At 36.7% G+C, this 70,612-nt stretch overlaps 6 protein-coding genes across 11 annotated transcripts; 2 read left to right on the forward strand and 4 right to left on the reverse strand.

Moving 5' to 3' along the window:
• Positions 1–8,090: 8,090 nt before the first annotated feature.
• LOC113768627 (calmodulin-binding protein 60 B-like) lies at positions 8,091–13,614 on the reverse strand. The gene is made up of 7 exons (XM_027313063.1): positions 13,061–13,614; positions 12,843–12,945; positions 11,100–11,167; positions 10,494–10,984; positions 9,660–9,820; positions 9,014–9,106; positions 8,091–8,874 (listed from the first exon to the last, which is right to left on the reverse strand). Exons 1-7 carry the CDS (start codon positions 13,165–13,167, stop codon positions 8,338–8,340), a joined length of 1,560 nt encoding a protein of 519 aa, XP_027168864.1. The 5' UTR covers positions 13,168–13,614; the 3' UTR covers positions 8,091–8,337.
• Positions 13,615–18,102: 4,488 nt separating this feature from the next.
• Positions 18,103–21,700, forward strand: LOC113768628. Its single transcript, XM_027313064.1, has 7 exons — positions 18,103–18,169; positions 19,929–20,096; positions 20,168–20,441; positions 20,539–20,635; positions 20,844–21,004; positions 21,125–21,245; positions 21,346–21,700. Exons 2-5 carry the CDS (start codon positions 19,932–19,934, stop codon positions 20,848–20,850), a joined length of 543 nt encoding a protein of 180 aa, XP_027168865.1. The 5' UTR covers positions 18,103–18,169; positions 19,929–19,931; the 3' UTR covers positions 20,851–21,004; positions 21,125–21,245; positions 21,346–21,700.
• Positions 21,701–23,833: 2,133 nt separating this feature from the next.
• On the forward strand, positions 23,834–29,253 carry LOC113769142. Its single transcript, XM_027313615.1, has 5 exons — positions 23,834–24,296; positions 24,413–24,529; positions 24,642–25,556; positions 25,809–28,434; positions 28,542–29,253. The coding sequence occupies exons 1-5, from the start codon at positions 23,834–23,836 to the stop codon at positions 29,251–29,253; spliced, it is 4,833 nt and encodes a 1,610-aa protein (XP_027169416.1).
• Positions 29,254–35,523: 6,270 nt separating this feature from the next.
• LOC113768626 (calmodulin-binding protein 60 A-like) lies at positions 35,524–40,370 on the reverse strand. The gene is made up of 8 exons (XM_027313062.1): positions 40,137–40,370; positions 39,897–40,029; positions 39,674–39,764; positions 38,748–38,815; positions 38,147–38,625; positions 36,840–37,000; positions 36,227–36,325; positions 35,524–36,088 (listed from the first exon to the last, which is right to left on the reverse strand). The coding sequence occupies exons 1-8, from the start codon at positions 40,270–40,272 to the stop codon at positions 35,651–35,653; spliced, it is 1,605 nt and encodes a 534-aa protein (XP_027168863.1). The 5' UTR covers positions 40,273–40,370; the 3' UTR covers positions 35,524–35,650.
• A 2,962-nt stretch (positions 40,371–43,332) lies between these two features.
• On the reverse strand, positions 43,333–43,701 carry LOC113769143 (UDP-glycosyltransferase 74C1-like). Its single transcript, XM_027313617.1, has one exon. It carries the CDS (start codon positions 43,699–43,701, stop codon positions 43,333–43,335), a length of 369 nt encoding a protein of 122 aa, XP_027169418.1.
• Positions 43,702–50,184: 6,483 nt separating this feature from the next.
• Positions 50,185–59,626, reverse strand: LOC113768519. 6 transcript variants are annotated; one of them, XM_027312915.1, is made up of 12 exons: positions 59,173–59,626; positions 58,950–59,040; positions 58,050–58,117; positions 57,439–57,926; positions 56,566–56,726; positions 55,584–55,973; positions 54,801–54,853; positions 54,431–54,714; positions 54,224–54,349; positions 52,484–52,644; positions 51,807–52,031; positions 50,185–51,703 (listed from the first exon to the last, which is right to left on the reverse strand). In XM_027312915.1, the coding sequence occupies exons 2-12, from the start codon at positions 59,019–59,021 to the stop codon at positions 51,011–51,013; spliced, it is 2,721 nt and encodes a 906-aa protein (XP_027168716.1). In that variant the 5' UTR covers positions 59,022–59,040; positions 59,173–59,626; the 3' UTR covers positions 50,185–51,010. The 6 variants fall into 6 exon arrangements, with proteins under 6 accessions (XP_027168716.1, XP_027168719.1, XP_027168718.1 ...); XM_027312918.1 differs by having other exon boundaries at positions 54,224–54,714; positions 55,584–55,733; positions 55,893–55,973; positions 59,173–59,625; XM_027312917.1 differs by having other exon boundaries at positions 54,224–54,714; positions 55,584–55,733; positions 55,875–55,973; positions 59,173–59,625.
• Between the last annotated feature and the right edge of the window lie 10,986 nt (positions 59,627–70,612).

A 70,612-nucleotide genomic window follows, 5' to 3' on the forward strand; every position in this document is an offset into this window, starting at 1 on the left:
GTACAAGACTCGAGTAAAATCGGATTATTATTCTTGAAATCATTGGACGGAAGCAAGTACAAGTAAAAAGATTGCAAAACGAATGATCGAAATCGGAAGGAGGCGGGCCACATCACAATCCGGCCGGATTCTTGGCCGGATTGGAGGCAGTGGCTAGCCTCCATTTTTTTTCAAATCCCATCACCAATCTGGCCTCTAATCCGGCCAGAAACTGGCCAGATTCAAGGCCGGATTCTGGTAGAATAGTTCCCGCGCGGATTTCTTTTGAAAGTTCCAAAGTTTTCGATTTTTGGTGCAATCTTTGAAAAATCATAACTTATTTTCTATAAGTCAAAAATTGGTAAATTTAGTACCGTTCGAAACGTCTTCCAAAGTACTAAAATTTCCTAGAAGACACCTTTCCATAAATCTAAGTGGAAGGCACTCAAATTTTGGCTCACAGTTGGTAACTTGAGTTACCAAGGTAGTTTTAAGTTGGTTTTTGGCCAACTTTGGAAATTCAGCAAAATTCACTCGATTTGAACTAGCCTTTGAAATTTTAAACTCTATTAGAGTTGCAATCCAAGAGTATAACAAAATAAGCGGAATGATAAATGGAGTTTTTAGCACCGAGATATGGTGACCCAAAGTTACCAAAATTTTCTTGATAAACAAGGGTTTTTCAGCTTAAATCATGAACTTTGGAAGTTTGATTGAACATTGAAACGGCTTTGAAATAGCACCAAATTTGGTACGAACATACTACCATATGAGGGTTACTCCTCTACCAAATTTTATGAATAAATATGCACGGGAAGTTGGTGAACTAAATCACCAAAGTTTCAAAGTTTCCAAGGCAATTTGCCTTGTAAGTTCCGTTTTGCTGTTTTCAAAATGTTTAACCTAGAGGGTACCTCAACCATGGTCCATTTACATAGAAAAGGTCTAAGGGCATCCCAAAACAACATTTGTGGGTGATTAACACCAAGAAATTCAATTAGCAAGTCTACACCAAGCCTTGCATCAATTATGTCCAAAAGTAAGGGTTTTCAAGAGCAGAGCAGGTTCCATATTTTGATCACAACTCACTCAATTTAACTCATAATTGAGCATGGTTTATGGAGTTAGAAAATAAATCCATAGAGCTATAATTTCACAGAAGAAATTGTTTTGAAATTCAGCACACAACTAGCTCGAATTCGAGCCTCAAGTCGCAGCTTTAGCATTTCATTCCAGGAAAACAGAGAAACAGAACAGCCAACTTTAAATGGTTGGTTCGGCTCACACACATGGAACCAGAATGTGAATTTTATACTGTTGGAAAGTTGGGAATGTCTAGTTTCAAATACAGCTAACGGCACTCAATTTCAACATCGGAGCACAGAGTTATGGACGAAACAAGAAAGCTAGTCTGAGCATTACGGGAACAGTTTCCAGGTTTACTAGCTTCACGAAAATAATTTCTTTGACCAACCAAACCTCAATATTTCTCAATGAAATTTTATACACCATCTATACAACATATAAACATCATATACTAGTCATTAAATCCCCGAAATTCCGCAGAAATAGGTACGTTCAAAGCAGGGGCAGAATCGGAACTTTTTACCCCATGCACTCCTTGAAGTTTATACTAATAATATACCATTAATCTACCATTTTGAGCACTAAACCAACATTAAATCCATCATCAAGCATGAGATCAGCTCCCAAGACAAAGATGGGAGTTAATAGAGCCCACCTTCAAAATTTTCCAATAATACAAGCCACCCACATGAATATTCAAGCTCATAAGTGTAAATTAACTTCCATAGGACAAGAATTTGAGAGTGGATCATTACCTACTTTGGTTGATGAACCTAGCAGAATTTTGGCCCTTTTCTCAGCTCAGAAAAACCGTGGAAAGCTCCTCTTTTTTGTAGCTAAATGGACTCTCCAAATGTTAAGCTAAGTAGAGTTAAAATTTGAGAGGATTTGGTAATGATTTGGTGCAAGAATTTGGAGTAGAATGTTGAAGAACTTTGGATGGTTTTTGTTCCTCCTTGTAGCCGGTTGCCTTTGTGAGAAAGAGAGGAGTGTTTGGTCTGATTTTTAGCTTGCTAAGAAAGCTTGAAGACTAAGAGTTTAGGTGCACAAAAGTCAATTGTAAATAGTGCGCGTACGCGCGCGTTTTGTGCTCGATTCCTTTTAAGTTTGTTGCACTAGTGCACTAAACCTCTAATGTACTTACATTCATATTAATATTATTCACTCTTAATTACCCTAAAATAAGGGTCTAAAGTCCCTTAATTAAATCGCACGCGTGAAAACGCGTATCTCCAATTTAAGCGCGAAAGAGTGAAACCTCCAAGAAATTCTTATAACGATCGTACCACTAACTATCACTTGAGTACTTAAACCTAAAATTACCTATTTTAGAACCATTGTACATGTCTCAAATTTTCCGAGCTTATTGTACTCTCAATTGGCTAAAATTTTTAAACACATTTCACTATTTTCATTATTCGAGTTTCAAAAATTAATTTTTGAAATGAGTCACTTTAAAAATATAAGTAAGTCATAGATCAATGTAATTAGATCTCAAGAGGTTAAAAAATAATATTCGGAGCAAACAGGCAATTAAATATTTGAATAAGTTCGGAATAGTAATTTAAAATAATAAATTTTTGTGAGTCCTCACAGGAGTCTAGTATTAATTTCTCAATTAACCTTTCTTAATCTACTATTGATCATTCTTAATTCTCCAATGTTGATACACTCCTGATTCAAGTATAACCTCGAAAGACGTGCACTCGTTGTTCCGAACTAAACAAATTTTCGCAAAGTGAATTTTCTAACAAAACGCTTTAAAATATAAAAGAGGCGTCGTTCCATATAAATGGATTTTTAAATGGTCGAAATAAATAATTCGGAGAAAATGAGTAATTAAATATTTAAGCAAACTTGTAATATTCGATAAATAAGAAAATTTTTGGGTCCTCACAGTTCGTAACATAGAGACGAATCGTGCTTGCACACCTTTCATCAAACTCTTCAAACTCATCATCTCTCATGCTCTCTAACTTCTTGTTTTTAGCATTCACCGCTTTTGCCAAGTCTTGTTGAACTATAACATCCTTCACTCTTCTTTGTCAAAGAGTGAAACTTGTAGTTTCATTAAACTGTTGAATCGGAAACTGTATAGTTCCAAATGCCATGGTGTAATTTTTGCCGAACATAAAGGAAAGAACTCTTATGCCTGCATAAACACTCAATCTCAAATAGTTAATTAGAACCCCAATGGAGCTCTAATACCACTTGTTAGAATATCAAGTCAACTATTTGAGATAGAAAAAGAAAAAAAATTAACAGAAAACAATAACTAGCATGAACGATGAGTAACGCACAAGAATTAATGGGGTTCAACTTAGTTACTGAACCTACGTCTATGGAGAGAAAAACATGTTCTTACTGTCGCGCCCCATTTTTAATAAAAAAAAATAAGATTACGGGTTTATAAAAATTAATTTTGAGTAAAAATAAATTTTTGATTTTTAGAGAATAAATAAAGAAAAATGGCCTAAAATGGGACTTAAAAAGTACGACGATTTTGGCCCAAAATAATAGTCTAAAAAGGATTTTTAGGAAAAATAGGAGTCGCACTTGGTATTGAGTTAAGGTGTACCAAGTCACCCAAAAATATTTTTTTTAATAACAATAAAAAATAAACAAAACCCCTTTTTAGACGACTCCAGATTTTTGAAAACAAAAGAAAGGGTTCTGGAGTCACGGTTGAAGAAGGGGAAAGCAAGGATAAAATCCAAAACACCCTTTCAACCTAACTAAAGCTAGTTGCGTGATTTAGTCAAAAATTTTCTTTATTTAACCTATAAAACTTATCACATTTGGATGTTATTATATGGATGTAAATCTAGACCTAATAGATATCGGGAAAGTCGAAATATCTCTTCAAAATTTAATCGATGCACATCACATTAATTGTGATGCCCAAAATAATTTTTAGAAGAGATCACGAATATGCAAAGATGAGAATCAAAGAAAAGAAGAATTATAATATATAAATATACATGCCCTAAAGGGTAGGAATGTAACATAACGGGTACGGGGGACTAAATTCATGACTCAATTTTCCTTTCTATAGAAAAAATACGAGCGTGCTAAAACTAAAAAGCCATAGTCGTCCATATCTCATATTTGAAGGGTGCTCTCCTAATCTAATCAAGCAAATGATCTAACATATTTCTTATTTTTCTTAAATGGAATGCAAGTCTAAATGTCACGTTTCGCACATAGGGATAAGTGATATACATATAGAGGAAATATCATGTAAAATGGTAAAGATCCTAAAAAAAATAGAAAATATGCATGAAATGTAGTGATTGTTACGCAAGCATGTGATTCTAGCGCGTGGACGGCCTAAAGAGTCTAGCATTGGACTAATCCATTTCTACAAGTTCTTACTAGCGTTGGACTAGTGAGAAATTAGGGAAAATGGCCACAACTAACGTTGGACTAGTGTGGTGATGTCATGCATTTATTATAGCATAAGAAATCATATAAACATAATTAAAACAGGTAAACACGTAGGCACATAGAGCACATAGCATGTAAGCATAATATCTAGATGCAAATCTTCTAAGAAAGCGAGTAAAACACGTAAGCACATAAGCATGTAAATACACAAGCAAATAAAAGCAAATAAGAACCTAACTATTACATTCGGGGCCCTAACTACAATCTAAAGGGGGAATTCTAAAAATAATAACCTAACTATTATATTTATCTAACTAAATACATTTTTTAACAAAGATTAAAACCTATCTATTATATAAGCTAGCTAAATACATGTCTTCAACACCTATCTATTACAACTTGGCATTTTGATGCCTCTCACATAATCATCAAAGTTAAATTAAGTATATGAAACTTAAAAATGAATAAAACGAATGAATAAATGAAGAAGCACTCAAAAACATGCAATTACACACAAAACCACATAGGAGCACATAAGAGGATTTGAAATAATAAAAGATGTTACCTCCTTGAAGTAGTAGCTAACTGGGGTTGAATTTACCCTTAACCTCCTTATGGAGTCGAAATTGCGATGGAAATCCGTAGGAAGATGAGCAAACTCCCCCAAGGACGAAAACCCAGATTGCAGATTTTGGTCAAGAGCTCTGAACCTGGGGACTTTGAGCTTGGATTTGAAGGTGTTGTGGTGGTATTTTTTGAAAGACTTCAACAGGAAACTTCCTCCCCTACCAACGTAGATTACCCAGAAAGAGAAATCTTTCCAAAATAAGTTCTTATCAGTTCGGAAAATGGCCAGGAATGTCCCTGAATCTCCAACCCTGGCTCAGTTTTTTGACGAAAATTTTTCTACCTTTTTTCTTTCTTTTTCCTCTCTGATTTCTCTCCTTTTTTGCTCTCTCAGCCGCCCCTCCACTCTCTCCTCCCTCTTGGCCATGTTTTTGAGCCTTTTATAAGCACAAACACCCCTAAACCCTTACCTCAAGGGTGAGGATGAGAGTTGGGTTTTTCTTCAGAAATCTTGAGCCATTAGATGGCATTTTTCTAGAAAGATCTTGATATGGATTAGGGGCATGAGGTGGCAAATGACTGGAGAAAAGGAAAAAAACAAAAACAAATGGATTTGGAGACCAAAAATGACCTCTGCAATTTTGTCCTTGATCCTCCATGGCTTCTGGTACGAAGCCATGGAGGCTGGCTGGCACGGATGCAATGCACGCGCACGTTGCTTCACCAAATTTTTTTTTTTTTTTTAACAAAAACAGATTTTGGTTCTTTTTCTTTTCTTTTCTTTCCATTTTGATTTTTCTAAAAATAATTTTTTTTCCAAGAGATAGAAGTAAAACAAATAAATAAAAATAAAATAAAATTTAACTAAAAATAAATAAAATGGTAAAAATGGTGTCTACACTTACTATGAGAGAAAAATATTGCAAGAATACAATTTGATTCCCAAACACAACTCTTGTATAACCTTTTCACCTACTAAGAAATCTCTCACCCCTTTTCTTCTTGTCTTTGTAGAATGCCAATCTACATATTTATAGCGAACATTACTTGGTCAAAAAACTAAATAACAATAGGAAACCAATACTAATTTCTAGATTTATACAAAATAGGAAATAACTTCTAAATGCTAAACAAAATAGAAAATTCTCTGACTACTACTTTAAATAACTAAAACCAATTAGAAAACTATTTACTTTCATACAAAATAAGGATTTTAACTAAAAGAAATTAAACAAGTTTCCTAACAAAGTATATAGTGACCTTTCATGCACATCAACAATGAAAGGTTGCCAAAACAAATTAATTTAATTAGTAAGAATGGATCACTTTTTTCGCAAAAAATCATGCGTTCCAATCCCACTACTGATACGAAGAAACATGGCTTGCGTAAATCATCTGGATCAAAAGTACAAAATTAGAGTATAAGAAAATCTACCATTTGGAGAGTTGTGATTTTGATACAGAAGACCTGCTATTTTTAACTGCCAACTTTAGCTCCAAGACAAATCCAACGTGGCTTTCTTCCTTCTCAATGATCACCTACGCTTGAAAGTAAGTATAGAACTAACTAATATTTTTGAAGAAGCAGAAGAGAAGAGAATTAAGAGTAAGTAATTTTATATGTTCAGTCTTCACATATGTCCAGTTTGGTGACCAAAAACCACAAAATAAGTATTTAGTTCCTAGAAACTTGAGATAGCGATTTAAACGTATGACAACTTGTTAAGTTGAGCAAACTATGCTCTATGATGAAGTCTAATAACAGATTTTAACATATTAGTGATGATACTTATCCAGGTAAAAGAAATTAAAGGAATATGCGGTAATTAAACCAACCCCCCCCCCCCTCCCCTACTTCCTTTCATTCTATTTCTAGTTAGATCCACGAATGGACTCTAGGGCTTTGACACGAAATCATAAAGTTTCCCTTTCTGAACTTTCCTACATTTACATAAAGTCGTTAAAGGTCGGCTAAGCTTTGAAATTTAGTAACAATATTTTGAGCATGAAATTTAGGAATGCCCGTAAAATACACTTTACTTTTTCGTGGTTTAGTGCTTTTTCATATAACTTCCTTGCGATTTGAAAAATTATATATAAACCCCTTGTAATTTAAACTAAAGTGTCAAATTCACAGAATTTTGCATTTCATAATGAAATCAATTAAAATGTCAAAAGTACCCCTTTGTGAAGTTTGAAATTATTAATTAACCATAGAGGGTTATGTATATAATTTAAAAATCATAAGAGAGTTGCATGATAAAATACTAAAATATAAAGGGGTTATGTAGTAAAACATAAAATCATACAGGGTTAAAGTATCAAGTACATTAAGTTTATATATTTTCGTCACTTCAACCATTTTAGTTTTTAAATAAGAATATTCTTGACATTTCCTTGGGTTCCATCACGGAGGATCATTTCTATCATATCTACACTTTAGTCTATAACTTTTGAAACTGTAAGAAGTTTATATGAAAAATTAGTAAACCACATGGCAGTAAAGTGTATTTTATCCTTAGGAATGTGATCACTTAGGATACAGACTGTTTTCTTAATGAAATTCATGCAAAATGGACACTAGAAATTACGAAAAGATTTCAAATTTTTTTTATAAAAAAAATTCTAAAAGAGTTCATGCTTTGCTGATCAAGGTACACAAGAACAATAGTGGTGGGTTTCTTGAAATTTTGAAACTTGTAGGTTGTGCTATGTTCTCTTCACATGCAAATTTAGAAGAGTTCATTCAGAATGGTGCTGATTCAGTTGGAGAGAGGACTCACAAAAAAAAAGGTGTTATTGGCTGCTGATTTGCATCCATCTATGGTCATCATCAGGTACTATGACAATTTTTTATTCAAAATAAGTTTCTGCATTTTAGACTTTATCGATGAAAGATGCACTTGAAGCACTTTGAGCTAAGATATGCAATATATAACTCGAAATGTTTTGGTATATATGTTGTGCATATATAAATATATAAATATATATATATCAATAGATGCGATGGTGGCTCCAAGTTTATCCCAAGCTAGAATCTGTAACATTTTTAACAAGTTAACGTGTATGAAGACTTCTATATTGATTGTTCTTTGAAGGGCCAAAGCTACAGATATTAAACATTCACCAAATTGCAAGAACCATATCTGACGATGCCGTCCTGTACGTTTCTTTCAAGCCTTGTCAGAAGATATCCCTCTACTCCTAATATAGTTCTACATCCATGATCATATAAGTATTCAAACTCTGTACAAGTTTTCCCTGTAGTATCCAACAGTTATCGAGTCTAATGTTCTGGGCAAACTATGCAAACTTGGCTCAGTAACAGATTCTTTGCTTCTTCTGAATATGATTCCCCTCAAAAGCTGTTGTTCGTTTTCTTCTTGAGAACCATTTTGAGACTGTAAACAATAAGGTCCAACTCTTCTTCTGGTTGTGGCTGGTACATGATCCCACACCAGGGTCTTCGTCTAGCCAATTTTTAACTTCATCGAAGTCGATAACTGGACTGTCACTTGGGGAAAAAGATTCCAGACCCTGTGAACTTGAATGCAACCTATTCATGATCTCCACATTATCAGTGCAATTAGTATTACGACTTTCAACTTTACCAAAACTAGTGTGATGGATAGAAGAAAGGGTACATTCAAAAGAGTTGTTTAAGATTGTAGGATCACATTCACCCATTTCGGTGGCCACAGTATCTTGACCCCTAAAGTGTTCTAGCCTTGGAGAACTTAGAAGTTCCACAATATTAGATGAGGGAGAAATGATCTGCAGAAGAGGATCTCCAACATCAAAAGAGACTCCTTCGTCTTCATCTCCAGATGCTACTGACACATTGCAAGCATCAGCCTGACAACATATGTTCAAAAGCTGGCATAAACTAGAAGTATAACAAGTGGGAAAGAAAAGAGAGAAAGAATGTGAAATTGGTTTTTATAAAGTATTCTGTGGTCTCTTCTGGTAGATTGTACAACATAGTTACACATACTGGTGGAGGAACCTGTCCAACCATATTATCAGGTATGCATGCTTGAGCGTGGTTCACTGTGGCCTCCCACTTCTTTGCAGGTAGACCTACTAGCTGTCAGTTGTACAAAATAACATGTATTAATTCTAAAATACAGATTAAGAACTTTTCAACTATTCAGAAGATCTTGAACTTTCATATTATCCACTCAACTAGTATTAGGTTTGAGGAAAAAAATGTCCAGCATCTAGCAGAAGAGTTATTTCAGTAATTTAGTATGGTCATGCATATCTTTTTGGGCATTTATTTGCTATCTTAACATTATCCTAGGCAACACATACCTTGTGGATAACCAATTAGTGTAAGAAGTAGCAGAGTTTCATGCGAGAGAGCAGCTCTCATTTTCAGTGATAAGGACAAATCAGATATAAAAGCTGGTGGCATAGCTACATAGACAAGTATTAGTCTCCTTAAGAATATACAAATGCGAAAGAGCAAAATGATAGAGTTTTAGGTAAGTAAAGTTTTACTAGTTGACATAGTCATAATGCTATAAATAGTATGTTTAAACTGGTCATGTTGAACAAGAAGATACGGTGAATGATGTATGCACCCAATAACTTGCAGCAGAGTGCCCGTATAAATTAAGTAAAGCAGTGAACTTTACGCATTTGAGCTCTTCAGGGTCTTCTGAGAGTCTAGTCTGGAAATCCTTCACATGGTTCACGTTGGCCCCCTTCAGACGATCATGGATAGGACCACCTTTCCCAATGTTCTCTAACCGCCAAACCTCATCAGATGCAGAAGGGGGGTGATGCTTCTGGTTATCTGCAGAAATAGCATTTAGTAGATGTAGAATTTCTTATACTCTTCATCCAAGTTTTCTATTTGTTTGATTTGCATAACAGGATAGTTCTCAAGATGCTAGATCCTTTTATGTCCTGTTTTCAGCAGAAGATATACCTCATATGTCAAAGAATACAGAAGTGCCAGAGAACAAATATTTTTCCAATTTAGAACTGAGTTACAAGTATCAGCTAAAAAATATGCCACCAGAAAAGCTTTACAATATGCTTAGTTTTCAGGAAAAAAAATGGAATTCACAAATCCTCTAGGAAATCAAAAAGCAATCCAATAGGTCTTTGTCAATCTCTGTCATACATTTATAGGCATTCTCCGACTGTCATGATTCTCAACCATCTTTTTATTTCCTTTCAATAACTAAAAACTTTATCTATTCTACAGTATTTCATCTGATTTCGGTCTCTTTTGGTGCTAATCTCAAGTTAGAACCTCACTTCAGGCCTCGTTCATTCATCTTTTGGTTCTTATATTGACATCTCGGATCAGCTTTTACAATTAATAATACCAAGTCCACAGTGCCTATTTACTTTGATCTCAAAGCAGTTCTCTAGTATAATGGCATTCAATCCTTTGACGATGACTAATTTGAATTGGGTAAAATGACACAGTAGAGGGAAAAAAGACTGGGATCACTTACATTTTTTGCGATAGTCATTCACTTGGAAAGATTTTGTCTTCGCTTCTATTACTTGACTGCCATCAAAAGTATCAACAACGCAAGCCCCTAGCTTGAAGATGCCACCATTATAGCGTTGAGAACTTCTAAACTTAACATCAGACAAAGACACAGTTCCTTTATTCAATTTCAGTTGCAACTTTCCTGCAAGAACAGATCTTTTTCCTTCCCTATCTCGAGCAATTTTACTTTGAAACTCTTCAGCTGTCCAAGCATCTCCTTCATCATCATCATCTAGATCTCCCTCGAGAGCAACTATTTCCACTTGAGCAGAGGCTTCTCGTCCAAAGTCAACAATTGCTCCTGTACAATTATCAATCAGAGACAGTTGCAAATTGTTACCTCCTTCTCCTTTGATTTGCTCTCCAGTTAGAAAAGGAACGGAGATATTGCTGTTGAATTTTAACTTCATGCATCTTTGTTTGGTGTCCTGTATTGTCTTCTCAATATTACTGGACAAGAAGCACAGACATGTTTGAGCTGTTATACTTACATAGATAATGTAAATAAGAAAACACTGAACAACTATCATGTGCTTCCAAAGGGAGCTTTGAGTTTGCTTCTTACCTCCTACAACTAACCAAGAGCTTCTCCACAGCCACTTCAAGTTTCTTTACCGTTTGACCAATGGCAAGCTACAATTGATGCATACAACATATCGATTAAATATCAAGTCATACGCAAGTTAGAGCATATAAGGCTTTTTAAAAAAAATAGAAAAATTAATAAAAATAAAAAAATACTATAACCATTACGACTATCAAATTAAAGTTGATAAAAACCTTAGTTAACATAAGAATTTAAAGAAAGTGACACTGTTATTGATTTATAGTATTAAAAGCAAATGATTTTTGTAAATATAGGGGAAATTTGCTACTGATTCATAATCACAGGGGGCACTTTGTAATTAAGCCTAAAACCAATCCCCACATATAAGCATCCTCGTCTTCCTTTCCACCCGAAAAAAGGTTCTCATCTTCTCCGATTAATCCACTTCTCTTCCTTTCCTGCATATCCATTGGGAATGGATTTCCCTAACTCTACTTTTCCATCCATTTACTATCCTCCTCAAAACCCACTTTCCCACTCTACTTGTGGGTGTTCACCATTGCAGTGGTTGAGAAGTTGATTCACTGGAAATCCGAGCCCGAGTAGCAACGCCTGAAAGACGGATCTGAGAACCAGTAAAATTTTTGCAAAATGGCCTCGAGTACGAAACGATCTTGGATATATCAGTAGAGATTGATGAGAAAACTTGATTACCAGCTAGAGTTGGCATTCTCTGAAGTCCAGGTGATGAAATATTTGTTCAGAATACTCGCTTCTTTAGCAGTTAGGGAGGGAGAATTTGTTGAAACTCTCTTCCCTATCTATGTCTACGCTACTCTATAGTTTTCTTGACTCTGCTTCTGGTTGATTTGTTTGTCGTCCGGCGCTTTGGTTATCTGACTCACGATTTGACTCGGCCAAACTCGGTGAGTTTTGCCGATTTCTTGTCGATTTGAGTTGACTCAATCAATATCGGTTGAGTCAATCCGAATCATCCCAGTCAAACAGCGATTCAGGTGTTGATATTGTATCGATGCCTCCCATTCCGATTATGACTCAGGCGAGTCAACTCTGAATCAGCCAATATGGTGAACCACGCTCATGTGCTCACATGGCAGCAAAATTTCGGGGGAAAATAAATATACTCCATGAGCAGACATGAGAAGAATATTCACCAATAAAGAAAAGCAGAAGTTTCTTTGATCTCCCAGAATAAAGAAACAATATTGCTTTTCCATTTGCTAATATCTTGTTTTCGGTAATAACAGAATCTATATCATATGCAAAGACTTCAACAACAGATGATAAAAGTATAAATCAACATGAAGTCTCCAGCGTAAATGGGTAGTTTAAACATTTGGATACTACTATTGGGATTTCAAATAAGGAAAAATGAAATAAAAGAGACAGAGAAAATAAGTAGCTATTCAGTAAGTGATTCTCTTCATTTTTTGGGGTAATAGTCTTCAGTTTTTAGCAACTATTGTCTATTGGACTCCTTAACCTATAAGCATTATATGTTCCTTTTCAGTTTTACCAAAGATATCAATTAAAGTAAGAAAGTTAAGAAAAAAGAAAAGGGAAACAAACGTTGGTAACTTTATTGGGGCAAAAAGCCAGACAGCGGAGAACAAGAAGCTGCCTGCAACTAAGTTGAAGTCAACCCAAACCAAATCATGAAATCACTACCATATGAAAATCATAAGCTTTTTGGTACAAGGTGCAGCTAATTAATTTGATCTTGGCCAAGTTCAAACTTACAATTCTTTGATCAATCTCCTCAAATCTTTGCTCCACTAGGCTAATCATACTGTTCAATTTCTGATTCACCATATCCTCAAGTTCTTCCATCCCATCAATTTTACTGCAAAATCCCAGAACAAACATAAATTCACAGGCATGGTCACAAAAATTGGAAAAACTTCAGTACTAAACAAAAATCATCAGTGATAATTTAAGCAAATCTGAATTTTACTCACCTCTTTGAACACATAACCATCAACCCCTCGCAACCTGAACAGTTCCCTTCCTCTGATCCAAGCTTGCTGCTTTCTTCGGTCTGCCAAACCTGTGGCATTCTGCTCATTCTTTTTTTTTTTCCTGCTATCGATGAATCTACCAAAGAATCCAAACAAAACCCAGATGTGATCGTTACAGAAATTCTCAAAATCAGAAGAAAATCAAAACCTCTCACAATTTCAAGAATATCAGAAGAAATCTGCCTTCCTGACTTGCTGGGCTGTTATGGCATAAAAAAGCTTCCTTGTTTAAGCAAACAATTGCGGAAATGATGATTCAGTTATCCCATTTGACTTGTATATATAGATACCAAATGCGGTACCGACCAAAGGCCGTGTCGTTGTGGAAAAATCATTAAAACTGTCAGCACTTCAAGTGCCACAAAATCTATGTTCCAGTGTCCTGTGCTAGTGACCCTTACGTGTCTCTCTGCAGTGTTGATCCTTGGTTTTAGTACGTTTTCTCCTAGAAATTAGTCAGAAACTTAACTCAAATCTAAGGAGATTTGACAAGCAAAAGATTCGTTTGGACTTGGGAGATAAGCCTATTTGGAATTTCGGCTAACCTTCTTGAGGCACTAGTTAACCACCGACGAATTTGGAATTTCAACCCTCAACTTCTTGTAGCCCGTCATTGATGATTAGGATTTGTTCTGTGCTGATTACATAGAGATTAGTTTTGTTTCGATTTAAGGCTTAGGCGTGAATGTAGCCCACCGTTAATGATTAGGATTTGTTGTCTGCTGATTACGTAGAGATTAGTTTAGTTTTAGATTAAGACTTTGGCGTTTATAGATTTGCTTTGTTACTACCGTGTACGCGACAATTCCCTCCAAAAATCACACAGTCAAACTAGAGTTTTTTTACCGCAAAATAAAGAAATTCTCCCTAGAATGAATTAGAAATTTTCTGTTTTCACCAAAGAAGAAGGAGAATGAAAAGAAATTTTCTGTTTTCACCAAAGAAGAAGGAGAATGAAAAGTAAAACTTGTATCCTGGATGTCTCAATCTAATATTTAACTAACATAACTGTTAATTGAAACAAAATATTAACTTAAGGTCCAAATACTAATCTTTTGACCACTAGCCAATATATACTAATCTAATAGTCAAGCAAGACAAATGCAAGTGAAATTTTGAAATTTCGTTTCATAATTATTTTTTACCATCAAAATTTATGTATTGGAATGTAAAATACTATAAACCTTTTCATCTTCACAAACTTTTCAATGTAGGATCATCACTTGCTATATCCGATATTCCGTAGAACAATCACACTTGTCTGATGATATATATATATATATCATACTAGAAAGGATATGCTAATCAAAACCCTTATGGATTAAGATCCCTTCCCTTTTGCTAGGTATCAAGAACTTATTGATGAAAATGTAAATGAAAAAGAAGCTATTTGATTTTCATTACTCCAGAGCTTGAAAGTAATATCTTCTTCTTTTCTTTTGCCTTTTCTTTACATGATAGATATGATATTAAAGGAATAGCATTGCTAAATAATGCTGCAGAAAATTGCAAGATTTCTTACAGATATTAGAGAACCTGAGATTTATTAGACAATATAGACACTTTACTCAAGACACAGTTGTAATGGTGTGGTCAATCGTTTTTGGAATATATATATATATATATTAATAAAAAAATTAGGACGGCATGAGGTAACTTCTTGTAAAGATCCAAGGTAGACTTTGTCAAAACCTTTCACATGATATGGAAACAAAAATGACATCATCTGAAAAATACAAGAGTGGCTTTATCATTTGATTTTTGAAATGTGGTTGAGCACGTTGAGTTACAAGAACTTTCCATGGAACCTGCAAACTCACATAAAAGTATTACTCAGAGTTCATGTGTCAATAGTGAGGCATACACTACGTAGCATAGTTATTAAATTCGGCCCGATCCGACGGTTGAACCGGTCAGTCCGATGATCCAAGCATCAAATCGGGCTGTCTCCAATTTGATTGGACAAGCAATTGATCCGGTCAAATCCGTTTGATCCAGCGGTCAATCAGGAACCCGCTCGGTTTTTCAATTGAACCTGTTTATCTTCTTTTTTTTATATAATTGTGGGTCTTTCTTTTTTAAACAAAATGTGTATATGCTTTTGATAAGTTTTGCACATTGGATCTTCATTTAAATATTTATAAGACTTTACCATTTGCTTAGTTTTTATTTGATAACTAAATATTTTTTTAATAAACTTGTTTATTTTTTATTATACAATTAGTCCTAATAACTCTTAAACTGACAATATTTGATTAGTTAGAAAATTACTTTGTTTTTAAACCAAAAATAAAATAATGAAAAAATAATACTATATTTTTTTAAAACAAGCAATATAAATTTTGTTTTATACTTGATTATATTATTTATTTATTTATTTAAAAGTACGATAAAATGAAGTTAAATCTTCTATTAATATCTATATACTTATTATATATCTTTTTAAGTATAATAATTAGTATCTAAAAGTACTTTATTATATATTTTATGTATATTAAAATTACTATTTTATATTTATAAATATTAAATTAATACTCGCCAGTTCAACCAGTGACCCACTAGTTAAATCAGTGTTCCATTGACCTAGTTGCTCTGTCGGATTCCTTACTGGGCTGGGTTTAATAAATATGCTATATACACTAAAAAGCAAATTTTCATAAGTATTTCATAAAATAAAGTGTTATGCACCTTTACTTGATACATGCGTCGAATTAATCCATAATTACTTACCAATTTACGTTGCCCCAACACCTTTAAGTGATTCTCGAGACTTAACTCTTTTCTTTTTTTGGAAACTTGAAGGAATTAATGCTTAACATAACTTGAATTTCATTTGATTTGTATCCAATTTACATTTTTTTTTCAATAGCGGAGGCATAGGATTTAAAAAAACAAGGAGAGGGACGGAGGAATTTCACATATGTCAAATAAAATGATAGCAATATATCTTGGACTAACTTTTCTTGTATTATCAACAAATTTTTTTTGGTATGAGCACGTAAAACCGTGATACATGATTTCTATTCATGTTTATAATATATCTTCTGCGCATGTAGCATACATCAATCCCCATTCAGTCTAAAGAATTTTTTTTTTTCATTAATTCATGGTTTTTAATTGTTTTTCTATGGTACCACACGAAGGCGGCTGTAGCGGGGCAGGCAGGTCAAGTCGTAAGAAGTGGATGAATTGGCCTCTACAAAAAAAATCATCAGCGAAAACGGACTTGATAGTGCTTTAGAATTGGGCCTGTCCTGTTGTCCAGTAAATGTTTAACCGAATTTAAGCATTGGACCTAACGTAGAGAGGATCATAGTTCACAGTTGTTCATAAATTCACGCATAAAATCAATTCAGCAGTGTGCATCATAAATTTCAAGGTAATTGTATTATTTTACATCTAATCATATAATCATATATGTGTGCGCGCGGGCACGTGTGCTTGTACGTATATGTATATATAATAAAATGTATATGGTAATTTGCTGAATTGGATACTTTTATGTGATGCCAAATGAACGTCCTAACTTTTGGTCAGGTGTGTATGTTTTACAATTTATTTTGGTCATTTTTTGAGCGTTTTATTTTTGTTAACTCATCCTTTTTCTGCCCAAATTTTCCCTTAGTATCCACAGTACCAACTTTTGAGCATTTTATTTTTGTTAACAATAATCAATCACTTACTTTTTTTTTTTGCTTAATTTTTGTATTATCAGCTCTTGGGTATTGTATTATTGTTTACCCATCATTTTCCACCCAAATTTCCCCTCAATTTCTGTATTCTCAACTTTTGCGTGTTTTATTTTCGTTAACAAGAATTAATCATCCATTTTTTCTTAATCTTCGTATTGTCAACTTTTGAGAGTATTTTTGTCAACAAGAATCAATCCCATCTTTTTCTGTTCATTTTTTATCCTTATTTTTCATATTATCAAATTTTGAGTGTTCTACTTTTGTTTTAAAAAAAGTAATCAAACCCATCTTTTTTTTACCCATTTTCCCTTAATTTTCATATTTATTGTTTCTAATATTTCATTCGGACAGCCTTTAAGTGTTTTAGTTTTGGTAATAATTTAAGAGTTTTATTGTTGTTAACAAGAGTCAATCCCTTATACTGCCACCCACTTTTTCTCCTTAATTTTAGTATAAATTGTGTTTAATATTTAATTTAGCCATCTTTGGGAGTGTTTTTATTTTGATAATAATTTTGAGCGATAGCTTCTAAATTTTTTATATTTGTTAACAAGAATCATGCCTATCTTTTCCCACCATTTTACCGCCTTAAATTTTGTAATTACTGTGTTTAATATAATTCAATTTGAGCAAATTCTTAGCAATTTACATTGGAAATAACTTAACTTTTAAGTGTTTTATTTTCATCAACAATAGCTAGCTGATGCCTAAAAGGATTAAAATATCTCCAACACTTGCACATAATATGATTTATAATTTTTAAATTTATCAATTTATCAAAATTTTTTAATAAACTGTATGTAATCCCGTTCAAGAAATAGGTTAAGAACTAGTATTTATCAACATATATAGAATAACAGCCGAAGGCCTCTTTGGTCGGCTTCGTTTTGGTCGTCCTCTCACGTGCGTTGTGCGTGGTTTGTGGTAGATGCAACGACGTCGTAGAATTTGATATCTTTTTTGCCCACTTTGACCGGTACAGTTTAGTTTCGTCGTCTTGTTGCATGACACTCGCCGCTGCTGTGCATCAGAAAAAAATAGGCTGTCTCCCTTGGCCGCTTCTCCAGCTAGCCTTCGTGTACCTAACGGCCATAAATAATATCGGTTGTACTTTTACTTTTACTCTTCGGCCTTTTTCAGCCTTTCAGCTCGAGCATTAATGGGTTTGAGCCCTGCTTCTTGCCCTCCAAACATTATTCGCTTTGGTGCTACTTTTCCAGCTACTTTTTTCCCCCTCAGTTCAACATTAGCTCCGTTCGTAGTTAGTTCTGCTTACCTGTGTTGGATCTCAGAGATTCATCCCCCGGCACTGCATTTTTTCCGGCTATCTGCTCTGTTTTCCTCCATTTCTTCCCCGGTATTCTCTTTTCCCCCTAGAATGCTTGTTTATGATTTTTTTTTAAAATATCTTTTTCCACCGGGATTTAGTCAAGCAAATGTGTAGTCTTGTTTTTCTAATTACCTGAATACAGTTGGTTCTGCTTCTGAGAGATTCATCCCTCGGTGCTGAAGCTTTTCATCTTGCTGCTCTGTTTTTCTCCATTTTTTGCCTGTTCTTCTTTTTCTTCCCTCGGAGGTTTTGCTAGGCTCGGAACTAGCTTCTTCATTGACTCTGTGTTTTCTACATTTTGGGCCAGATGCTTTTTTCTTTTGCACTGCCTTTTACGCTTGTTTTGTGTTTTGCTTGGGTATTTTTCCCCTTGTTCTTGGTTCTGTCTTCGTTGTTCTTTTAAATTTTTTCCCCGGTGACTTGTTCTTTTGTTACATTTATCTTCTTCCGGGCTTGTTTTTTTGTTTGTTTCTATCAGATGTTCCTCCTATTTCATGTGTTATATACCTTTTTTGTTTGCTTTTAGCCCTATTGATTGATTAATAGAGTGCTTTTTCTTAATATCTTTTTCCACCGGGGTTTAGTCAAGCAAAGCTTTTCATCTAGCTGCTCTGTTTTTTTCCATTTTTTCCCTGTTCTTCTTTTTCTTCCCCCAGAGGTTTTGCTAGGCTCGGAACTAGCTTTTTCATTGACTCTGTGTTTTCTACATTTTGGGCCAGATCCTTTTTTCTTTTGCATTGCCTTTTACGCTTTTTTTGTGTTTTGCTGGGGTATTTTCCCCCTTGTTCTTGATTCTTAGATTTTCCCCTTTTCCCGTTCTTTTTCCCCTTTGCTATTTGTTGTAGTGCCTGGCTGTTGTGCTTTTTCCTTCTTTCCCTCCAGTTCTCTCTTCGTTGGTCTTTTAAATTTTTCCCCAGGTTAATTGTTCTTTTGTTGCATTTATCTTCTTCCGGGCTTGTGTTTTTGTTTGTTTCTATCAGATTTCCTTCCTGTTTCAGGTGTTATGTAACTTTTTGTTTGCTTTTAGCCCTATTGATTGAGTAATAGAGTGCTTTTCCTTATTCTTTGGTCTCTTTTTTTTTTTAAAAAAAAGTGTGAGTTAGAGTAAAAAAAAAAAAATCAATGGTCTTGCTACAAATAAACAAGCGAAAAAAATGACTGATTGAAAGGTTGGAGCTCTTGTTGCCTATTTGTGTTTTTTTCCCCATAAAGCTCCTCCTGATTGAGGTTGTCGAATCTTGGAAATTAATTAGCATTCAAAATCTGCCTGGATATGCCTGTTACTGTTAATATGTGTCAGTTATATAAACAGTTATACAAGGCCTGGATAAATGAATCATTAATGCACTGTATATATGTATGTATGTATCTGTGTGGTAGGAGAAAATTATCTAAAAATGTTGAGGTGAAAAGCAATTCAGTTCATCATCACCTAGGCTAGGCAAGGCCACCCTGTTATATTTCTTTGAACTGCAGGTTTTAACCTGCCATTATATTTGGTGACCTGCTCTTCTGTTTGTCTTTTAGTTCTATTTTTATTAGCTCGTATTTTGCTTGAATATCTGCATTCATGTAATCGTTAGTTCTACTTTTTTGTGGCTCCTTGTTTGGCTGATTTTTTGTATTTATGCTATCGTTTTGCTTTCCCCTTTTTTCTGTGTTTTTTTTTCATTGGGCCTGATTAACGTCTTTCTTTGCCTGATTTTTTGTATTTATGCTATCGTTTTGATTTCCTCTTTTTCCCGTGTTTTTTTTTCATTTGGGCCTGATTAGCGTTTTTCTTTAGACTATGTGGTCTGAACATGCTGATGGAATGTTGCGTTTTCCTGAGGTTAATGCTTGTCTGGTTCGTTGGACATCTCAAGTTCAGCTTATTGAGGCATCGCACGTGAAGACAACTTGTGGCAGTGAGCTAACAAAGAAGTTCCGATACTTTGTTTTTTCTGATTTCCAGGTGCAGTTTTGCGCTGTTTCTCGTTTAATTTTTTTTGGTTCTTTTGCTGATTGTGGATTTGTTTATTTTAGGGTGTTAAGGTGACTGCACTTACGATTGATGAGAATATTGATCGTGTTAGTGATGTACTTGTGCCATTTAAGAAGTATCGCGTTTCAAAAGCCCGTGTTTATGAGATACCTGACTCTTCTTTGAGTGTTGGTTCTTATCGCTTTTATTGGGTTTTAACTAATGACACTGTAATTGATGAATTAATCGAAATTGACCCTCCAAAACTCCCATGCTATTTTCGCCTACGCTCTATTGCTTCGTGTGACGCTGTTGCCGACACAGAAAACTTCATAGGTAGCTCTATATTTTGTTGGTTGTTTTTCCCCTTGTTCTTGAATTCCTTGTGCCTATACATTTGTTTTTCTCTAATTTTTTTTTTGTGGCTTCACAGATATCATGGGAATTGTTTTGTGTGCCTTTCCTGCTAGAGCGGTATATTTTGAAGGAGGCCCATCTGTCGCACGTGACTATGTTATTGTTAACTATGAGTAGGTGTTTGCTTTTCTTCCCCCTCTGTTTATTGAGTTTATCTTTTGTATTTGGGTTGCTAATGAGTATTTTTTATATGTTGACTATATTTGTGAGTTTGCTATTACATTCTTGCTGGAATCATAGTCTTTCTCTATAAATGTTTTCATATCCACCTTGAGTATCCCATAACTTTTCCTCCCTTGCTTTGTATGTTACCCACCACAGGACATAGGAACTGCATGGATAAGAGACACGGTTTCTCTTGAGTATAGAAAGGGTAGACTATGGTATCTAGCCTGTCCACATTGCTATCTTCCTAATGATTTTTCTTTGAACTGGGGTATCATGTGCCGCTATTGCAGCCGAGACATTTATACTTTCCCTAGGTATGGTGTTCTTATGGTAGTCTCTTTTATATTTTTTTATTTGTTCCTGTTTTTTATTTTATTTTGCTGTTTTTGAGTCCTCTTTTGTTAGATGAATTGCTTATTCGTTTGTGCTATAAGGGCTTGTGTGACTCTTGCTATCAAGGATGGCACTGGTTCACTGAATGTAATAGCCATGGGAGATGAGGCCGAGAAGTTAATAGGTATCAATTCTCACCGTTTATATCAGGCTGATAAGGAGGTACTGCTATTTCCCTGTTGTGCATATGCTTCTAAAGTGTAATGTTGTTTGCTGATTTTTTGGCTATGAGAATAAGTCATTGCTTTCACTTTGTCGCCAGGATGTGCATCTTACTGATCGTGTGGCGAGTGCACTTAACGGAAGAGTAATGTTGTTTTATCTTAAGCATTCGGACCATGCTTTTAGGGTTACAAAGGGTGCTCGCTATACAATCGTCGCTTCCTATGACGTGAATGATGCTGAAGCACAAGCTGCCTAATTCTTTTTAGCTTTTAGTGTAAACTTCTCTTGTTTGTTTTTTTTGGATGTATAGCTTATATCTTATGCTATATCGAGCTCTCTTTGGCTGTTACAGTTAGGCCAAGTCATGGTGGATTTGTTGTGTCGTTGGTTGTTTGTTTTGTTGGTGGTTAGGCATTCTGCACATTTGGATCTTAGCCCATGCTATTTTCTCATGGCCTAGCTGTTGTTTAGACTATGTTTTTTGTTTGATTTCTGTTTTGTTATTGAACAATTTGGATCTATTTAAATAAAAAAAATATGTGTTATCAGGCACCATGCAGTATTTTCCTTTTGTATCTTGCTGTCCTTTGTGAATTTCGATCCCCGAGCAATTTATTTGTTCCAAGAAAAAACTGTCGAAGCAAATAAGATTCTGAGCTATACACTACTTAATGTTTCCCTGGTGAGGCAATTCGGAAGCGCAAACTACTAAGCTATGATATATTAGCTTGTTAACAGTCTTCACGAAGCTAAACTAATTGCTTTACTTTTGTTGATTAAAAAAAAAAATCAAAGAGGTCAAGCACAGTCCTTTTTCCATAAACTGCCTCCTGAAAAGAAACTATTGTACTGCACAAGATGAACTAGCTAAAAAAGCTTTGCGGAAATAATCTGCTCATCTTAATTTCATAAAAAAACCATTTTAAAAAGGTCAAAAAACCTTTGACCATGTAAAAGTTTGTTTGCCTTGCAAGAAATGTCCGACTATGTATCAAGCAAAAAAAACAAAAGGAACCAAAGCTTATTGCCCATCTTATGTACGTTCTGTATCCTGAATCTTTGGCAGTTAGGCAGCTTTTTCAGTAAAGCATTCTGCTCTTTACTGAATGCTGCATCTATGTCCCCTTCTTTCAAAGTAACTAAGTCATTTAATAGCCTAGAACATGGACTTCAGTTAGTACTTGCCTGCTGATGCTGTTGTTTTATTGTTTGCCTCTGATGTGGTCCGGAAGACAATGTTAGACTATCAACAGCTCTTTTAAACTTTCTTTTTCTTATCTAGCTCATACGTTGGAGTTAGGTGTGAAAACTAGAATCCTCCAGATTCATCTCTTTTCTTTTGCCTCAGGAATATACTTATCTTCTCTATAATACTGGTATGTCCCTATTCATTTTCTATTGCATATGAATGAAAATATCTCTGCTGCTACTGGTAGTTACCTGCTGATGCTAACTAGAGTCTTGCACATTCATCTCTTTTCTTTTGCCTCAGGGATATATTTATCCTCCCTAGGATACTGGTATGCCTCTCTTCATTCTCTATTGAAAATATGCATGAACATATCTCTGGTATATGCATGAACATATTGGAGCTGTTGCACGTACTCTGTTTCCTGTTTTACCTGTTCCGTGTGTTTCCATATTTTCCTTAGGTTGCTCTATGGCCTGCTACTCTAACAATGAGCCCCTAATCTTTGTTCTTTCATTGTGTTGCATACCTACCTCTACATGCGTTGTTCTTTTTTGAGTTTTTTTACACACCATAGCTGAGGTTTTTTTTCCCCCCCTAAGCCATTGTATTGTTAAGCAATCTATTTGTTGGTTATGAGAGCTGGCATAAAAAGCCTTTTTCTTAGGTCATTATGAATGAAAATATTTCTGCTATTACTGTTTTTGTTTTTTTACCGTTTTTGTTAAGACTTTTTCTTTTCTTTTTTACTAAGCCATTGAATAGTTAATTAGTCTATTTCCTTGTTTTACTTGGCCATAATAATGTTCCTAATGTGTGTGTATATTTCTAGGCATGAAGTTACTCACTTTCCAGCTTCTGTTTTTCTGTTCTCACTAGCCTTCTCTTCTCTTTTTCCCCCGTCAGAGAGCTCCTGATAGCTCAAGTATTCTTGAGGCTCTACTGTGACTTGCCTTTTATCATTCTCTGGCTCTTTTTTGATCCCTTGAAGGCCTTCAGGTATTGTTCAGTAGAAATGTGCTTACTTACCTTATTCTGCATATGCTTTTTTCTGACTAGGTTCATTAGTTCATTCCTCTCTTTCCATGCCTTAGGCTCAACTGATGGTGTGTTATTCTGAGTGTTACCTGTCCAGTTGCCTTTTTACTTGTTCTGTTTAGGTGGAGATGTTTCTGTTTGTGCATTTATATGCTTATGTTTATGCATTTACTTGCTAGATGTTCGGCTCAAAATAGCTAGCTGTTTATCTTTTATCTTAATATATGCAATGTTGCAGCGTGTTTCTCTCATAAACTCAAAAAATAGCTACCCTCTGATCTTTTGCCTCGCTGTATGAAATACTATAGTAAGTTTCTACATGGACCGCAATACCGTTAGATGTATACATTATGCTAATATGCCAAAAGAGAAAAAGGATGAGTTATTGCAGCGAAGACGGGAACGGTATGCTAGGAAAAAGGCAGGTAACATGCATACTGCTGAGCAATCTAGCTATTCAGCTATGCCAGAAGAGCAAAAAAATAAAATTCGCCAGCACAGGAGGGAGTTATATGCTGCGAAAAAAACAGAGCACGTTGCTCCACCCACGGCTTCTACTCCTGTGTGCAATGTCCCCAGAGTTAAACATTGTCAGAAAAACTATAGGGCCTTTGCCAAGAAGCCTCCCCCAGAGCAAATTCTGAATGCTTCTGCACCTGAGACGTGCAGCTCTGCACCAAACCCTATTCCTGACAATAATGAATTAGCTGATTTGTTTGATAGCATATCCACAAAACTCCAGTCATCATCATCTGCTTTGCCTTCATCTGCTTTGCCCTCTTCTTTAGCTACTACTCCTGGGCAGTCTTGTGTGCCTGAAGGTGCGATACTCAGTTTAAACTCTGTTTCTTAACAAACGTTTGCTTATTTATCTGAATGGCTCTTTTATAAATGTTTTCAGTTCTTATGAGTTTTTCTTATGAACTTGCTGTGCCAGCGTATACTGACTCCCTGGTTGGAGAAGGAACTTGTATAATCAATGTTGAACCATCTGATTCCTCTAAACAAAACGGCATCCAACAGATTCTTGTTAGCACACAACTCCAAAATAGCGGTTAGTTTTAGTATATATTTTACTCTAACTGTGCCTTCAAGTGCTACAGGTCACATTATTTTCCTTCCCCCCCCCTTGAATTTGATTAGTATATGGTTTTGTATGTTGTTAGGTAAGCGACAAAGGACCAAAAAAGGCAGTTTTTCTCGCTTGAAACAGATTCCAACTGAAACATTGGTCCTCCCTGATGCGCCAATGTGTCAACACTGCAGTGCTAAGCGATTCCATTTGGAACCTCCGAATTTTTGCTGTTCAGGTGGTGAGGTTTCGGTTGTTCATCCTGTGATGCCTTACGACCTCTTCCGACTCTATTCTGGTACAGATGAGGACTGCGTTCATTTCCGGAAGAATGTCCGCACATACAATAATAATCTTGCCTTTAGCACTTTTGCTGCAAAATATGATAAGGATCTGACCAAGAATACTAAGGGAGTTTACACTTTTCGTGTACAAGGCCAAATTTATCACCTTCTGAATAGTCTGAAGCCAAATGGCCATCCTCCTACTGGTATCCAGCTATACTTCTATGATCAAGAGGAGGAACTGTCGAAGAGACTTGATGCTTCTCCAAGATTACGTGACAGCACTCTTAAACTCCTAATGGGTATTCTTGAACAGAATCCTTATACCAAGGTTTTCAAGTCGCTAAGAGAACTTCCTAATCTGAATGACCATAGTATATTTCTTAATTCCAATCCAGGGCTTGATCAGCGTTTATATAACATGCCAACGTCTTCAGAAGTTGCTGCAATATGGACAGAGACTGACAATGAAGCCTTAGACAAGGGCGCCCACATACAAGTTTATACTCATGCAAATACAAGCCATAGAATTCAGCACTATTTTGCGTGCTACGATTCTCTGCAATATCCGCTATTGTTTCCTCGAGGTGAAGCTGGCTGGCACTATGGTATTCCAAGAAACACCACTACTGATAAAAGAAAGAGGAAGGAAACTGATGATGGTGGTCTTATTGATGCCGCTCAAATAGGAACAGCTATTGGTCTTATTCAAAGGGAAAATGAAGGTATCTTTATTTCTGAAGATCATTCTTCGTTTGCTGTCCTACATTCAGTTTTCCCCTCAAGGGAAGAATTTTACTTAATTCTACTTATTTTTTTTATTGCCATTTTTGCTGCCTGTTATTTACTCTTTTATGTTTGTCCTCATGTCTTGTTTAAAAGTCTTTTAAACTTGTCCTACCAATATATAATTTCTTCAATGGTTAATTGGTTTTTAAAAATATTAAATTTCTTATCTTTTGTTTTTCATTTTTTAGCTGCTGAGGAGGGAAAAAAGAAACGTGACACTGTTTCTGCTCGAGAATATTATTGCTACAAATTGCAGATTAGAGACAATGATAGGTCAATGCTCTTGCACACAGGGAGACTCTTGCAGCAGTTCACCGTTGATATTTATGTTAAGATAGAGACCTCTAGGCTTGAATTGCATAGGAAAAAACAAAAAGAAATTAGAACTGAAATTCTTAAAGGTGTAACAGATAGCATCTCTTCTGGTCAGACCGAAGGTAGTAAGGTTGGCCGAAGAGTTTACCTTCCATCTTCCTTTATTGGTGGTCCAAGGGACATGAGACGGAGGTATATAGATGCTATGTCTTTGGTCCAGAGGTACGGTAAACCTGACATATTCATTACCATGACTTGTAATAGGATGTGGAAGGAAATACAGGACAACCTCAAATACGGAGAAGAAGCTCAGGATAGACCTGATTTAGTTTCAAGAGTGTTTAGAGCAAAGTTGGAATTATTAAAGGCTGAAATCACAAAAAAGAAAATATTTGGTGAAGTTGCTGCTTGTGTGTATGTGATTGAGTTTCAAAAGAGAGGACTTCCTCATGCTCATATGTTGATCATTTTGAAACCAGAATATAAGCCCCTCAATCCTGAAGCTTATGACATGATAGTTTCGGCTGAAATACCTGATCCTGCGAAGCAACCTCATTTGCACTTTCTGGTTATGAAACACATGTTGCATGGTCCATGTGGTTCGTTAAAAAAAGATAATGTTTGTATGAAAGATGGAGTGTGCAAGAACCATTATCCAAAGAGCTTCACTGACTACACAACTTATACAGAGGATGGTTATCCTCATTATAGGAGAAGGATGGATGGTCGCTGTGTAAGAGTAAGGGATCATTTGTTAGATAACAGATGGGTTGTTCCATATAATCCATACCTTCTAGCATTGTTTGACTGCCACTTGAATGTGGAAATCTGTTCCACTGTTAAGTTAGTTAAGTATCTGTACAAATATGTTTATAAAGGACATGATCGTGTGAGCTTTTATATCCACTCTGACAAAACCTTTGAAGATGTTGATGAGATTTCCGACTTCCAGTCTGGGCGATGGGTCGCTGCTGCAGAAGCTTTTTGGCGCATATTTCGGTTTGGTTTAAATGAAATGACCCCGAGCGTCTACGCATTACAGGTCCATCTGCCTGGAGAGCAAATGGTTTCTTTTCACAGAAAAACTAATCTTGCTGATTTGGTTGCTGATGTTGACTTCTCAAAGACAATGCTGACTGAGTTCTTTTATATGAATCAAACAAATAAGTATGCTCAGGAGCTCAAGCTGCTTTACAAACAATTTCCTGAGTTTTTTGTATGGAAGCCAGCCAAGAAGCGTTGGTCTCAAAGAAAACGGCGAAAAGTTGTTGGCCGATTGGTGACTGTTAGCCCAGCAGAAGGAGAAAGATATTTCTTGAGGTTGCTTTTGTCCTGTGTCTGTGCACCTGCTTCATTTGACCACTTGTTGACTGTAAATGGCATACGTATGAATTCCTACAGAGAAGCTGCTTTCCAGATGGGATTGTTACAATCAGATACGTATATCGAAGACACCCTTGATGAGGCTGCTACTTTCCAGATGCCTTCTTCGCTCAGAAGCTTATTTGCTGTGATGCTAGCTTTCTGCTCCCCATCAAACCCCAAACACCTGTGGGAAAAGTATGAAACTGAACTATCAAGGGATTATAAAAAACATAGTTCACTCACTGGATATTCTTCTGAATACATCAGAATGTTGGTTCTTCAGGAGCTCAGCAAATTTTTGGAACAAATGGGTAAAAGTGTAAATGATTTTCACTTGGTTTCTGATTATCTTGGTGTTACATTGGATCAGCGGATTACAAAGGAAATTGAAGCTGAGAGAAGTGTTCAGTTCGCAGAGGAGGATTTGCTAATGTCTTCAAAATTTAATGCAGGTCAGAAATGTGCCTATGACTCTATCATGGCACAAGTTTTCTCGACCAAAGCCCAAAGTTTTTTCATCGACGGCCCTGGTGGAACGGGGAAAACTTTTCTTTATCGATCACTCCTTGCTACACTGCGTTCTCAAGGCTATATAGCCATTGCTGTAGCATCGTCCGGTGTTGCTGCCTCCATTCTTCCTGGTGGGAGGACTGCGCATTCGCGCTTTAAGATCCCTCTTGACATATCTAAAACTAAGGCTTGCCAAGTTAGTAAGCAAAGCTCTATTGCTAAGTTGCTTATAGAGGCCAAACTTATATTGTGGGATGAAGCTTCAATGGCTAAGAAGGAAACAATCGAAGCATTTGATATGCTTCTTAGAGATATAATGGAAAGCGATGATCCTTTTGGTGGCAAGGTAGTGGTTTTCGGAGGTGATTTCCGGCAGACCCTACCTGTGATTCGAGATGCAACTAGAGATGTTTTGGTTCAGTCAAGTTTTGTTAACTCCCCTCTCTGGAGTGCTTTGCAGAAAATTACTTTAACTGAAAATATGAGGGCTGTTATGGATCGTGCTTTCTCTGAATTCTTGCTACGGATAGGCGAGGGCCGTGAACCAGAAGACAAAGACGGCAAAATATCTTTATGTAAGGATATGATCATCCCTTATGATGGAAAGGAAGCTTCTCTTAACAGGTGACTATATTTCTTCTGTATAGTGTTACTATATCATTTATTTATGTGATAGGTTACTTTTAGTTGACCCTCGGTATTTTGTTCTGACTTTGTGTTTTAATCACCAGGTTAATAGAATCTGTTTTTGGTGATCTAAACATCTATGCTTCAGATCCATATCAGATGATTAATCGGTGTATTCTATCACCAACAAACAATGCTGTTGATGATGTTAACCAGATCATTATTGATAGGTTTCCTAAAGATCCGCATGTTTATATAAGTTCTGATAGAACTTTAAATGAGAAAGATCAAGGCGACTATGAAGACTTTCTCAATTCTTTAAGTCCAAAGGGGTTACCCCCTCATAAGCTGATCTTAAAGGAGAACTGTCCAGTTATTCTTCTCAGAAACTTAAACCCAATGGAAGGCCTTTGTAATGGCACCAGGCTTATATGCCGAGAGCTCCGGCACAACACTATTTGTGCAGAGATTGCAGTGGGTCAGTACTGCGGTAAAAGAGTCTTCTTGCCAAAGATTCCTCTCCAAACTTCCGACGGCGAAAAGAATGGCATACCCTTTAAAAGAACTCAGTTTCCTATCAAATTGTGTTTTGCCATGACGATAAACAAGTCTCAAGGACAGACTTTGGATGATGTAGGGATTTACTTGCGTGAACCTGTTTTTTCTCATGGCCAGCTATACGTTGCCCTTTCCCGTGCAAAAAGTTCATCTGCAGTTAAAGTCCTAATAGTGCCAGCAACATATCGTGACACAGTCACTGAATGCAAAACTAGAAATGTGGTCTTTGATGAAGTTCTTACGTTAGCTAAGCAGTAGCTTTTATTTCTGGTTTGTTTTTCCCATTTGTCAATTTACTCCCTTAAATGCTCTATTTTTGGATTGTACTTTCCTCATCATTTAAATAGTTAAGTTTTGTATGCAACTGTTCTTTGACCTTGAAGTAAATCTTAATTTGCAATGTGGGATTTTATTAATCAGCAGTATAGTGGATTGTCCTGCTTTGTTTTAAGCATAAAAAAGTTGTATCTTTAAGCATTTGATTGTAATGTTTTCTTAGCTAATAGGAGGAGTTGTTGCTGTAGTTAAGAATGCCAGTTCAAAGGAAACCCGAGGCAATTGTCCCAATACTACAGGTTCATCAGTTATACTTACTTAAAACTTTTCTTTTTTAGTAGAATGGTGAATCTGCTCTGCATTGCTGATATCAGACCAAGAATGAGAGGATGGTCAGCCCACGTTACTGTTCAGGAAAAGATGCACGTTGCTTCTTCACAAAAGTCTCCCACAAGATACCAGAAATTTGTTTTTGCTGATGAACAGGTATGAACTACACTTTGTGATGAATTGATTGGTCTATATTTTTGCTTAACTAAAATAGTATACAGAGTTAACATATTCTTTTGAATGTAATACCAGGGATCCAGAGTTGAGGGAATTATGTTTAATGCTGCTATTGAAAAGATGGGAACAAAACTCCATGTTTTTAAGAAGTATCTGATATCAAATGCTGATGTCAGAGAAATTGAGGAGCGGTATCAAACTAATGGCCTTACGATGCAGTGGGTGATAAGCACACAAACTGTTGTTGAGGAGCTTAATGAACAGGGGAGCATTGTTTTGCCGTCCGAGTTCGCTCCTATAAGCTTTAAAGACTTAGCCAGTTATGCTGATTCAAAGTCTCAAACTGTTGGTCAGTATGCATTCTGCTTCTGATCAGTTCTTTTGTAGTCAATCCCAGAACTTTGATTGAAAACCTAACTAATTACTTCTTTACATCGTTTATCAGATATTATGGCCGTAGTTGTTGACGCAATGCCTGTTGTTCCAATTAAAAATGATTCGCAGGAGTCATTTGTCCAGAGATTTCTTATTGTGAATGAAGAGTATATCATTTTGTCTTTGCTTCAGAATCTTTCAGTCTCAATACAAAATTGTTTATGAGTCTTATCTAAAAAAATATTCTTCCTGTTGCTTTACATGTTAGGATGGTCCCTACTGTGCTATCTTTGTGGAATGCATTTGTCGAGAATGAAGGGAAGCTACTTACAGACCACCGCAACAGGCATCCAGTTGTTATATGCCGTAGACTTAAAGTTGTCACGTACAATGGTATATAGAATCTTTGATCCGTTTTGTTCATGCTCAGATAGTATTGTTTTACTAATTAAACTCACCTTGTTGTAATTGTTCTAACAGGAATAGCACTGTCAACAAGAAATGACTCAGTAATTGTTGTTGATCCACCTGTTGGAGATGCTAGAAGCCTAAAAAATTGGTAATCATTAGCGTAAAAAAAAAGTACATTTACGTTTTCGATTCCACTGATTATTTATCTGCTCTGCTCTCTGTTATTATATATGCATAGGGCATCAAGGAATGACAAGGAATTACTTGCTCTCCGCCGTGATAAGCCGTATAGTAACCAATCTCCTAAAATGTTCTACGGCCCTCAACAAAAACTAACTGCTATACGAGATGTTTTGCCAACTGAAAAGGTGAGCTGCAGTTGTCTTTTATTGAGTAACTTTCCATTTCATTCTACCGCCTGCTATAAATCAGATAACACTATTCTTATCCTCAAAGGTTTCGTGGGTCAAGTGCATGTTCTCTTTTGAACACATACTGCAAAAGTATTGGTATATGGCATGTGTAAAGTGCCGTCGCATAACTTCAGCTGACTATGGATGCACTTATACTTGCAACCATTGCAATGAAAAGCAATCTGCTCAGCCAAGGAAAGATATTTACAGCAGTTTCTGAATTTCTCCAACCCTGCTGAATGTCTTGCATAAATATTTATCTTTTTTTCACATGTAACTATTGCAGATGCCGCTTTGATATTGACCTTACTGATGAAACTGACACGCTTACAGCATCAGTTTTTGGTGAACAAGCCGAGGCATTGCTTGGATTTACTGCTTTACAAGCAATAGATTCCTTCAACAAGGTTTAAATGAGCAGTTTTTTTCCCTTGTTTAATTTCAGGCCTTATATACGTAAAAAATAGACAATATATGTATATCAGACCATGCCATATCTTTGCTCTAATTCCTGCAGTTTGTTTCCTCCTTAATAGAATGAAGACCTGCCTTTAGCTAGGACCCATGAAGCCTTGAAAAATAAAATGTTCATAGTACAACTTAAACCAGGAAGCACAAGAAATGATGGATCATATTAGAACTACACTGTTGTATATTATTTTGAAGAAAATGCTGAGACTGCCTCTGCTGAGAATCAGATGCATGTTGGTTCGAAATCTGGGACTGGTGCGCTTCTTGAAGCTCTAAGTTTTTTGATGTAGATGTGATGCTTTTGCTATAGCTGTTTCCATGTATGTAATAACTAATTTCACTGGCCTTATATTTTCCTTTTGCAGACAAGGAGAGCTACCTTCAGAATAGTAATGATCAGGCTACTTCTTCTGTTGCTTTACCTCCAGGTATGTAGTTTGAACTCTTGTTCATACTAGCTTTCTTAAAATATTATTTTGACTGTCAAATTATTTTTTTTTTCAGAGAAAGAAGAATTGCCATCTAAAACACGCCGCTGTCTTCGAAGTAGTTTTGATGAATCTGAGGAAGCCACTTCAAAGAAGCAGCGCAACAAATAGTTGTCAGATGGCAACAGTTGCTAAGCAAGTCACTGTTTGCTCATGAAGCTACTTATGTTATTAATCTCATCGTCCTAAGCACTTTTAACAATCTTTTACAAGCTGCTAGCTTTTGTTGCCAAGCTATAGAAGTTTCGTTACCTTTTCTTTTCTCAATACATTCTGGATGGCCGTAAACTATTTATTGTTTCCAAGATTTTGTGCAACCAGGGTAAAACTACAGTTGCCTTTTACTCCATTGCAGTGTAGCAGCGCAGATGTCCATTAATTTCATCAGGAACGTGCTTGGTTCTTTCCTACCTTGATAGATATAACCATTTGCGCAATTAATGTTTCTCTACTCTTGGAGTTTCCAGCTTTGTTCTGTTTGGTTTTGGCAGATTTTCGCTTCAATAACTATACCCGAGCCATTTCCAGTTAGGTTAAAGGTCTAACACCATAAAGATGGACACAAATGCTACCATTTTAGCCACGGCCATTCATTACATCTCTGAAAATTTATTCCTAAGTGCTTTCATCTACCTACCGTATTTACTCCCTTTTAACTATTCTATAATTAAATCCAGAAAGCTCCCCTAGCATATAAGGACATACAAATGCCTGGCCAGCTGCACTTTACAAACTCAGACTTCTCTAACATTGCTGCAGCTTTTATTGTATATCGCCCCTTAGCATTTTCCCTACTCACTTTCTTCTTATTGTGCTTCCCAACGTGCCAATGACCACACAAAAAAATCCTTTCAGGAAATGGGTTGCCATTCCCCACAACAGCAAAACCAGGTTCTTTCTCTGTACTTTCAGCAAAGCAACAATCCATGCTGCAACAATGGTTGAAAATCCTGGGGAACAGAACATGTGTTATATAAAAAAAAAATTCCTTGCGGCTTATCCGCAGGTGCTAAGCTATACAGGAGAACCATCTTTATATTCGTTTAACTCGATTACTCAGTGGCTGCAGAACATAATCAATCTTCCACCTAAAGCTTTTACAGCCACTGGTATACTCATATCTTGCATCTTTTATATTTATTGCTTGAAGTGTCTTTCGTTTCTCATACTATAACCTTGTCTATAGATACAACCATCGCTTCCCTTGAAAGCATACCAGTCGGACGACCATGGTGTTTTGTTTTTTTCTGCTCAAATAGGACCAAACAGGTTGGTAAATAAGAATAAACCTGTTTTCCAACTATTCGTTTCTCACATAATAGATTTAACTCTGTTTGTTTCCCTTTCTATAGAAAATCTCTGCTGATCTTTTTGATTCAATTGGATTCCAAGATGACATAACAATTAAAGTGTATCATGGCATACGCTGCTGGAATATTAAAATTAAGGATGGATACTTTGAAGAAGGTTGGGAACTGTACTGTTCAAAGAATTTACTCCACAAGAATGACATGGTCTTCTTTAGAATCAAGGGAAAATTATCCTATGATTCCATGGCTTTCTGCACTTCCCAGTCACATATTCTCATGCCATGGACACTTCCTCTGCCTATGCTTTCAAACATTACAGCTAATGTTGAAGCATCTGGTTCCTTGTTGAGACACCAGCCCGATTCATGTACTATCACCTCCTCCATAAATCAGTTTCTGCAGCACGATTGGACATCCTTTGTTTCTTTCTACCAGTTTTATACAAACCGTTCTAAGCACAGCTTGGTAAATACTTTCCTTTATACTATTTATTTACACCTGCATTCTTAGCTGATCTAACAAATGTTTTTTTCCCCTAAAATAGGCCCTTCCACAATTTGCTGACCTTCGGCTACATGAAAACACAACACCAACAGTAATTCTTACAAGCGGCTATAAAACGTATTGCATTGGCATGAAGCAGAGATCCCTCGACAAAAATTGGGCCACTTTCGCAGTCGATCATGCTCTTTGCCCTGGAGACATATTGCTTTTTATTCCACAGTCGGCCACCTCTTTTGCTGTTATCATATTCAACAAAAAAGGCATTGAAAAACTATATCCGTGGCATTTTAATTTCACTGTTCATCTAACTTAGTCCGTGTTGGGTTACTAAGTGCTGCGATAGTCTTTGAGAATAAATTGTAGTTCTGTGTCTTGCTCTATTTTATAGAGCTTTCTTTCTACGGAAATTGTTTCCATTATAAATCTTGTTCTATTCGGCTCCAATCTTCCTAAAGCTCCAGTTTATTACTGCTTATTTTTTTGCTCTTATTTAACCCATATACCAAAAAAAAAACAAAAAACCATTAAAGAAACCCCATATACCAAAAAAAATAACAAAAACCATTAAAAAAAAACCCCCATTAACCTAAGCTAATATATCCTCCTCCATTACTTTCCTTCCACATCATATACTTGCCTGGGCATCTTCTCTTTCTATACCACCGCGCACCGTGCGGTTTATGCCTCCTAGTATAATGTAAAGCACTCAAATACATACCTATCTATCTGTCTGTACTATTTATAAAAGTACAGTGGGTCTAGGTAAATTAAATTAGAGTGTAAGGAGGACAAAATTTCATATAAGGTAAAATGGTTATAAAAATCAGCTTTTTAACTTTTTTTTAAAGACACCTATGTATTTATTAAAGTGATTTTTTAGCAGTAAATAAGAACACATGAGTTATTCTAAATAATCTAATTTTCAAGAATCAATTTTACAAAAACAGAATCTGTTGAGAACATGCCCTTAATTTTCTATTATGCTCAAGATATCCGTCTCCCTAATTATTAAATTTATTGTACTCTAATGGTAGTCAATAACTATAGCACTCGTGAAGAAATAAATTGAAAACTTAATTAAATTTGAGTTATGAAGACTTTAAACAAAATTAAACACTCCAATCTAATATGTCTCTTTGCATTCCATCTTCATTTTTATTTCAATCTAAAATTTTTTATTAGTCACAATCTAATTCAACTTTCAAATTATCAAATTATTACTATTGATACCAAAACAAGGTGCTATTAGAATAATGGAGTTTTTGTCAAGTTTGCTTTGTGTTAGAGTCTGCCCAAAAAAATAATTGAAAAGAAAAGAAAAAGAAGAATTCAATTGTCTTTACAAATGAAATTTCAATTGTCAAAAAATGAACTGATAGACAGAAAAAATTGTATATGTGGTAGACCATTAATACTCTATTATTAACAGAAATAACATGGAAAAAAATGCAAAGAGCAAAGAATATACTATACATTCGCCTACAAAATTATCGCCACCTCTAACTTTACACTTCATCTGCTCCAAGAATCAAATTCCCAATATCATAAACATCCATCTTAATTATAATCTCTCCACAAATAAATTTTGTCTAATTTAAATGACTAACACCTATGTGAAGTAAACCAGAAAGCAAAAAAAATAATGGCCAGATTAAAAATTAGTGTTTTAATTGAAGTAGCACTAATAATCATTAACAACTAACTGAAAGGGCATTTCAATCATTTACTCATAAAAAACTGGAAAAAAATCCACTAAAACTGAAAATCAAATCATAAAATCAAATGAAGGAGAGCAATGAATTAATTAAAAAAATTGAAAATTTTAACTCAAATAACATCAAAGAGAACACCATAGCTAATAACTGGAATTGCATTTGTAACGCCAACCAAACAGTTGCGGTTAACGGTATCCTTTTACTTCTTTCGCCTTAGATTTTCTTGCGACCAACTTTATTATAGAAGAAGACCATCTCCAGACACTGAATAGCATGTTCCATCTCCTCCGACCATTACGAGGCGGATGCCTCAGAAAGCCACTAACAGCAGTATGCAGACCAGTGGATGGCCCCAAACTTGAAGAATCAACAAATTGTAGGTGCTCATCTTCGTAGAAAGCTGGAGTCATGGAGTCTATGTCACATATCATGTTGTTCGTGACTTGGCCAGGAATGTTCAATGGGTGGTCAAATATAATCTCCATAGAGTCCACAATGGGAAAGTCAGATACATCCAGGCCGGTTAAAACCCCAGGTGAATCCATGGATGGCATGATATTACCATCAAAAGGGATTCCTTTGTCTTGATGTACAGATGCTACTAACATATTGCAAGCATCACCCTGTCAATACATATTCATAAACTGCCATAAGATTGAGGTACAACAAATGGAAAAGGAAAAGAGAGAGAAAGTGAAATTGGTTTTTATGAAGTATTCTGTAATCTCTTCTGGTAGATTATATAACATAGTTACACATACTGGTGCAGGGGCAGGAACCTGTCCAACCATATTATCAGGTTTGCATGTTTGAGCGTGTCTCACTGTGGCCTCCCACTTCGGTTCAGGTAGACGTACTAGCTGTCAGTTGTACAAAATAACATGCATTAATTCTAAAATGCAGAGTAAGAAACTTTCCAACTATTCACAAGATCTTGAACTTCATCCACTCAACTATTGTTAGGTTAGCTTACAAAAAGCAATAACTAGCATTAGGTTTGAAGGAAAGAAAAAGCCAGCATCTAGCTGAAGTGTTATTACAGTAGCATTTCTTTTTGGGCATTTATTTGCTATCTTAACATTATCCTAGACAGCACATACCTTGTAGATTACCAGTAAGTAGTAGCAGAGTTTCATGCGAGAGAGCAGCTCTCATTTTCAGTGATAAGGACAAATCAAATATAAAAGCTGGTGGCGAAAGAGGACAGTGATAGAGTTTTAGGTATGTAAAGTTTTACTAGTTGACATAGTCATAATGCTATAAATAGTATGTTTAAACTGGTCATGTTGAACAAGAAGATATGGTGAATCATGTATGCACCCAATAATTTGTTGCAGAGTGCCTGTATAAATTAAGTAAAGGAATGAACTTTACGCGTTTGAGCTCTTGCGGGTCTTTTGAGAGTCGAGTCAGGAAATCCTTCACATAGTTCACCTTTTCCCTCTTCAGACGTTTATGGGTAGCACCATTTTTTGCAATGTTCACTAACCGCCAAACCTCATCAGATGGAGATGGGGGGTAATGCTTCTGGTTATCTGCGGAAACAGCATTTAGCAGATGCAGAAGTTCTTATACTCGTCATCCAAGTTTTCTATTTGTTTGATTTGCAAAACAGGATAGTTCTCAAGATGCTAGATCGTTTATGTCCTGTTTTTCAGCAGAAGATACACCTCATACGTCAAAGAATACAGAAGTGCCAGAGAACAAATATTTTTCCAATTTAGAACTGAGTTACAAGTATCAGCTAAAAAATATGCCACCAGAAAAGCTTACAATATTGCTTTGTTTTCAGGAAAAAAAATGGAATTCACAAATCCTCTAGGAAATCAAAAAGCAATCCAATAGGTCTTTGTCAATCCCTGTCATACATTTATAGGCATTCTCCAACTGTCATGATTCTCAACCCTCTTTTCATTTCCTTTTGGTTAGGAAATTGGTTTAATTTCTTTTAAACAAGTTTCTTGTTTTGTGTGGAAATAACTAGTTTTCTAATTGATTTTAGTTATTTGAAATAGTAGCCAAGAAATTTCCTATTTTGTTTAGGATTAGAAGTTATTTCCTATTCTATGCAAGTTTAGGAATTAGAATTGATTTCCTGTTGTTGTTTGGGTTTTGGTCAAATAATGTTCTCTATAAATAGGTGGATTGGTATACTACAAAGAGACACACAAGGACAACATGTAGCCTTATACATGAAGTGGGAGAGGGTTCTTGGAAGATGAGAGATGGGATACAAAGATTGTGGAGTCGAATCACGTTAAATATTGTGTATCGTCTATCTTTTATACTTGTGGCTTGTTTGCCATTAAATTGTTTTATACTTGATATTTCAATAATTATTTGTTCCTCGCTTGGATCCTAACACTTTCAACAACTAAAAACTTTATCTCTTCTACAGTATTTCATTTGATTTTGGTCTCTTCTGGTGTTAATCTCAAGTGACAACCTAACTTCAGGCCTCATTAATTCATCTTTTGACTCTTATATCAACATCTCAGATCAGTTTTTACAAGAAATAATGCCTTGTCCACAGTGCCTATTTACTTTTATCTTAAAGCAGTTTTCTAGTATAATGGCAGCCATTCCTTTGACAATGATTCATTTGAATTGGGTAAAATGACATAGTAGAGAGAGAAAAAAAGAAAAAAAAAAAAAGAGAAAAAAGGACTAGGATCTCTTACATTTAATGCGATAGTCATGGACTTTGAAAGAATTTGTCTTCGCTTCTTTTACTCGACTGCCATCAAAAGTATCAACAACCCAAGCCCCTAGCTTGAAGGTGCCGCCGTTATAGTGTTGAGAACTTTTAAACATAACATCAGACAAAGACACAATTCCTTTATTCAATTCCAGTTGCAAATTTCCTGCGAGAACAGATTGTTTTCCTCTCCTGTCTCGAGCAATTTTACTTTGAAACTGTTCAGCTGTCCAACCATCTCCTTTATCATCTCCCTTGAGAGCAACTATTTCCACTTTAGCAGAGGCTTCTCGTCCAAAGTCAACAACTGCTCCTGTACAATTATCAATCAGAGAAAGTTGCAAATTGTTACCTCCTTCTCCTTTGATTTGCTCTCCAGTTAGAATAGGAACGGAGATATTGCTGTTGAATTTTAACTTCATGCATCTTTGTTTGATGTCCTGTATTGTCTTCTCAAGATTACTGGACAAGAAGCACAGACATGTTTGAGCTGTGATACTTACATAGACAATGTAAATGAGAAAACACTATACAACTATCATGTGCCAGGAAAGTCCAAATGGAGCTTTCAATTTGCTTCTTACCTCCTACTACTAACCAAAAGCTTCTCCACAGCCATTTCATGTTTATCTATTCTTTGACCAATAGCAAGCTTCAATTGATGCAAGAAGCATAAATCAGAACCAGAAGCATCTCAATATTATCATACATCCATTGGCAGAGTTCAAATTTGGGATTTTATTAGATCTCAGACGAACAAGATACAAAGGTGAAAAGCTCTTCTGCTCACATGGCAACAAAATTTTTTGGGGAAATAAATATACTTCCATGAGTAGATATAAGAAGAATATTCATCAAGCAAGAAAGCAAAAATTTCTTTGATTTGCCAGAAAGAAGAAATAATCTTATTTTTCGATTTGCTGGAAAATTTTCTTGTTTTTTGCAATAACGATGAAATCTATAGCATAAGCAAAGACTTCAACAACAGATGACAAGTACAGACCAACATGGAGCATAATAAGTAGTACAAGTACTTGGATACTACCACTGGGATTGCAAAGAAGAAAAAATGAAATAGAAGAGACAGAAATAACAAGCAGCTAGTCAGCAAGTGGTTCTCGTCATCTTTTAGGTAATAATCTTCAATTTTTAGCAACTATCTATATTAAAGTAATAATTATCCAATTTTTGTTTGTTTCTTACTGCTTCAAGTTCACTATTCAAGAAATGCACAGATGTACAGAGCTAACTTTGAACTCTTATAAGCATTATACGTTTCCTTTTCCAGAGATCCCTATTAGAGTACACAAGTAAAGAACGAACAGAAAAGGACGCAAACGTTCATAACTTTGGTGGGGAAAAAAGGCAGACAGCTGAGAACGAGAAAATACCTTCAAATATGTTAAGCTCAATTCCAAACCAAATCATGAAATCACTATCATATGCATATCATAAGCTATTTCTACACGATGCAGCTCACAAATAAGTTCTTGGCCAAAATCAAACTTACAATTCTTTGATTCATCTCCTCGAACCGTTGCTCCTGAAGGTTTCTTATATTGTTGAATTTCTGATTCACCATATCCTCAAGTTCTTCCAACCTATCATTTCAATTAGACAGCAAAAGCCCAGAACGAACAAAAAATTCACAAGCACAGTACAAAAATTAGAACTAATTTCAGTACTAAAGTATATTCATCAACAAAATTAAAGAAAATTTGATCTTCATTCACCTCTTTGAGCGCAAAACAGCCAACCCCTCGTAACTAGAACAGTTTCCTTCCTCTGATCCAGGCTTGCTGCTTTCTTCAGTCTGCCAAACCTGTGACATTCTTCTCGCTTCTTTTTTTTCTGCTTTTGGTGAATCTGTCAAGGAATCCAAACAAAACCCAGATGGGGTCGTTATAGAAATTCTCAAAATCAGAAGAAAATCAAAACTTCTCACAATTTCAAGAATATCAGAAGAAGTTTGCCTTGCAGGTCTTTTATGGCAAAAGAAAAAGCTTCTTTTCTTTTAAGCAAACAATTGTGGCAATGCTGATTCAGTTTGCTTGTTTGACTTGCATATATAGAGAGACCAAAACAGCTAAAGACAAAAGGCCGTGTCATTGTGGAAAAATCGTTAAACTGTCCGTACTTCAACTGCCACGAGGGTTCTGTGCTGCTGTGTGCTGCTGTCTCTGTACAGTGTTTATTTATAATTGGACTGTGTTATCTCCCAGAAATTTGTCGGAAATCTACCGAGGTTTGAAGAATAAAGGATCACTGGGATTTGGGAGTACATGGAATTTCAGCTAAGCTTCCAAAGGCACTAATTGACCACCGACAAATTTGGAATTTCAACTCCCAACTTGAGGTAGCCCGCCATCGATGAGTACGATTTGATGTTAATTTTAATAAAGAATTGAATATGGATTTCTGTAGTACAATCCAACTAGAAAAAAAAAATGCTATTATTGGATTATGATCCCTCCTTTTGCTCTCTATTAAGAACTTATTGATGAAAATGCAAAAGAAGGTATTCTATTGGATTTGAACGCCTACTTTAGATCTTTTAACTACTTCTTTCCTTTTGCTTTTTTTTTTTTTAAATTAAAATGAAGATATGAAATTAAAGGAATAAAATTTCTAAATAATGCTGCAGAAAACTGCAAGATTTCTTTAAGAAATTAGGGATGTGAGATTTATTAGACAGTATAGACACTTTGGAAAGGGGAAAAAAGTATTATTAAAAAATTAGGAAGTGATGAAGTAACTTCTTGCAATGATCCAATGTTGAATTTGTCGAAACCTATCGCCTGATGTGGAAAGAGTACAACGATGTGATATCATCTGAAAAGTACAAAAGTGGCATAAACATTCGATGTTTGGACTGAAGCAGTTGAGGTCGTTGAGTTACATGAATTTCCACGGAACATGCAAATTCACATTAAATATTACTCAGGGGGAAGAAAGTACGCATGTAAAAGAACTTTGGCAGTCAACGTTTATGCATATATTTCATGAAGTATTACGCAGTATTTTGTGTTTTGCACCTTTACTTTACACTTGCATCGAATTAATCCATTATTATCTTACCAAGTTACATTGCCCTCAATACTTTTCATTGATTGTGAGAGACCTTAGTTGTTCTGGACTTGAAGGAATTTGTGGCTGAATTTCACCTGAGCTTTCTGCAATTTACTTGTTGTCACATAGGACAAATAAATAATATTATATTTTGGACTAATACTTCTTATATTGTCAGTGTAAACAAAATTTTGGCACAAATTGATATAAATTCATTACACATAATCGCTATTTATGTTGAAAAAATTTGGAATATTATAATGAGAAGAATCAATATCTATAAGGAAAGGTTAACTTTTGCATAATTTGGTGCTGGAATAAGGGGTACTGTTAAAAAATGTTTACAAAAGGGAAACAAATGAGAAGTTACATCATATATATATATATATATATATATATATAAGTGAGTGTGTGTGTGTGTATATATGTATGTGTGTGTGTGTGTGTGTTTGTGTGTTTGTGTGTGTGCGCGCGTATGTTAGGGTAAAAGCTTTCGGCTGTACTTCTTTGACTATTTTCCCTTAACTTTTGCATAATCTGGTATTAGGGTAAAGGGTAGTATTAAAAAGGGATAATATCATAAACCTCCCTTGAGGTTTCTCTTAATATCACTTGATCCCTAATAATTGTAAAAAGACCATATTAACCCTCACTTGCTACATAATACATATATCAAATAAATGGAGCTCAAGAATAAAAAAAAAAAAGAAACAAAAGTCACTTTGTTCTCTTTCTTTTTTCTCCAACATTCTCTCTTACTCATTTTTTGGATGACCATGCAATATTTTATTTGTAAATTATAATAAATCGAATTTTGTTTAGCTTTTATATTTTGTATTGTGATAGAGTGGGTATGATTTATTTGCTTATTTTGAGTCAATTTTTATAATGATAAACACAATTTAAAAGTTTGGACATAGTTTGAGAAGAGGTTCAAAAAAATATATAAAATTCATAAGAAATCAGTTTTGAGCATATAGAGTTAAATTGGTGTAAGTGTACTTCTTTGAAAATATCTTTTTTATTTTTCAAATTTATATTTTTATGGGTTATAGCAATATGATGTGGTAATACTACTAAAGATTGTTTTTTAGGTGATAATTTTTCTAAACTGAACAAAATGGTTTAGAAATATTTTTATTTAGCAAGTAAAAGAATAGTTTAGGGTTTTAAAAGTTTTGCTACACAAATAACAAAAGTAAAGGAGATAAGTGATATTTTTAAAATCTTAAAGATATCAAGTGATATTAAGAGAAACCTTAAGGGAACTATCTAACATTATCCCTGTTAAAAATATTTAAAAAAGGGAAACAAATGAGAAGTCATGTTACAAACCAAACCGAGTTAACAATAGCAATATGCTAATCACCAGTTATCAAAAAACGAAAGGGTTGCATCCTTTTCCAAAACATATACAAGATATTGAGACGAATAATTAATATAGCTAGCACATCCATCATCTACGCTTGTGTTAATGATTCTTGCCATTTATTCAATGTTTTTATCTCTTTTTTTGTTATAAATAGAAGGTTTTAAATCTAAAATCTCTTATTTACAATTCCTTCCAACTTATCATCCAACACATCTCTCTCTCATGCATTGATTTTATCTATTTATCTTTAAGTCGACGCCAAGGCGACTGTGAAAAGTTAGACAACGAGTTCAAGTTGAATGAAGTAGATGAATTGGGCCTCCGCTATAAAATATCATCAAAAATAAAGGACTGTAACCATATTACTATCCTAAAAATATTTAACCCCAGCTTGAGCTTCAGCCCTATGGACCCTTGGGCTAGAAAGGCACTAAGGTGAAGAAAATTATAGTCCACAGTTGTTTATAAATTCACACCCCCACCCAAAAAAAAAAGAAAAAGAAAAAAATCTCACTGAGAACATTACTTGAACAATATTTATCATAAACTTCAAGGTACTTTTATTTCCTTCACAAATTTTTTATAATGTAAAACACGGTGAAATACACATACATGTATATATTTATACTCACATATAAGGTACAGACATGTAAACACAACATTAGCTAATAAAATATGTCTAGAAAACTTTCCTTGATTCCAACTGATTTATCTGAAACCAGATGATGTTATATGATATCTGATTGATTAAGCTTAGTTCCCTTCCCTTTCATCAACACTTCAACAAAATTGTTGATAGCAATATCTGAGCTCCCACCATTAGCAACTGCCCTTTTAGCTTGCTCTCCCATCTTAGAGGCATTAATCCTAATTTCATCACTTTTTTCTCCAACCATTACCTCCCTTACACACCTCTCAATTTCTTCTCTTGTAACAATCATTTTCTCATCCCTTTTAGCTCTCACTCCTACCCTCCAAACACTTTCAATAAATTTGGCATTTGTTGGCCGATCACTCCATTGTGGCAATGCCACCATAGGCACCCCAAGACTTATTGCTTCAAGTGTTGAGTTCAACCACAATGTGACATGAAGCATCCTACAGATTTGTGAGCCAATGCCTCTAGCTGATTACACCACTTCACAATTTTTCCAAATCCCATTTCATCATTTGATTGTAGAAATTCAGCAAGCAACTTTCTTGCTCAGAGTCTTTGATTACCCAAAGAAAGTGATGGTTGCTGCCTTTTAAGCCACAGGCAATTTCTTCAATTTGCTTGATTTCAACATCTGCCAAGCTCCCAAATGACACAAAAACCACTGATTTTGGTGCCTTTTCGTCTAACCGTTTCAAATAGTGGCCACTTGGCTTCCGCAGACTGCCTCCATAATCTGAGTCTATGTGGATCGTACCATTGGTCCAACCATTTGTACTGGCCAAAGTCCTATTAGGGCCTTAGCCAACTTTTGGAGCATCAAAACAAAATATAATATATTGTCAATGATAGCAATATTTGGTGCTCAATAATATATTTGCTGTTAACAGTATCTTTTTACTTCTTTCACTTCAAATTTTCTTGCAACCATCCTTCTTATCGTTAGCCATCTCAAGACACTGAATAGCATTTTCCATCTCCTCTTCGGACGCCCCAGAAAGCAAGCAATAGCAGTATTCAGACCAGTGGATGACCCCAAATTTGAATAATCAAAAAATTGTAGGTGCTTGCATGGTTCGCCGTCACAGATCGCAGTCGCGCCGCGGTCTCAGTTGTTCCACATCCGTCGCGATATATCGGTTGAATATCGGGTGATACACACATTATAGTATATAAAAATTTCCAAAAAATCTGAAAAAATTACTAAAAATAGAAAATATCATTAAAAACACAATTATCAAATTAAATTTACTAAATACCTACTATATATTACCTAAAATTATCAAATTTGCCTTTTTCTAATTAATTTACCTAAAATCATTTTAACCAACATAATTGAGATACATGAAAATAAATAAATTATATTTATGATCATTAAAATGTATCCAAATAATCACTATATATTTTCTAACTAAAATTTAGATAAGAGACTACTAATACAAATTAATCATATACTTAATAATATGTAAAAATTGTCAAAATGCATTACATAAATTTACAAATATCTAAATATCACATCTGAATACTAAATTAAAAAAAATTAAAATTGATAAGTTATTGTGAAAGAAGATGCGGACTTGAACTTAGACAAACTTGAAATTTAAGTGCTTCTAATTTTTCCTTCTATTTTTTTCCTTGTCTCTGGGTCTGGTACAAAAGCCCAGCTTCTCCACCAAATATGTTACAGTTGCCGCAATGTGGAATTAGAGAGTGAAACCTGGCAAAATGGGAGCCTGGTGTCTTTGGGATTATGTCAAGAATCTTAAGTAATGCGACGTAGTTTTGGTGATTTTGGAGTACTACGGCGTCGTTGCCGGAATGGCCAAGGCAGAATAAGTTGTGCGACGTAGTTTAGGCGTAAGTTCATATCCTTGCGGGAAACGGTGTCGTTGCACTGAATGTTAGTTAGGAAATCTGTTATAATTGTTCAGTTAGTTACAAAGTTGGTTAGCTCTGATGAAGTGGAAACAATGCTATAAATAGCAAAAGGGTGCAGAAAGGCGGCAGTAAGATTCATGACGAGAATTTTCCAAATGAAAATATCTCCTTTTCCCTCTCAATTCTCTCTCCGTTCATAATCATCCTTCCCTTCTTTCTCTCTTCTGCAAATTATCAGGTTGAATCCTAACAAGTGGTAATCAGAGCCTTCAATCCTCGGTGGGAATTTGCATACCTTCGATGGCAGATGGTACTAGACTCAAGAATTTGGATGAACAACTCAGAAAACTTGAGACTAGGGTTCAGATTCAAGTTGATTCCATACACGCAGAGCTACAGGAAACTCGCACGCACGTAGATACAAGAATGGAGGAGCTCGATAAGAAGATTGATGCATTAATGGCAGGAATGGAGACGAAGTTGACTTCATTTCTTCAAGCTCTCAATAGAGACAGAGCAGCGGCACCAGGGGAATCTCCTCCACCAGAGAAGACTCCTTTATTGTCAAATCCACATGTAAGATGCAAAGAATGGAGTGATCAGTTAGCAGCGAACAAGGAGCGCAGGTTTACAATTCCGAATCCTCCTAAGGTAGATCTTTCTTTCTTTGAAGGGGATAGACCTCAGGAGTAGGTCAGGAAATGTGAAAAATATTTTCTCATTCATCAACTCCCTGAGGACCAGAAATTGGAAGTAATGGAGATGTATCTGGTAGGGAAAGCAGAAATATGGTTTCAAGGAGTCAAGAGGAGCAAAGGAAGAATCTCTTGGGAAGAATTCTGCGAACTATTGAAGAGGAGGTTTGGAGATCGAGGAAGAAGAGATGAGGTGGAGGAGTTCAATAAACTCCACCAAACCAGTACTGTCAAGAACTATCAGGAAAAATTTGAGGAACTGAGTTCCTTGATGTTAGTAAGGGATCCTCACCTTTCTGAATCTTACTTTGTCTCCAGTTTCATCAGTGGCATTAAAGAGGAAATCAGACCTATGGTTAAGATGTTGAAGCCTAATACTTTAATTGAGGCTTTTGAGATTGCAGAATGGCAGGAACAATCACTAGCATTAAATGGAAGGTATGCCAAAAACACTAGGAACTGGGAGCCTGGGGAAAATTTAAGGTCCTCCAGTGCCTTGTCAACAGCCAACACAGGAGGGAAGGTTTCAGAACCATTCGGTCAAAAGAAGGTGAATTCTGAGAGCACTAACATGGAAAGTAGGAGGATCTCTCCTCAGGAGATATTATGCAGAAAGAACAATCATCTGTGCTTTAAGTGTGAGGAGAGGTTTACTCCTGGTCACCAATGCAAATATAGGCATTTGAATTTCATCTTAGAAGAAGATGAGGAACCTGAATTTCTTGATGCGATTGGAGAACAGGATGAACAGACTGGCCACCCAAGGCAATCAGTAGATGTGTCCCTGCACGCATTGACCACCTCTATCAAGAGGAAAACTCTGAAGCTACAGGGGGTGTTAGGAGGAAAAACTATATTTGTTCTTATTGACACTGCCAGCACTAATAGCTTTCTAAATTCTACATTACTGCACACCATGACCTTAAGGACAGCTAAGATGACACCATTAAGAGCCACAATTGCTGATGGGACCACCATTTCCAGTGAGCTATTTTGTCCCAATGTAACTTGGAACATCCAAGGGTATAGCTTTAATTTTCCCTTGGTAATCATGGAACTAGGAACATGGGATATGATACTTGGAGTAGATTGGATGGTGCAGTACACCCCTATTACATTCAACTTCAAACAGTTGCTGGTCAAACTATCAGAAGAGGATGGGGAAATGGTGTTGGAAGGAGCAGCTGAACAACCTTCAATGAAGCTGGTCAGAGGGAAAGCAATAAAGAAGTTCATGCAACAGAAACATAGAAACTTGGCATCAATCTGTTCAGTGCCTGAGGATGGCAACTCAGATGATGTAAGTCCACTTCCTAGTGAAATCTCAGAATTACTGCACCAATTCTCTGATGTGTTTGCTGAACCTACACAGTTACCACCTGAAAGAGCACACGACCACACCATACCCTTGAAACCAGGGGCTCGACCTTTTAAACTCAGACCCTATAGGTATCCACATTCTCAAAAAATAGAAATTGAAAACCAAGTGTCCAACATGCTTCAAATTGGGATCATTAAGCCTAGTACTAGCCCTTTCTCTTCACCTGTCCTCCTAGTGAAAAAGAAAGAAGGTACCTGGCGTTTCTGTGTAGATTACAGGTACCTAAATGACCTCACCATCAAGGATAAATATCCTATTCCCAATATTGAAGAGCTCTTAGATGAACTATTTGGCTCTAAGTTCTTCAGCAAGATTGACCTCAGATCTGGTTATCACCAAATCAGAGTCAAGGCTTGTGATATCCATAAAACAGCATTCCAAACTCACAAGGCCATTATGAATTCCTAGTCATGCCTTTTGACCTCACTAATGCCCCTGCCTCTTTCCAATCCCTCATGAATGAAATCTTCCAGCCTTACCTCCGAAAATTTATACTTGTCTTTTTTGATGACATACTCATCTACAGTCCAGACCTGCAATCCCATGTAAACCACCTGAGAACTGTGTTGGAAATTCTGAGATCTCACCAGTTGTATGCAAAGATGTCCAAATGCATGTTTGCTCAGCTGAGAGTGGAGTACTTGGGCCATATCATATCCTACAATGGGGTTGAAATGGATGCTGCTAAAGTTGAGTGCATAAGAACCTGGCCAGTGCCTGAAACTGTTAAGGCTTTGAGGGGATTTCTGGGCCTTACAAGTTATTACAGGAGGTTCGTGCAAGGTTATGGGCAGATTTGCAAGCCTCTGACTGAGTTGTTGAGGAAGGACTCTTTTGGTTGGAATGAATCAGCAGCCACAGCCTTCCAGAGCCTGAAGGACATCATGGGTACTACTCCTGTGTTGAGAATGCCAGATTTTTCTAAGTCTTTTGTTCTGGAAACTGATGCTTGTAGCAATGGTATAGGAGCTGTGTTGATGCAAGAAGGACAACCCATAGCTTACCTCAGCAAGGCCTTGAGTCCTAAGAATTTGGGACTTTCTATATATGAAAAGGAGTTGTTAGCCGTGGTGATGGCAGTGACAAAGTGGAAGCACTACCTGCTGGGATACCATTTCATTATAAGAACTGATCACCAGAGCTTGAGATTTTTGTTGGAGCAAAGGCTGAATACCCCACTGCAGCATAAGTGTTTAACAAAACTCTTAGGCTTGGACTATGAAATCCAATACAAGAAGGGAGCTGAGAACAAAGTTGCTGATGCATTGTCCAGGAAAGGATTTCAGGAGGAGGATTCTGCAGGAGGAGCCTGTGTCAGGGAGGATTCTACAGGGATAGTATATGCCATCTCTTGCACAAAGCCCCAATGGTTGGTAGATGTATCTGAGAGTTATGAGGGGGACTCATCCTACCAAGAAAAAATTGCTCAACTGCTGATAAATCCCACTTCTGTTACTGACTATGAGTATGCAGATGGGATTTTAAGGTTCAGAAGGAAAATTTATGTTGGGGATCATGGTAACCTGAGGAACCAAATCATCCAACATTTACACTCTTCCGCAGTAGGGGGCCATTCTGGGCAGTTGGGGTGCCTGAAGAGACTAGGTACGGTCTTCTACTGGCCCAGGATGAAGAAAGATGTAGTTGAATTCGTCAAACAATGTGATGTCTGCCAGAAGAATAAGCATGAGAATGTTCCTTACCCTGGCCTATTGCAGCCTCTGCCAGTGCCCAACCAAGCATGGTCACAGATCAGTATGGATTTCATTGAGAGCTTGCCAAATTCAGAAGATTCGGACACTATACTAGTGGTTGTAGACAGGTTCACAAAATTCTCCCATTTCATTCCCCTCAAACATCCTTTCTCAGCAGTGGAAGTTGCCAAGCTATTTCTCACACATGTTTTCAGACTCCATGGGTTGCCAGATGTGATAGTCTCGAATAGGGACAAGCTTTTCACCAGTCTTTTCTGGCAGGAGCTGTTTAGACTGGTTGGTACTAGATTAAACCTCAGCTCAGCCTACCATCCACAAACAGATGGCCAAAGTGAACGTGTTAATCAGTGTGTGGAGACATACTTAAGGTGCATGAGTAGTGACAGACCTCAGAAGTGGAAGTCATGGTTGCCTTTGGCTGAGTGGTGGTACAACACTAACTACCACACTAGCCTTAAAATGACCCCATTTGAGGCCCTCTATGGTTACAAACCTAACCAGCTACCCCTGGGATGCATTGCTGACACTATCGTGCCTACAGCCAGAGATCTTGTTCGAGATAGGCAGACTATGTTGCAAATTCTGCGTCAGAACCTAACTCAAGCGCAGCAACGAATGAAATGTTTTGCAGATAAGAAGAGGAGTGAAAGAGCCTTGGAAGTTGGTGACATGGTTTATTTGAAGCTTCAACCTTACCGTCAACAGTCCGTGGAAGTGAGGGGTTCCCTGAAGCTTGCTTCTAAGTATTATGGTCCCTTTCCTGTCCTTGCTCGGGTGGGAGAAGTAGCTTACAGATTGGGGCTACCTCAGGGTTCCAAAATTCACCTTGTGTTCCACATTTCCATGTTAAAAAAACAATTGGGTGGTTCTCACGTGGTCATGCCTGCATTGCCATTAGTTGGTCCTGATGATCAAATTCAGGTTGCTCCTGAAATGGTACTAAAGAGAAGAGCTATACTGCGAAACCACCAACCAGTGTCACAAGTCTTGATCAAATGGGTCAATCTGGGATTCGAAGAAGCCACTTGGGAGGACCTTGATTTCATCAAACACCAGTTTCCAGGTTTCCATCCTTGAGGACAAGGATGTTCTGAAGGCGAGGGCATTGTTAAGAATCTCAAGTAATGCGACGTAGTTTTGGTGATTTTGGAGTACTACGGCGTCGTTGCCGGAATGGCCAAGGCAGAATAAGTTGTGCGACGTAGTTTAGGCGTAAGTTCATATCCTTGCGGGAAACGGTGTCGTTGCACTGAATGTTAGTTAGGAAATCTGTTATAATTGTTCAGTTAGTTACAAAGTTGGTTAGCTCTGATGAAGTGGAAACAATGCTATAAATAGCAAAAGGGTGTAGAAAGGCGGCAGTAAGATTCATGACGAGAATTCCAAATGAAAATATCTCCTTTTCCCTCTCAATTCTCTCTCCGTTCATAATCATCCTTCCCTTCTTTCTCTCTTCTGCAAATTATCAGGTTGAATCCTGACAGATTATTAAATGGGTGCCGCTCTCTCAAAGCTCTGTCATTAGGCTCCTTTCATATGCTGAAACATCTCTGTATAAACTTACTGCCAAAGAATTGAGATGCTCTCGATTCCTCCGAGTGAGATTGGGAATCAAACTATCAAAGTAGCAATCTGACTTCACTAGTGTTGTTCCTCTGAGATTTAGCCATCCCTTTCTTCGTTTTTCTTCTCAATTTCCCTTTCACCCTTTTCAATTTCCTCTCAGATTTAGCCGTCCCTTAGCTTGGTAATTTCCCTTTCACAGCCAGATTGAAGACCCCTTCGCCCAGTACAAATGACGAAGAAATTGAAGCTTCAGCTCCACATTAGCCAGCCGTCACCTTCATTCTTCCTTTCGCTTTCCCTTTCCCTCTGCTGTCTCCTTCCCTCTGCCGTCACCCTCTGTTTTTCTCCTCTCCTTCCTTCACAGCCAGACGATGAAGAAAGAACTCGCTTCTCCAAATAACCATGGTGGCCAAAAGAACTCGCTTCTCCAAATAAATTGTAACCCTCGTTCTTTCTTTTCCCTTTTCCTTTCTCTCTGTTTTCTCCTTCCCCCTCTGCTAATCTGAAGATATTCCCTCACTGCAAAAGGCACCCAGAAGTTGACGATATGTTTCTCCCCTTATCTTCCCTTTCCCCTAAATCTTGTCTTTGTGGCTGAAAAGGAAAACAAGAAAGCATGGGAAATCGGACAATATCCGAGTCAAATCCGAGAATTTGGCCGATATCTTTCTCCACGGTTCTAACTCGGACAATATCGACTGATTCGAAGCGATTCAAATCGGATATGGTATAATCGGCGTTTCGGGTATCGGTATCGAAACGGTAGGGACTGTTCCGGTTATGACTCGGCCGAGTCGTCTCGGACTCGGCCGAGTTGTCGAACCCGTGCTTGTCCTCGTAGAAAGCTGGAGTCATGGAGTCTATGTCACATATCATGTTGTTCGTGACTTGGCCAGAAATGTTCAATGGGTGGCCAAATATATTCTCCAGAGAGTCCACAATGGGAAAGTCATGTACATCCAGGGGGCTCAAAACCCGAAGTGAATCCATGGATGGCATGATATCAGAACAGGTATTTGGTTCTGGATAATCACATTTGCCACTCTTATGAGAATTCAGAACCTTGCTGCCATCGAGCATAGGAGGATTCGAGGAGTATTCTATGGTAGACAAGAATAAAGAACCATCCATAAGAGAGGCCTCGTCATCAATTGAAACCACGTCAGTCCAGTCCCTGTAAGCAGTAGCCATCAGATCTCGGGCATAAGCCTGCAGCAAAGTTGGATATTGGCCAACTAATATTAGTCATTCAAACGCTAAGCAGGGGAAAGAACAGTACTAGAAAGGCAAGAAGTTTAGTTTATATTCGTACCTTTTCTGTTTCAGACAGCTTATCATGGGTAATATACTGGCAATGGGTATTATACTGGCAATCAGAGACAAAACCCATCACCTCTCCTACAACACTAAAAACTACACCTTTTTTATGCTGAGATCTGGATGGATAGTAGAAGTACAATTCCTTGTCAAGTACACAAGTCCGGGCATGATCGACTGTCACTTCCCACATTTTAGTTGACATGCCTGTCCCAAGGATCTGCAGGATTTTGAATACACAAAAGGTGCATTATAAGCTATTTCGTCCCAAAGAAAAAGCTATTTCTCCAAATAAGTAAAGAGAACTTCCACCACATTGCACAAAAAAGTCTATTACAAATGTCAATATGGACCTACAAAACTTTCAACTCATTTAACATGACCAAGACACCAATGATGCACCTTCCACAAAATCAAATCCAACTGCTCACTATGTCCGTGCATATGAGAATTTAACAGACAGACAGAATGAAAGCGTACTATACACACCTCTAGAACAATCACATTTTATAAACAATTTTCATCTCAAATATTTCAGAGAATGGACTTTTTAATGGCCCTTGGAAAAGTAGGGCAAAAATTTGAGAACAATCCTATATGAAACATCACTGATTTTTCAAAGTCTTGTGGGATCAACAATATATAGGGTAAGGAAATCCAATAAATTCTTACATTTCGAAGCCTTGCAGGATCAACAAAATAGAGGGTAAGGAAATCCTTCACAGTTTTGATTCTTTCTTTTCTCAGACATCTGTGAAAAGCTCCATCTTTTCCTATCTTTTCTAGGCGCCATACTTCATCTGCCAGAGAAGGAGGGTGATGCTTCTTGTACACTACAAAAAGAAACCCAGGCTGGTTATTAGTATGTAACTCAAGTCATAAGAGAAAGAACCTAAGCACAAAAAAGGATCTAAGGCATTACACTTCATCGGTATCACGTCCTGTTTAAGGCACATCTCACGTGTTAGCGGAAAGAATAAAGAGAATACTACATCTGATAAGAGAGTAAAGAAGCCAGGAGGAAACAGAAAAAGATAGAAGATCAATGATTAATGGCAACTTAAGTCACCTAACTTCTAATTAATGACGAGTAAACTGGTGATTTTGTGTTTCCTAAAGAATAAAATGCATGAAGCAAAAGCCTTGCAATATGCAACATAGACAAGATAAACCTGAAAGGAAGATACGTATTATGTCTATTGTCTCTAAACACCAGAGGGGTATAGCAAGAAGTAGTTTGAAAGGTGAAGATAGCTCTAGAAGTATAATTGAGGTTCAAGTTCAAGCAACTTAGTAATGCACAAAATATTAAACGTGCAGAGTTTAAACACTACCGTTATTAGGTTCCAAAAATTGAATACAGGACAAATAAGCATCATCTCTATACTTCTGATTGGATCTGTTAAAGAATAAAATGGAACAGAATACCTTTCTAGGAAAAAGGAGATGGGAAGGGCATTTAGAAGAATTGAGTACACAGGTACTTTCATAGTTTTATTAAATTTAGACCAAAGATGTACTCCACAGAAAAAAAAGGATCAAATGCTCCATAAGACAGATGGACTCAATTGATCTTAGAATCCAGGAAACCCAAATATTTGTACCTTTGCCGAGCTACTTATCCCCATTATTTCAACTGACGAAAATCTGAAATAGTTTCAATCAAATGAAATTATTTGTGATATCCAAAAGCTCTATTATTACTTCATCTTACACCAACAGGTCATCAGACATCTATAACTAGTGTGTGCAGTCAATTTCTCCTGACTTCTAGAAGATGCAAAAGTACCAAGTAAAAATATAATGTAGGAAAGTACACAAGATCATATCATGGAGGCAGCCAAAAAAAAAAACTGCTCCACAATGATAGCATCTTCCAGCAATTGATGACTTGCATCAAAGAAAAAAAAATGCATGCGCACATGAAAAAGAGCACATAAATCATCTTCAACCATCAGAAGAGGAGTGACTAAAAACTATGGGAAAAAGAAATAGCACAGAAAACCAATGATGAATTTAACAGCTAAAAGTAAAGCTTCAGTAATGGAGACTACACAGAACTAATAAATACTTTTAAGTTCCAGTTATTGCCTACACAATGAGAACCAAAGTTGAGCCTTTCCCATTAATCGACAATTTCGCTTCCTTTGCAATTGCAGACTTAACAACTTAAGAGTTAACTATAAGCCTGAACCATAACATTTTAACAAAAGAACCCTCTTTAAAAGTTGGAACCAAATTTTGTTTTCATCATGAATGTCACTGGCATTGGCAGGCTTGCTTTGAGAAAAAGGAGCACAACAATAACAAGAAAAAATATTTCTGCTTGCCTGTCAAGCAATGCGCATGAGAGAGAGAGAGAGCGTGTGTGTGTGTGAGAGAGAGAGAGAGAGAGGCAATTAAAATTCTTACATTCTCCACGATGATCCCTGACAATGAAGGAGTCTGTTTTGGCCTCTTTCACTCTGTTACCATCAGAATTGTCCACAACTCTTGCCCCCAGCCTGAATTTGCGGCTTCTTGTCCAGCTTGAGTTGTCTGTGATAGAAATGTCACTGACCACACCAATGCCCTGTTCAAGAGTCAAAAAAGCATCCCCAGTGAGAAGGGGTTTCTTGCCTTCCCTTTCTCTGACAATATTATTCTTGAACTCTTCAAAGGTCCAATTATCGCTTTCATCACCATCAAAATCTCCCTCAAGAACTACTATTTCAACTTTTGCAGCAGATTGAGGACCAATGGAAACAACTTGCCCAGTAAAAGGATCAACTAAGGCAACTTGTAGATTGTTAAAATCCCTGCCTTCTATACGTGTTCCAGTAAAAACTGGAAGAGAAATGCCACTTAGAAACTGTAACTGTAAACTTCCTGATTCAGAAGGGCATATCTCTTTCCCACAAGTCCTATTTTAAAAAATTATGCATCTAATTAGCATTTTAGAGTAGTAAAGGTAATAGGCTAGACTTTGAGCATAACTCTCAATATTTACCTTCTTATACTGATCAAGTACTTTTTCATTGCCAAGTCAACTTCCTCTTTCACCTGAGAGTTCATGCAACAAATCAACAAAATAGCATTCTGGGAGAAGTAAATAAAGAACGAAGGGGAAGAAACTCCACGAGCAAGGTATAAAAAGTGCTTTGTCCTATTTGCATAGTGGTGTTTATTTCGTAGTATTGAATCTGTAAACATTCAAATCATACTGAAGATTACAGTTGCACCATCTCCTGGCATAATCCCTTTTAAACAACCAATAAATCAAAGCAGAATAGATCTGAAAGGCAGAGTAATGCACAGATGTATTTCTGAATTGAATTCTAAACAGATTGTTTCTGCAAGTCCACTTCAAGAAAAAAGCATCCAGAATGTTTGCAGATGTTTTAACAACTTGACCAAGATCAGCTTCTCATATGAAGCATGTTGCTATGGAGGAGAGTAAGATTTGACAGAACATATTAGACATCAAGAAATGTAGTAAACTGGAAACTGAGGCATAGAACTAACTTTTTCCATAACTTTCACCACTTCATGATAGTTGGTCATATAAGAATGTAATACACCCCGAAATTGATTGTGCATAAGCTCTCCAGAGAGAATTGACTAAGACATAAATCCATTCATCCTTTTTCGAGTATCAGGAGTCCAAGGCTTCTTAACATCTAAAACCAATGACTTAAATCTAAAAGAAGAGTTGCTAAGCAAAACTTTTCATCAATGTAAAATGCAGGAGAGAAATTGTTAGACAGGAATTGCTTGAAAGACAAGAGCTTACAATTTTACGGATCATTGGCTCAAAAGCTGGCTCGATCAATTTTTGCTTTCTTCGCAAGGTTATTGACTCCAAAGCTGGCATGATATTACCATCAAAAGGGATTCCTTTGTCTTCATGTGCAGATGCTACTAACATATTGCAAGCATCACCCTGTCCATGAATATTCATAAGCTGCCACAAGCTTGAAGTACAACAAACGGAAAAGGAAAAAGAGAGAAAGAAAGTGAAATTGGTTTTCATGAAGGATTCCGTGGTCTCTTCTGGTAGATTATATAACATACTTACACATACTGGTGCAGGGGCTGGAACCTGTCCAACCATATTATCAGGTTTGCATGTTTGAGCGTGTCTCACCGTGGCCTCCCACTGCGTTGGACGCAGACCTACTAGCTGTCAGTTGTACAAAATAACATGCATTAATTCTAAAATACGGAGTAAGAAACTTTCCAACTATTCACGAGATCTTGAACTTCATCCACTCAACTATTGTTAGGTTAGCTTACCAAAAACAAAAACCAGCATTAGGTTTGAAGGGAAAAAAAAAAAGGTCCAGCATCTAGCTGAAGGGTTATTACAGTAATGTAGTATGGTCTTGCATTTCTTTTTGGGCATGGGCATTTATTTGCTGTCTTAACATCATCCTAGACAGCACATACCTTGTAGATAACCAATTAGCATAAGAAGTAGAAGAGTATCATGCAAGAGAGCAGCTCTCATTTTCAGTGATAAGGACAAATCAGCTATAAAAGCTGGTGGCATAGCTACATAGACAGGTATCAGGCTCCTTAAGAATATACAAAGGCGAAAGAGGAAAATGATGAGTTTTAGGTAAGTAAAGTTCTACTTAGTTGACATAGTTATAATGCTATAAATAGTATGTTTAAACTGGCCATGTTGAACAAGAAGATGCAGTGAATCGTGTATGCACCCAATAATTTGTTGCAGAGTGCCAGTATAAATTAAGTAAAGGAGTGAACTTTACACATTTGAGCTCTTCCGGGTCTTCTGAGAGTCTAGTCTGGAAATCCTTCACATAGTTCACATTTGCCCCCTTCAGACGTTCATGGGTAGCACCATTTTTCGCAATGTTCTCTAACCGCCAAACCTCATCAGATGCAGATGGGGGGTAATGCTTCTGGGTATCTGCAGAAATAGCATTTAGCAGATGTTGAAGTTCTTATACTCGTCATCCAAGTTTTCTATTTGTTTGATTTGCGTAACAGCATAGTTCTCAAGATGCTAGATCCTTTGATGTCCTGTTTTTCAGCGGTACATTTACCTCATATGTGACAATACTCAAAGTTGAAACTTACAAAGAATACAGAAATACCAGAAAACAAATATTTTGCCTATTTAGAACTGAGTTACAAGTATCAACTAAAAACATGCTACCAGAAAAGCTTTACAATATGCTTTTTTTTCAAAAAAAAAAAAATGGAATTCACAAATCCCCTAGGAAATCAAAAGTAATCCAATAGATCTCTGTCAATCTCTGTCATACATTTATAGGCATTCTCCAACTGTCACATTTCTCAACCCTCTTTTCATTTCCTTTCAACAACTACGAACTTTATCTATTCTACAGTATTTCATTTGATTTTGGTCTCCTCTGGTGCTAATATCAAGTGACAACCTAACTTCAGGCCTCATTAATTTATCTTTTGACTCTCATATCAACATCTCAGATCAGTTTTTACAATTAATAATGCCAAGTTCACACTGCCTATTTACTTTTATCTTAAAGCAGTTCTCTAGTATAATGGCATTCAATCCTTTGACAATGTTTAATTTGAATTGGGTAAAATGACATAGTAGAGGGGGAAAAAAAAGAGAAAAAAGGACTGGGATCCCTTACATTTTCCACGATAGTCAAGGACTTTGAAAGATTTTGTCTTCGCTTCGATTACTTGACTGCCATCAAAAGTATCAACAACCCAAGCCCCTAGCTTGAAGATGCCACCATTATGGCGTTGAGAACTTCTAAACATAACATCAGACAAAGACACAGTTCCTTTATTCAATTTCGGTTGCAAATTTCCTGCAAGAACATATTGTTTTCCTTCCCTGTCTCGAGCAATTTTACTTTGAAACTGTTCAGCTGTCCAAGCATCTCCTTCATCATCATCCAGACCTTCCTTGAGAGCAACTATTTCCACTTTAGCAGAGGCTTCTCGTCCAAAGTCAACAACTGCTCCTGTACAATTATCAATCAGAGACAGTTGCAAATTGCTACCTCCTTCTCCTTTGATTTGCTCACCAGTTCGAATAGGAACAGAGATATTGCTGTTGAATTTTAACTTCATGCATCTTTGTTTGGTCTCCTGTATTGTCTTCTCAAGATTACTGGACACGAAGCATAGGCATGTCTGAGCTGTTATACTTACATAGATAATGTAAATAAAGAAAACACTATAAAACTATCATGTACCAGGAAGTTCAAAATGGAGCTTTGAGTTTGCTTCTTACCTCCTACTACTAACCAAAAGCTTCTCCACAACCACTTCATGTTTATCTATTCTTTGACCAATAGCAAGCTTCAATTGATGCACGAAGCATAAATCAGAAACAGAAGCATCTCAATATTATCATACATCCATTGGCAGAGTTCATACTTGGGATTTTATTAGATCTCAGACGAACAAGATACAAAGGTGAAAACTTCTTCTGCTCACACGGCAACAAAATTTTTTGGGGAAATAAATATACTTCCATGATTAGAAATAAGAAGAATATTCATCAAGCAAGAAAGCAAAAATTTCTTTGATTTGCAAGAAAAAGGAAATAATCTTGCTTTTTCGATTTGCTGGAAAATTTTCTTGTTTTTGGCAATAACGAAGAAGTCTATAGCATGTGCAAAGACTTCAACAACAGATGACAAGTACAGACCAACATGGATACTACTACTGGGATTTCAAATAAGAAAAAATGAAATAGAAGAGACAGAAATAATAAGCAGCTAGTCAGCAAGTGGTTCTCTTCATCTTTTAGGTAATAATCTTCAATTTTTAGCAACTATCTATATTAAAGTAATAATTATCCAATTTTTGTTTGTTTCATACTGCTTCAAGTTCACTATTCAAGAAATGCACAGATATACAGAGCTACCTTTGAACTATTATAAGCATTATACGTTTCTTTTTCCAGAGATCTCTATTAGAGTACAAAAGTAAAGAACAAAGAGAAAAGGACGCAAACGTTCATAACTTTGGTGGGGAAAAAAGGCAGACAGCTGAGAACGAGAAAATACCTTCAAATATGCTAAACTCAATTCCAAACCAAATCATGAAATCACAATCATATGCAAATCATAAGCTATTTCTACATGATGCAGCTCACAAATAAGTTCTTGGCCAAAATCAAACTTACAATTCTTTGATTCATCTCCTCGAACCGTTGCTCCTGAAGGTTTCTTATACTGTTGAATTTCTGATTCACCATATCCTCAAGTTCTTCCAACCTATCATTTCAATTAGAAAGCAAAAGCCCAGAACGAACAAAAAATTCACAAGCACAGTACAAAAATTAGAACAAATTTCAGTACTAAACTATATTCATCAACAAAATTAAAGAAAAGTTGATCTTCACTTACCTCTTTGAGCGCAAAACTGCCAACCCCTCGTAACTAGAACAGTTTCCTTCCTCTGATCCAAGCTTGCTGCTTTCTTCAGTCTGCCATTCTTCTCGCTCCTTTTTTTATTCTGCTTTTGGTGAATCTGTCAAGGAATCCAAACAAAACCCAGATGGGATCGTTAAAGAAATTCTCAAAATCAGAAGAGAATCGAAACTTCTCACAATTTCAAGAATATCAGAAGAAGCTTTTCTTTTAAGCAAACAATTGAGGCCAAAACAGCTAAAGACAAAAAGGCCTTGTCATTGTGGAAAAATCATTCAACTGCCACAAGGGTTCTGTGCTGCTGTGTGCTGCCGTCTCTTACGTATCTCTTACTTCAACTGCTACAAGTTGTTTTGGACTTTGGAGGAATTTGTGCTTAACATGGCTGAATTTTACCTGAGCTTTCTACAATTCTTATTGTCACATAGGACAAATAAATAATGAAATTTTGGACTAATATTTCTTATATTGCCGGTGTAAACAAATTTTGGCACGAATTGATATAAATTTACTATACATAATCGCTATTTATGTTGAAACAATTTGGAATATTATAATGATAAGAATCAACAAGGAAAGGTTACTTTTGCGTAATTTTGGTACTGTTCAAAAATGTTTACAAAATGGGAAACAAATGAGAAATTACATCACATATATACATATATATGTGCGTCTATGTATGTATGTATGTATGTATGTATGTATGTATGTGTGTGTCTGTGTGTGTGCGCGTGCGCGTGGTGTGTGTGTGTTAGGGTAAAAGCTGGATAATTGTAGAAACTCCCTGAGGTTTCTGACACTTGCACTGACTTTTCCTGTAGTTTGAAAAATTGCACTGACCGTTCCTGAACTTACTATTCCTTTACAAATTCAGTCCAAACGATTAAAATATTGTTTTAGAAAGTGAAATTAGAAATTTGTACCAAGTTTGCCCTTTGTGCTACATGTTCAATGAATGTCAAAATACTACAAATGAATTAATAATTAATAAACTTTTAACAATTAATAAACTTTAAGAGGGTGTAGTTTATGGACAAATACGCATACCTATTTAAAGTACCGGCTCTTTATGGATATTTTACTTTCAAACATTTAATTTATAATAAACATATCAATGTTTGTAAGTAAAATTCAAAAAGTGTTACAGTAATATTCTTATAAAAAGGAAATCGGTAGGTTGTCTACTTAATATAAATTAAATATTAATTAATTAAATTTTTAAACATTTAATTCATTTTAAGTAGATAACCTACCGATTTTCTTTTTGTAAGAATATTACTGTAACACTTTTTGAATTTTACTTACAAACATTGATATATTTATCATAAATTTTTGAAAGTAAAATATTCATAAAGAGTCAGTACATTAAATGGGTATGCGCATTTGTCCATAAACTATACCCTTTAAATTTTATTAATTGTTAATTGGTTTGTAGTACTTTGTTATTCATTGGACATGTAACACGAAGGGTGTAGACACCAAATTTTGAATAATTTGTATGTGGCATCTACTTCATGATTTTTATTTTAGATCGCTTGCATTTAGTTCATTGTTGTGTGTTTTGCATTTTTAGTTGTTATTTTATTTTAGTTTTATTCATTTTGCCCTTTTAGTTTGTCTATTCATTTTTATTTTGTCATTTCAGGTTTTTAATCACTTTTAAATTTTAGATTTTAGTTTTTAGTTTTTTTTAGTTTTTAAGTTTATAGAGTTTTTAGAAAGAAAAGAAAAAATCATTTTAGTCATTTTGTTTAAATTCAATGCTTTCTTGAACGGGAAAAAATGAAAAATGATGAAAAATGAAAATGAAACAAAAAGAGATGGAAAAATGGCCATTTTTGTTGTTTTTAGTTGTTTAGTTTTTAAATTATTTTCGTTATCATTATTATTATTATTACCTGGTTTTTGTCAATTTGTTATTATTATTATTATTTATATTTTATCATTTCTGTATTTATTAAGTTGAAAGTTTAAAAAAAAAAAAAAAGAGTGATACGCGGCAGCAAGCTGCGTTTTTCGCAGCTTGCAAAGAAATGTTCGGCAGCTCCTTGGGTTGCAAATATAGAAGAGCTGGCTTGAAGTTTAGGGTTATCATGGGATATAAAAGGAAAAGAAGGGACAGCCGCAGGGAGGATAGAGAGGATACGGCGTAGAGAAAGGCAGAGGGCTACGGGACTTCATTGAAGGGAGCATGGTTGAAAACAAAGGGGAAAAAAGAGAGAACCGGAGAGTTGGAGTTGACGGCTGAGTGTAAAAGGCTAGGTTCTGAAGGAAACAGAGGCAAGAATAAGAGAGAGAGCAGAGGGAAGGCTAGAGGTAGATGAGATTGATGGTTGATCAAAGAGCGGCGGCAGCGCGAGGAAGAAAGGAAATTTGGATTTGCAAGAACGGTGCTGTGTCATCATCACTGCCTTCCCGTTGATATCCTTCAAAGGCTGGCAGAATTGTCCGAATCCTTTCACGGTCATTTCCACGACCCATTTGGCGATTAAGCGGGCTTCCACGTTTAGTTGGCAAAAGAGGTAACAAAAGAACGAAGCAAGAAGGATGCTCGGCTAGGGGATTGCAGAAAAGGAAGGATCGGAGCTCCAAGTGACCAGGTCAGCGGCGCTGTTTTCCACTGGTGCTTCCCCGAAGATCTGGTGAATCTGTTAGCCCTCATCCTTGATCATTCTGCGTTTCATTGGGTGATTAAGGTAATATTTTCATTTCTTTTCCAGTCAAGTATCATGAGATGTAGATCAGGATGTAGGGAATCTTTGCCGCTGCGTTTTGTTTCTGTGGCTGCTTGTTTGAGTGTTTGGCTCATGGTTGATTGATTCGCTCTCTGTTGCTTGCTCTCTTTTACATCAGTTGATATTGATCTCATGGGCTGAAGTGTTTAGATTTTGTATGTGTTTTGACAAAGCCGAGTAAGGAAATACATGTCATCCGAACCTGGTGCATGGAAAATTTCAGAGAAATGAAAAGTTTCGGGCTGATTTTTGCTAATACTTCGTGGATTGCTGTTCCTTTTTCTTTTGTTGTTTGTAGGTTAGGATGTTGAACTTTGTTTTTCTGGTTTAAGATTTCAACTTGATACTGTTTTGGGGTGCTGAAGTTTGTAGTCTGTCTGAAGTTTGGGGTTTGCTTGTCGTATTGATTGTTATACCACGTTGGGATTGCTGCAAGTTTCTTTCTTTGTAGTTTTGGCTGCAATAAGCTTAAAGTAATCGACTTGTTGCAGCAGCTGTCCTTTTCCTTTGATTGTTTGCTGTTTACATGAAGCAATAAACAATGTTTTTTTGTTAACACTTGCATGTAGAAAAGTTTTTAGCTTTGAACCAAGGGAACACAATCTTTTCTTCCCAATCCTTCGCTGTTTGTGCGAGTGTTTTCCAGCAGTAAATGTTTGTTCCAAGCTGTCTTTGAGGAGCTCATGGCTTGGCTTAGGATGGAGATGCTTTCTTGAATGTTGTAGCTTAATGTTTTCTAGCAAAAATAATTAGATTCCTTGCTGTATATTGGTCGTGTTTTGATAAGCTGCAATTTCGCAGCAAGAACAAAAGGAAGTTGCAATTTCTGTTCGGTTTTTCTATTCCGGGGTTGTTCATCAAGTCTTCACATTTAAGTTGCATGTTTAATCTGTGTTGAAGAGAAGGAAATGGGAGGTTTGTTTTTTTGCGTTTGGATGATTAAAGTCTGAAATACGGGAGCAATGGTCGAACACTTGGCTGGAATTTGAATTTTAGGTGGCTAAGCTGTCTTTGCATGAATGTTTTCTTTTTCAGAATTTTGCATCAGTTTCCTGCTATATTTTGGGTTGTTTGAATCTTAAAATTGTATGTCATGAGGTTTAGATTAGTTTTGTGATGTTTGGTTGAAAGGTCTTGATCAAATTTGGGGGTTTTGGAATATGAAATCCAAGTTTGGAAGTAAAATGCAGCGCACATTCATGTTGTTTGTAGAAGTTTTCAGCTGCAGAAATTGTCTTCCTACGTTGTTTGCATGAGTTTGCATGAAAATGATTTCCAAAAATTGCCCTTTAACCCCTTAAGTTTCACCTTATGCCACTAGGACCCAATCAATTAAAGAATTTCATCAAATTGGTCCTTGATAATTTTAATTTGTGCAACTTCATTGTTTGTTTTGCTTCAATTAACTACCATGCTCTGTCAATTGCACTTAAGTCATGACTTTGGGAACTTTATGGTCAAGTGAGCTTTGCTTTGCACATTTCTTTTAATTTTTCTTAAATAAATTGGTGCCTTGACCTTTTTATTATTTTGGAGGGTAAGTTAGTAATTCCACTACGTTAGAGCTCCAACTCAAGGGAGGTACCACTTCTTTTATCTTTTTTGTCTCTCCTATGTGAACCAACGTGCTACGTGAGAAATGCATGCCTACTCCGCTTTCCTTACCTCCTTGCGTGCATTTGCTTGCTTTTACTTTTATTTAAGTTTTATGGGGTATGTGTACACCTCTTGGCTTGTAATAGATAGGGCTCGGAGAGCATTTGGTCCATTTCCCCTTCCCCTTGGTTGCTTTTATTTAAGTTTTATGGGGTATGTGTACACCTCTTGGCTTGTAATAGATAGGGCTCGGAGAGCATCTGGTCCACTTCCCCTTCCCCTTGCTTGCTTGTTTTTGTTGCTACATGTTTAATTGCTTTATTAGGCTCTTGCATCTAGTCGAGCATGCTAAATGCTATGTGCTATGTGTTTACGAGTATTTTGGCATGTCTACTTGCTTTCATAGCCATGAATGAGTGGAATGGATGAATGTACGTTTCCGCTAGTCCAACGCTAGTCGGAATTCATAGAATGGGCTAGTCCAACGCTAGACCCTTAGGGATTTCCCCTCATTAGCATATCATTTGCTTGTTCACTACATATCATGCATTTTTCCTTAGTTTTATCATCTGGCATGCTCCTCGAGCCCATTTTCCCCTCATTTTAGGATTTTTGCATCTCATACTAGTTATAGGGTACATTTGCGTGAGAGTCCCCTTCCGATAAGGGAAACGAGCGAGTGTGGCTACTCGATAGCCTTAGCACGCTAGTTTCGCCTTCTAATCAAAGGGAAAATCAAGTCACGATTTAGGTCTCCCCGTACCCAATATGCATGAATTCCCTAGACTCATGCATTCTCAATCCACTCTATCATTACACTTTCACTTTTGTCTCATTTGCACACATGCACCTTTTTATCACCTTCACTTGCACACGAACACTTTTTTTATCTTCACTTGCACACGAACACTTTTTTATCTTCACTTGCACATGAACATTTTTATCTTCACTCGCACACGAGTACTTTCATCTACATTTGCACACCTTCACTTATATCTTATTACTTTTATCATTTTTCTCATTTCACACAAACTCACATTTTCACATGGCATGCATTCCACTCATTTGTACGTCATTTAGATTTATGTGTGACCTCTCCAAAGGATCATTATTGGGCTTCACAATTAATGTGATTGGCACCACTCACCCTTTGAAGAGAAATTTCCCCCATGTCCCCTAGGTCTAGGTTTTTGCATTCACGTAGTCATATCCAACATGCGATACATACCTTGGGTAGAAAAATTAGGAAAAATTGGTTTAAGTCACGCAACTAGCCTTGGCTAGGTCGAAGGGGTGCCTTGGATTTTTATCATTGCCTTCCCCTCCGTCAAATGTGACCCCCGATCCCTCTTTTGGTTACGTAGACCCAAAAGTTCTTTAAAAGGGTTTATTTACTTTTTTTCATTCAAAAACAAAAATCATTTTTTGGTGACTTGGTACACCCTAACTCTATACCAAGTGGCGACTCCATTTTTCAAGAAACCCTTTTGAACTTTGTTTGGCCAAATCGTCGCATTCTAAAGTCCCATGGCTTTTTATTTTCACTTTCACACGTTCACATATTCCACACTACTCACACACCAAACCTCTCACATTCACACACATCGAAAAGTGGGGCGCGACAGTTGGCGACTCCACTGGGGACTTCCTAAGTGGGTCCAAGCATTTGACTTAGCCATTCGTTTCCTTTTTCTACCCTTTTTATGCATTGCATTTGGATATTAGGGTTGCATTTTCCATTTTTAGGGCCTTTTGCCTCGCGCGCGTATCCAACTATTCCCTCACTCACGTATGTGTGATTGGTTGATTGGATGTATGTTTTACTTGTTTATCTCGCGCTTGCATTGCATTGGGAGGGGGTGTGTGTCACCTTTAGAGCCTCGCGTGGTTCTCACCCCTTTCCCTCAAAATAGGGAGCACTTCATACGTGCACGTTTACTTGCTTTTATCCCATTTTATTTTGTTTTTCGTGGGCGTTTCCCACACCGCCTTGTAGGATTAGGATCGATTGCCTTGGGTAGGCGGCTGGTGTGCTCTGCGCCCATAGCGCTACCTAAGGGATCACTCGAGCCACCGATCAAAGGCCCTGGGAGTGATGACCCTTCGCCTTTAGGTCTGAAGGCTTGGGAGCCGAGACTTATCGAGTCTAGTTGCATTAGTGAACCCCAGCCTCATGCATCCATATTAGCATTTTCCTAGGCTAGAGTCAGCCTCACCCTATTTTAAGCACATTAGGCACAAGGGAAGGGGTTCCACCCCTTTTACTTGTTTTATTGTATTTCTTTTCTTAATTGCTCCCAATGTGTTATGTGTACTATCAATTGCACTAACCATTCTTTTGTTTTCCTGGCTTGCATTCATATGCCTTAGCAATAAGAGGCCTCTTTGGCACTCTTTTAGTGACTTACCCACTAGATAACTTACATGTTTAAATTCCAGTCATTATGCTTAATTTTCAATAAGTACATTTCATTTTAGACCTTTTTCCCCCGATGCATTATTTATGTCCTTTAGACCATATTTGTCACATATTTACATCGCTTTAATAAATGGCATCATGCATAAACCATAGAAAGGGAATGCCACATAGGGAATCCCGTGTTTAGGAATAAAACCACCTTGTGTCTCGGATACTTAATCCAATGAGACTTGCACGTTTACATTTTTGTACCATCCAAAGGGGTAGTGCACAAGGTAAGGTAGGATCCGATCATTTTCATAGAGTGATCTTTGGAATATGAGCGTCTAACAATCACTTTTTGGCCATTTTATCAAAGTTGGTAAAAATCCCTTGCGTAAAGGACATTAATTTGAAGAAATTCACAAATAATTCCTTATTATTGAGACGATAAATAAATTGAGGCCAAAATTTGATTTTTAGAAGCTCATAGGCTAATGCATCTCAATAATTTTGAAATAACCAATGGCCAGACAATTCAACCAATCCATTTTGCCAATTCATTCAATAAATCATCATTTCATTTGACCAATTCACCCTTTTTAGGGTTACCTAGTCGATTTTGAATAAATCATCAATTCATTTGACCAATTTACCCTTTTTAGGGTCATTTGACCAATTTACCCTTTTTAGGGTCGCCTGGTCGATTTTGAATAAATCGTCAATTCATTTGACCAATTTACCCTTTTTAGGGTCATTTGACCAATTTTCCCTTTTTAGGGTCATCCGATCGATTTTAAATCGTCGATTCATTTGACCGATTTACCCTTTTTAGTGTCGTTCGGCCGATTTTTGAACAAGTCACTAATTCAATTTCATTCATTTGGCCAATTTACCTTTTTTTTAGGGCAACCGAGCCGTTTTTGAATAAATCAAGGTCCGTTTAATCTACTTGATCAATTCACCCTTTTTTAGGGTGCTCTGATTAATTTTGAAATTTCTTTGAATTCATTTGACCTGTTTCCCTTTTAGGGTAATTTGATCGATTTTAAATAAATTGTCAACTTCATTCAATCCATTTGCCCTATTGGGGTTTCATTGTCAAATTCCAAATTGGGAAATCTAGTCAATTTTGAAGAAAACCGTCCATTGCATCCAATCACTTGATCAATTGGTTTGACCCGTAATTCACTGAGAAATTTTATCAACGAATTCCAATCTCTTTGATAGGAAGTTCGTCAAGGTCAAACCCATGCGTTTTGCACATCAAAGGTAATCAATCCCTTCGGACGAGGTCCTCATTTTGACAAACGTCTCTTCTTATTCCAATGGGCCAAATTTTTCAAAATTATTTTCACTCCATAAGCTGATTGGATCCATCAGGTATTGTATAGTGCCTGCTCTGGAGGATCGCATTTTCATGCTAGGCCTACCCTTGGCATAAAAAGGGCTCCCCAATAGGACATGCATCCGAATTTTTTGGATAGTTACTAACTCTTGCCTTTTTCTTTTCCTTTTCTTTATTTTTATTGGAATATCTAAGCGAGAGTTGAATTTAAAGGCAATCTTTCAAAATTCGCAGGTAATATTTAAACATAGCTTCTCGTCGAAGCCCCATCATAACGCGATCCCGCAGTCAAGCCCAGAGGAATCGTGTAAACATGAGTTCAGAACCGGAACAGTCGGATATGTCTGCTACTACAGCCCAACCTGAGACTGCAAGTTTGGGGGTCCAACTGACCGAGATGCTTACGAAGTTTGGTGAGATGGCATCTGAAATGGCCGCCCAAAAGAAATTAATCGATGAGCTTATCAGTAGCGGAGTTCAACCCGAGCCTGTACTCGTCAGTCAATCGGGGCCAGAATCATTTGTCATCCCTTCAACTCAAGTCACTGATACTCCATCATTCCCTATTCCACCCGAGGAAACTTTCGCCTATCCCACCACAAATTTGCCATACGCCTACCCTCCTAATCCTTCATCTTTTCTTACTCGCAGGCAAGGCTCACAACCCCAAGCTACTTCAAATATATCACCTGAGCTACATACCTTTTATTACCCTGCTGCTGAACCTTTCCTACCAGACCACACTGTTCAAACCAAGCCAGAAATGGGGGAATCTTCCACTCCCGTTGATATGAAGCTGCTCAAGCGCCTTGACCGCTTTGATGAGTTTATGGGGAAAAGTCAGGGGTTGAACAAGCAAGGAGTTTTGGATTACGATAAGCTTTGCCTTTTGCCGAATGTGCGGTTGCCTGAGAGGTTCAAAACCCCTAAATTTAACAAGTATGATAGGACGGGTAATGTCTCTGCCCTCGAATCGCAGTTGGATGCTTTGCAAGGACAAGGGAGCAGTGGGAAAAAGCAACAATTCCAAAAGGAAAAGGGGGAAATCGTTTTTGTTTGTGATCGAAACCGTGTCCCAAGCTCCAGGCCTAGACAGCACCCTACCTACTCAAACTCCTACCCTTATCATTCGAACCCTCATCCTGTTCATCACCCTAATACCACTCAACCTCGTCCTCGCCCTAAATACACCAACTCGTCTATAGCCCCTTTTCAAATATCTCAGCCTAACTTCCAACAAGTTCGACCCCGACCTCCCTACAATCAACAATTTTCTCCACCAAACAGACCTACCTACAACTATCCCCAACACACTAAAACTTACAATCAAAGCCGTAGCCGAACATTCACCAACCTAGGCAGGCCTCTGGACCAATTGTATGAACAATTAAAGGCTGCTGGTAGAATTGGCATAATTCTCCCTCCAACTTACTCTCATGGCGTCCCTGCCGGATACAATCCTCAGTACATTTGCGCCTATCATTCGGGAACACCCGGCCACCCAACCACTGATTGTAGAGCACTTAAGCACAAGGTGCAAGATATGATTGAAGCAGGAGAGATTGTAATTAGAAGAAAAGAGGCACAAGCGCCAAATGTGGATAAGAACCCCCTGCCAGAGTACGATAACACCATTGGGGTTATTATGGACCATACGGAATTTAAGGAGCCTGCTAAAAACTCATCAAGTGAGGCTGAAGTGTTTGGAAATGATGCAGAACTTCCCGATATCCCTGAGGGATCAATTTCTAATTGGACAGCCGAATTTCTACCCATTCAGAAGGGGTTTCGGTAAACCTACAGGGGGTTTGTCATTCATGCGAATTCATGAGGAAAAAACTTTTGCATCTGTAATTAGCTAATGAAAACATCTTTACTTTTGACTAAAATTTGCGCATGTAAATATTTTTTTAAGTTTTATTTCATTTGCTTTCAATCAAAGGTTTTATGAAAATGCACAAGTCATTCTTGTCAGGTTATTTTGTTTATTCGTTTGTTTATATTTCGGTCATATTGCTTGTTCATTTGTTTGTTGTATATTTGTTTGCTTATTATTCCAAATTCGTTAATTCTTTCAAATGACCAAAGATAGAATTATTTGACCCTTTGGATATCACTTTTCTGAAATTCAATAATGGCAATCTCTATCTCACTCACGACTTGAGAATTTTGGAACCCAGATTTCAAAGCGAGAGTGATAATGAGAAAGTATTTGATTCTTTTTCAAAAAATTTTAACAAAACGAGGAGAAATTCAAACCAAACCTAGAAGCCATAGCAATTGTTCACATTGGCACTAAGAATAAGGTCAAAAGGACATAAATCAGCATTCGTTTGGACAAAAGCAGAAAAGGAGATGATTAAGAGTTTGACTATGTGTCAAGGTGTATAGATGGTTGGAGGCAGTCTCGTTTGCAGTAGCAGAAATTCAATCTTTGCACACTCTAATGGGAGTTCAGCCAAGAATGCCGTTTGTCATGAAATGTTACAAACACGCCTGGCCTGAGCCTACGACAAGAAGTTTCATCAGCATACATTTTGAGGAAGGCGACAAAGCACTCAAGCGAACTTTGCCAATACAAGACGAAGGCAGAGACAAATTCGCCCAAAATCAGAAAGGGCCGTTCGTTGTCCAAAAGGTATTACCTGGCGGAATACTCATGCAAATAGATGGTCAAACATTCCCTCAACCCATCAAATCAGATATGTGCAAGAAGATTTTCATTTTGATCATGCAAATTTTCCTTAGAAATTCATGCAAATGGCGAAATGCAAGTCAGGCCCTCTTCTTTTACATTTAAAGCATTTTATCCCTACTTGTCCCCTTTGAGCCATCAGAATTGACAAATTTTCGTTTGGCAACCCCTGAGAATTGCCAACCCCACACTGGGGCAAATTCATTATGAAAAGAGATGATCGGAAAGAAAAGGAAAACCCTACACTGGGGCAAATTCATTATGAAAAGAGATGATCAGAAAGAAAAAGAGAACCCCACACTGGGGCAAATTTAGTTTTTGAAGAAAAATGCAAAAGTGAAAAATGCAATGAAAAGCACAAAGAGAAGAATTCAATTAAACTGGGGCAAATTTCCTCAGTTTTGTTCAAAATTTGGAGATGATCTCAAAATGATGCAATCTCAGGTTATTTCACACCTCTCATCAAATTTGCTTTCAAGCCTCAACTTTTCTTGAAAACACCCCACCTGACCTCATTACAAAAGCCCAAAGTCCTGACTTTCGTCACTTGTTGTATTTCTATTGGAAAGTTTGCTAATCAACTGGCAAGTGATGTCCATAATGCCTTCGCCTAATCTTACAAGGGAAGTGCATTTTGCTGATGC

This window comes from Coffea eugenioides, chromosome 4 (genome assembly GCF_003713205.1).
Source record: "Coffea eugenioides isolate CCC68of chromosome 4, Ceug_1.0, whole genome shotgun sequence".
Lineage (NCBI taxonomy): Eukaryota > Viridiplantae > Streptophyta > Magnoliopsida > Gentianales > Rubiaceae > Coffea > Coffea eugenioides.

Excerpts from the sequence above, each read along its gene's own strand:
- LOC113768627 (XM_027313063.1), bottom strand. The coding sequence starts at position 13,167 with ATGAGCAGAATGCCACAGGTTTGGCAGACCGAAGAAAGCAGCAAGCTT. Across the intron at positions 10,985-11,099 it reads CTCTTGGTTAGTTGTAGGAG|TAATATTGAGAAGACAATAC; the intron begins GTAAGAAGCAAA and ends CTTCTTGTCCAG. Across the intron at positions 9,821-10,493 it reads GAATGACTATCGCAAAAAAT|ATAACCAGAAGCATCACCCC; the intron begins GTAAGTGATCCC and ends CTATTTCTGCAG.
- LOC113769143 (XM_027313617.1), bottom strand. The coding sequence starts at position 43,701 with ATGCTTCATGTCACATTGTGGTTGAACTCAACACTTGAAGCAATAAGT.
- LOC113769142 (XM_027313615.1), top strand. The coding sequence starts at position 23,834 with ATGCCAAAAGAGAAAAAGGATGAGTTATTGCAGCGAAGACGGGAACGG. Across the intron at positions 24,297-24,412 it reads GCAGTCTTGTGTGCCTGAAG|CGTATACTGACTCCCTGGTT; the intron begins GTGCGATACTCA and ends TTGCTGTGCCAG. Across the intron at positions 28,435-28,541 it reads AAGGAAGCTTCTCTTAACAG|GTTAATAGAATCTGTTTTTG; the intron begins GTGACTATATTT and ends TTTAATCACCAG.
- LOC113768519 (XM_027312914.1), bottom strand. The coding sequence starts at position 59,021 with ATGGTGAATCAGAAATTCAACAGTATAAGAAACCTTCAGGAGCAACGG. Across the intron at positions 54,715-54,800 it reads TACTTGATCAGTATAAGAAG|GACTTGTGGGAAAGAGATAT; the intron begins GTAAATATTGAG and ends TTTTTAAAATAG. Across the intron at positions 52,645-54,223 it reads CAGGGATCATCGTGGAGAAT|TGTACAAGAAGCATCACCCT; the intron begins GTAAGAATTTTA and ends TTCTTTTTGTAG.
- LOC113768626 (XM_027313062.1), bottom strand. The coding sequence starts at position 40,272 with ATGACACGGCCTTTTGTCTTTAGCTGTTTTGGTCTCTCTATATATGCA. Across the intron at positions 36,326-36,839 it reads ACCCGCAAGAGCTCAAACGC|CTAGTACGTCTACCTGAACC; the intron begins GTAAAGTTCATT and ends TACAACTGACAG. Across the intron at positions 36,089-36,226 it reads AGGTTCCTGCCCCTGCACCA|GGTGATGCTTGCAATATGTT; the intron begins GTATGTGTAACT and ends ATGTATTGACAG.
- LOC113768628 (XM_027313064.1), top strand. The coding sequence starts at position 19,932 with ATGTGGTCTGAACATGCTGATGGAATGTTGCGTTTTCCTGAGGTTAAT. Across the intron at positions 20,097-20,167 it reads TTGTTTTTTCTGATTTCCAG|GGTGTTAAGGTGACTGCACT; the intron begins GTGCAGTTTTGC and ends TGTTTATTTTAG. Across the intron at positions 20,442-20,538 it reads CGACACAGAAAACTTCATAG|ATATCATGGGAATTGTTTTG; the intron begins GTAGCTCTATAT and ends GTGGCTTCACAG.